General features: G+C 44.4%; 1 protein-coding gene across 1 annotated transcript; it reads right to left on the reverse strand.

Annotated features, from left to right (window-relative positions):
* Window positions 1-8,650: 8,650 nt before the first annotated feature.
* Window positions 8,651-55,788, reverse strand: PLCXD2 (phosphatidylinositol specific phospholipase C X domain containing 2). Its single transcript, XM_040980507.1, has 4 exons — window positions 55,239-55,788; window positions 22,439-22,899; window positions 17,961-18,202; window positions 8,651-9,157 (listed from the first exon to the last, which is right to left on the reverse strand). The coding sequence occupies exons 1-4, from the start codon at window positions 55,399-55,401 to the stop codon at window positions 8,998-9,000; spliced, it is 1,026 nt and encodes a 341-aa protein (XP_040836441.1). The 5' UTR covers window positions 55,402-55,788; the 3' UTR covers window positions 8,651-8,997.
* Window positions 55,789-60,948: the final 5,160 nt, after the last annotated feature.

Here is a 60,948-nt window from a genome sequence, read left to right on the forward strand (position 1 = left end):
TCCCCAAGTGGTCTCAATGGTTGGAGATGAGCCTAGTTGAAGCCAGGAAGTTTCATGTGGGTTCAGGGGCCCAAGGACTTCAGCCATTTTCTGCTGTTTTCATGGGCCATTAACAGAGAGCTGAATAGGAAATGGAACAGCTAGAAACAAATGGGAGCCCATGTGGGTGCTGGCGCCAGAGTCAGAGGCTTAGCTTCCTGTATCAGTATCAGTCCCAAGGGGAATATTTTTGCAAAAGGCTATCTAACAGCTTCTTCCAAACCTCTGTTTACTTTTTGGAGGCCCTGGAATAAGAATTCCCTTGGGTTGTGTTGAGTAAATATCTGGTGAGGATCAAGATAGGAAGATCTTTAGGCCAAAAAGCAAGCAAATTTCCAGGTTAAACAAAGAACAGTTTTCAGGGCATCACTGTATCAGATAAATCCCACCCTTAGGCAGACACTTGGCCCCTCACGTGAAAGCCATCTGCCTGCCTGCCCAAGGCTTCTCAATTGCATGATGTTGCGGAACATGGGTGGACAGCTCTGTGTCCCTTCTCTCAACCTGTGCTATCTCCCAAACATGCCTCAGCTGTGAAAACACCCTGCCTTGACTAACCCTTTTGTTTTGCTGGCCCTTGCCCAGGTCATTTTGGGTGAGGTTTGAGACACATGGGCTTTGGTCACTGTGTCTTGCTTAGTATCTCCCATCCTCCTGGAAAATGAAAGGTTTCAAGTATTTAAAAAAAAAAAAATAACCCTCCTTTAGTCCTGTGGAGGGGCAAACAAAGAAAGATACTGCTGACTGCGAAGAATTCTTTTGGGGAAAAAAAAAAACAACCACAACAAAAATCCAGGACATTCAGCCCTCCTAACCTCAGAGATTCATAGACAAGGATTCACTTTGAAGCAGAAGAAATGGGGTGTGCTGCCTGTGCTGTGTTCACCCAGCATAGCCTTTTTGGGACCAGGTGACCTCACTGACCACCATGGAGAGAAACCACAAGGACTTCTGCAGGGAACCTGGACAAAGTTGCCTTATGAAAAAGAGAGATGCTTTCTATTTTGAAGAATAGTTTATTTCTATTTAGTTAGTGAAAAATGTTTAGAAGGAACACAACCAATTTCAGTTCCAGGAAAAGTCATGAACTTAGTAAGTTAAAGGGAATGTTTTGGAGCCAGCACCATGGTATAGCATGTTAGGCCTCTACCCGTGGCACTGGATCCTTGAGGATGCCTCTTTGAGTCCCTGCTGCTCCATTTCCAATCTAGCTCCCTGCTTGAAGCCTGGTAAGTCAGCAGATGATGCTCCAAGTCCTTGGGCCCCTGTATCCATGTGGGAGACTTTGGTTTGGTGCAGCTGTGGCTGTTGCAGTCATTTGGGGAGTGAACCAGGAATGGGAAGATCTCACCCTGCCTCTAATTTGAAACAAAAATAAATCTTTAAGAAAAAAAAAAAAAAGGAAGGTCATGTTCTATCACTGCTGAATCTCAGGATGATTTTTACAAAATACACAAACAATAAGCAGAATGGTATTACAAGTTAGCTAAATACTATGGCCTTTTTATTTTTGGTCCATCCATAGGCCAAGAAAGAAGGTTCATGGCTAAACAGAGTTCTCTCTCGATTAACTGGAACAGACTGATTAACGGTGTCAACGTACCACACCACATCCATTTATATACCTGGATGGCATGAACCCCACTCTGAGCAATGCGCCAACTTCCCAACTGGCTGCACACTAAACACTGCACTTCCAGCCATTCCTTCTAAGACAATCCTGAGATGCAAAGAATCAGAAACTCCAGGTCCAGAAACATTTATAGATGTTGATACAGATGACATACAAGTGTGAGCATTATCACTTCTACAGGTAGGAATCATAAGTGACAAAACTTGGCCCTTTGTCTTGCTTATAGCCTTTCTTCTCATTATCTGTGACCACCTCCTTTTTCACCCTACAGAGAAGACAGACAGAAAGAGAGAGAGAAAGAGAGAGAAGGTGTAAGCACCCTGTGTCATCTAGTTGCCTTGATCTTTAGCCTCAGAGCTTTCACATCCTCTTCCACTGTCCAAATTTATTTGCTTTCTCTCATTAATATGGATCCCTCTAAATCATTCACCAATCCACACAAAGGTCAGTGCTGCTTGTCATTTGGAAAAGTTGGGGCAAACTTCCTGCTCTCTGTGCTCAACTAACAGCTATTATCGAGTTGTTACTATGCATTATGTTCTGGTGCTAAAATGTGCTTCATTTGCTTCTTTGGTTTTCACAACAGTGCTTTTCTAACCAAAGTTACAGAAAGAGAGGGAAAGATAGAAAAAGAGAAGGACATCTTCTACCTGCAGTTGGCTGCTACAGCCCTATCCAGGCCAAGTCAACACCAGGAGTTAGGGATTCCATGCTCATGTGCATGGTATGAGTCTTGCTCTGCTGCTGTCTTCTCAGGAGCATGAGCTGGGACTAGACTGCAGGTGGAGTAGCTGAGAATCAAACTAACACTCATATGGGTTGCCGGGGTCTCAGAGAGCAGCTCAATAATCTCCTTAGCAGTGTTTATTAATTCTATGTATATAGATACTAATTTGTTTACAGTCACACAACCAGGATGAACTAGAATTGATAAATTGCAGGTCTGTACGTCTCTAACACAACTGTCCTTAGCTTCTGTGCCAAATAAAATTTTTATAAGCTAGATGTGATATGATAAATTAATGTGTGTTTAGATATGAAAGATTTTTTGGGCTTAGAAGTGTTTTTTGCTGAACTTATACAAAGGGTTTCAACAGCAACTTACTATTTTTGTAGACAATAGGGGACAATAATTCACTGAAATTAGGCTATATTAGATAGACATGAGGAAAACATTGGAAACTCCATTACGATAGAAACTTCAGGCTTATCTTTATTTATTCTTTGTATACACAGTTACATTGGCTTTGTACTGCTTAATTCTAGGCATTTAGCAATCACTTGGATTCACTGGGGCCAGAGACAACGGCGAGATGGGATATGGGTGTCAGTGGGCCTGCTCAAAACATAACGGGAACAACTGAAGTGTTAAGCATGAAGTCTGGAAAACCACAGGCAAAAGCTGTTGACATTCTGTTGGCCTCAGACCGACACACAGCCTTAGTTAATCCCAGTATGTGCTAGACAGGGCCAAAATATTGTAAAATAAGATATTTTACTGATGCTAAATCTATACCTCTTTAATGTAAAATTAGATGTGGGGTCAAGAATAATTCGCTGACCGAAAGAAAAGTGCCTGCTAAAATTTCATATTTATTATTAGATTACATAGTTCAAATCCAATAAAAGAAAACACATCATGGTGTAACATTTGCTAACATTTTTCACAGTTAAAATGAGGTATTCTGGAATTACAGTGTTCTAGGATGAATTAAGCAGCTTAACCAAAGTTACAAGGAAAGAGTAGAGAAGCACATCTTAACCATTATATCTTGCTGGGTTGGGGCAGGACTGAAAGCCAAGCAGAATGTGTATGAATAAGATAATGAGGCCACAAAATATATACTATCCAGCAGCAGAAAGCAAAATTTAAATCCTAACCCTAAAATTGGTATATTATTTGACAATTTACCTTAGCAAACAACATGCAATTGTAAACAAGCAATACCAGACGAAATACAGTACCTCTTACAGCACTTATCAGGTCCACGTGTCATCCAACTTGATTACGATCTGAGTTACTAAGACAGTGTCTGTATTTTCTAATTGTTGGTCAGTGAGGTTATGTATTACAGTTGGCAAGTACACAATACAAGTAATGCATATATGATTTGTATTTAACATCTATTGTAAATAGTATAGTAGCAGCAAGGTACCACTGTTTCTAGAATATGTTTCCAGATTTATCACACTGATACTACAGATTCATAACTGAAGTATAATTAGTGCAATAAACCAATTGCAATGTACAAAGCTACCCAAGGTCTATGTTTGACTTTTCAAAGTGCTGTGCTTGAAACTGGGCTTCAAGCCTCTGATGAAGCCCATGCTATTTGAATCCAGTATAGTTCCCAAGTTTTGAGTTCCAATCAGGTCCAGTTCTAATATTTAACTGGGGAGTAGCAGATGGAGTAATATATTTAAGAGTAAAAGGAGCAACAGACCACTGTGATCAGAGTATGTCAGACCTCACTGAATGGCCATTGCTCTCACTAAATTTTGCCAGCATCCCATGACTGACAGTAACAGGGAGATGATGGAGAATGGCAAGGAGACAAAAGGAGAAAGTGGTGTAGGAGCTGAGAAGGAATCAATAGAAAATTATTGATATTGATGGAGCTGCTTTAACAGATTATGGAGTGGAATCTCCAGATCAGAGGAGGGAAGTAGTTTTTCCAACTATTTAACTTGGAACTGAGCTGGAAATTCCATAAGAACAAGTACTGTGGAAAAGATAGGAAAAACAATATCCACTGAAGTACAGAGAGTTACACTGGACTATTTTTTACAGTATCCAAGATTGTGCTACTTAAGGGAATCAATGATACCATTTTGTAGTATGTTTTTCTGTGTTAGGTCTGGTGCAGAGATAGAATGCCAACAGTGCCACCGAGTCTTATAGGCAGCCAGGGATTATGGAGGCAAAGGAACTACACAGTCCCTTGGGGGCAACAGAGAGCTATTCCTAGCATTAGAACATCAGGGTAGTTATTTACTCCTGAGTGTCCCAGTGCAATGCTTGTGGTGGCAAATACCAGGAAGCAGTCTGGGGCTGGGGACAAAGATGCACCAGAAAGCTAGTGAAATTTATAAAGGCATCCACATTCTATGTCAAGATAAACCGACATCCTTGCAGTCTGGCTATTAGATGCCATGAATTGCTACTCACTTTCTCCTGGTATAACATGTAATGGGAAGGCTTGTCAGAGCCACCACATCCGTTGACAGGTTTCCTTGAAACCTCCACGGTAGAGGACACCGGACAAGTTCTATCACCCTATATCACACTTCAAGGAAATGAGTTCAGGTAGAATTCATCATGCATACCCTGGAGAAAAGAATTTCCGTAACTTGCATTTACTCCAAACATCAGGAACTTTCTGTTTCAGGGAGCTGATCTACCAGAGTTTGCACAAACCTTGGCACTCAAGGCAGCCAGCATCGTCCCGACAGAGCAAGCAGCAGCACAGGGCCACTGGTTTGGCTCACACAGGAGAGCCTTGGGGCTGCTCTTCACCAACAAGCCCACCCTGGAATGCAAGTCCATAACGACACACACTAAATATGAAGTGGCTTTGTTTCAGTCTCAATTTCCCTGAATGTTTTCACTGTTAGCTTTATCAACAGCACTCTGCTGGGGGTGAAGTCGGGTCTCTTTTTACAGGCTGCAGACTGAGAACACCAGAGGTGGAAGACCCCAATATACTACAAAGCTGCCATTAATCCCGGAATGCCCTCCTGTCATCTGCTGGGACAGAAACATATGCTTTTTTGTGAATATAAAGTTTTTGAAAGAAGGACTGGGGTTCTTCAGGCCGGTCACTACTATCATAAGCCCAATTCTTGCGCTTTTGTCTGGGTTTGTATCAAATCTTGCACTTGATCTCTGGCTTAACTGTTCTAAAAAATTCAAGGAACTAGACCCAGCAGCACTAAGGAAAACGACCAAACTACTATTGGGTTTAATACAGCAAATATGAAAAATTAGTTGGCATACTCCCTTAGCTCTGTCATGAATATAAAATTTCATTTTCACTAACTTTCATTAAGTTCATCTTGACCTCATTATCTACTGGAACTGTGAACCCACATGGCTCAAAATCTAAACATAAAGCGCTGTTCTAACCCAGCTGACACCTGCAATGGTCCCTTTCTCCAAAGCCATGAAAATGTGACTGTGTGTTATGAAGGGGGATGGGTGGGCGGGGAGGGTGGAAGGGGAAATGTCTGAGCCTATGGGAAAAAAGAAAAGAAAAGAAAGGAAAGGAAAAGACAATGTGATGTGTGAGAAATGGGCCAGGGAGCTTGTGATAAACTCAGCTATATTTTGAAATGAATAATGATCCCAAGCTCTGTGAAACTAAAGTCCTCTTTGGCTCAATGAACACCAAGCAAATGAGAGCCCTGATTTGACCTGAAAGTCCCCAGACTGTGAGAACGCATGACATGGCTGGGTTGCTGCCCTTGTTGGCAGGTGCAGAGTGAGTCCTCCATCTGAGGCGTATTTTCTCTCTGTCCCGTGTGCCTGGTTCTTTGGCCTCATGGCCAAGGAGCAGAGGGCATGTTCTTCAGTGTGTCAAGCAACATTCTCACGGGGCAGAGATTCCACTCAGTCAATGCTACTTATTAAGGGAAAACAAAAGAGTTCTCCTCATATCTCCCAGAACTCCTGTGCACATTCTCAAATTGCAAGCAAGGCTGGCAACCAAAAGTAGCCCAAAGGAGTGAGTACCTGTATTCCTCACACAAAACGGAGCTCCACACACACGACTCTGGTGGAGGTGGTGGTGGTTTTTTTTGTTTTGTTTTGTTTTTGTGCTTCTAAGTCATGCTTGGTGAATTTTTTTCCTTATCATGCAAATACTAAGGTGCACTTAGTCATTACAATCCAAGCAAAGTGCAACAATAAATTTAAAAACTAAACAAGAAAATCAAGTAAACATTTCACTGAACAGTCTGTAGCCCTTGAGTTCACTGGCATCCAGTAGAGACACTGTCAACACACCTGGCCTCATAGCACCAAGCACCTGGACGAAGCCGAGGCTCAATAAAACACAGCAGAAGGATTCTCCTCTTGCCTCCGTGTTTCTTTGCCAAGTAACAAGGAGTTAAAAGAGGGGAAAAGAGCTAAGTCAGTAGGATTAAAAGCAAAACCAAAATAAAACAATAACAACAAAAAAATAAACTCTGAGGATAGGCCATGGGTTTCAGGGCTGGTTGCTTCAATTTAATATCACAATTGAGGGAAAATGAAGAGAGGGCGTTCACTTTCTTACTCCTATCCAGAGAAAGCTCTACAGGATTAGATAGTGCTAGCCCCCAAACTTCCTGAGGGAGAGGTTCCAGTACAAGAAGAGGGAAATGCAAACAAGATTTCTCCTAGAGACCTCTGTGCTGTGGCCTCCTTAAGCTATGGGAGCTAAAACTCAGGGCTTCAATTATTGTACAGCAAGCACAAGCTGGTAGATCAGGAGCTGGGCATGTGCTCGTGTTTTCAGCAGCTCACCTGGGATGCCAGTTATTGCAGGTAGCATGCAAGGTGTAGCTGTGGGCATCCGAAGACGGGGAAGGGGTGGGGGCCTTCACAAATGCACACATCCATTTGAGATCTCACATTTGCATTTCCTGCCTAAGTCCAGAACCTGACACTCATTCAGGACACCTGCAGCATGCTGAAGCGCGCGTGCACACACACTCTCATGTCCAGTTTTCTAGCTCCTTCTTTTGCAGCACTCATTCAGAGGCACCACCAGCTCTTTCTTCATGATTCATTGCATCTTCTATCCCAGTACGTAACGAGGCAGTGGTTTCTCAGATTGGGACCGCATCCACACACAGGCACTGTCCAGCTCTCACCTGCACCCTCCAGCAGCAGGATGGGCAGAGCCAAGGCTGCTGAGATGCATGGCTCTGGCAAGGGAACAGGACTGTAATGACATCTGTTCCGGGCGAGGAGAGTTCGGTTAGCTTCTGTGGGAGTGCTCTTGACGTAAGAAGCACTGCGGATTCTTACTCCATAAATAAATAAATGAAATAATAAATAAGCAATGAAACCACAAGGGGCCCTTCACCGGCAAGCACCTCTTCTCAACAAGAAAAGAAAAGAAAAATCCTCTGTTGAGTTGAAAGCCTGCACTCAGTGGTGACGAGCAGGCTTAAAACAACCCACAGGAAGTAGAACAGTCCAGACAAGAACTGGAAAAGTTCCACCACCAAAGTTTCTCACTTGATGAACTTCAAGTCATCCCAAACATCCCCGAGGTAGTCTAGTTTTCTAGGAGTTACAGATCAGCTCCAATCCTACTTGAAGCTTCCTCCTTGAACACCATTGCACTTTGCCTTGCACCCTGCAGCTGCCTCCATGTGTCACAGTCAAAATGCATTAGTGTGAGGTCTCGTAGCATGGACCTGAGTCCTAAGCAGAAATCAATGAAATGCAACTCCAGGATCTGGCTTGAAGACCTCACTCCAAGGAGGACTTTGTCAAAGTGATGCAGGCGCTGATCTGGCAGCTACATACCGGGTTAAACTACAGAATGAAATCAAAGAATCAGGCAAGCAACAAACATGCATGTCTATCTCTTTATGGTCTCAGCTCTCCAAAGATCTCCTCTCATTGTTCCTTTCACTTTTAAGCAGGGCCTAAAGAAGTAGAAGGGAATCAATGTTTCAAAATGAGAGAATCTTTTTCTGATACCAAGAGCAGTATACACAATGATTTGAAGAGTTAAGGTGACCAGTTGCCAGCACTGCAAGCTGCAAGGCGGGAACACCTTGGTGGTAACTAACTTACTTTCTCAGGAAGAAGTGGTGGCATTCATGAATACCAAAGTGAGTTGGTGCTTGACCTCCTTGCTCCTGAAGGCCAACCCAACCCATAGGGCAGTTCATACCGGCAATGAGTCATTCTTTTGACCTGGAATGCCATTCTGGTTTATCCTTCACACTGGCTCAAGCACAATACCTTGGGAAAAAAAAATAGGGAAACTGGGCCAAATAGGGAACCTTCCCTACTCCAACAGCACTTGGGGACCCTATTTCCATATTCCATTCACCACTATAAGCCACTGGGGAGATTCTGACCTTGACCTCATGAAAGAAGCTTTCTTCCCTTGGACTTAAATTTTGTTAAAGTCACATTTGGGGGAAAAAAAGCAATGAAAAGCCATGTAGCTTCATCCAAATGGCCTTCTCAGGAAGGAAAACAAAAAGCCCTCCTCCTCTTACTTCTCTGTCGCTGCCCAGGGCCCTTTCTACCAGGAAACCCTTTCGAACTCTACCCATGATCAACAACTTCCACGTCAAGTTGACTGAACAATCCCGCATCAGCATTTAGCCAAAGCCCTGTCCTCCTCCAGGAGGTCATTGAGCTCGATGACGGTCGTGGCGAAGTCCACCAGGTCCACAAAGTCAGATGTGATGATGTTGACCCCCGTGGCTCCAGGCTTCTGCGTTTTCACCCAGTCCAGGATGGCAGGAAGATTCCTACACAGAGAGGAAAGCGTTGGGGGCAGAGAAAACAGATGGCAAGAGTTGAGAGTTCTGTGTCTGCAGATACGAAATAATACATTACCCTTACTATAATAAAAGGATACCAAGAAAACCACAAGCACCCAGGGGCCCGTTTAAACTGGACATCTCTTTTAGGAGTACAAGTGGTCACTCTTCCACCAAGAATTCTATCTTCTACTCACCTCAAGAACCGAAGAGGTGCCATGCCAACAAGATCAAGCTAAGATTAAGAGCTTAATAGTTAGTGAGCTCTTTAACTATTTTTTAAAAAGATTTATTTTTTATTTTTTTATTGGAAAGTCAGATATACAGAGAGCAGGAGAAATAGAGAGGAAGATTTATCCACTGATTCACTCCCCAAGCGGCCGCAATGGCCGGAGCTGCACTGATCTGAAGCCAGCAGCCAACAGCCCCTGCAGGTTCAGGGACCCAAGGTTTTGGGCCATCCTCTGCTGCTTTCCCAGGGCACAAACAGGGAGCTGGATGGGAAGCAGGGTCGCCGGGATTAGAACCGGCACCCATATGGGATGTTGGCAGATACAAGGTGAGGACATTAGCCACATGCTACACGCCAGGCCCCTAATAATTTTTTTAGAATGATATATTTATTAATTTATCTGAAAAGCAGGGTGACACAGAGAAAGGGAGAGGCAGAGTGGGGGAAGAGAAGACAGCTTCCAGCTCCAGGTTCATTCCCTGAATGGCTGCAATAGTCAGGTGCAGGCCGAGGCCAGCACCAGGAGCACCAGCCAGGTCTCCCAGCAGCGGGAGGCACACGTACTCAGATCATTTTCCACTGCCTTCCAGGGCAAATTAGGAGAGAGCTAGATGGGAGGCAGAGCAACCAGGATTTACACTAGCGCTTGATCTGGGATGCTGAAAACAGAGGCGGTGATTTGAATGTTTTGTCAAAATGCTGGCCCTCATTTTAAATTCTATCATGAATATATTCAAGCACACGCCAATTCTGAAAGATTTTTATAGTAAGCATATTCACCACTCAGCTTCTATCACTACACTGGCTATCTTTGCTTGCCACATATCAATCCACCAACATCACCATGCTTGGTATTAATCATCTTGATATAAATGTATTCCAGAGTCTGTCGTAATAGCCTGGTGGCTAAAGTCCTCATCTTGAATGTGCTAGAATCCCATATGGGCACCAGTTTGTGTCCTAGCTGCCACACTTCCCATCTAGCTCCCTGCTTGTGGCCTGGGAAAGCAGTTGAGGACAGCCCCAAAGACTTGGGACCCTGTACCACATGGGAGACCCAGAGGAAGGGGCTCCTGGCTTCGGATTGGCCCAGCTCTAGCTGTTGTGATTGCTTGGGGAGTCAATCATTGGATGGAAGATCTTTTCCTCTGTCTCTCCTCCTCTCTGTATATTTGACTTTCCTATCAAAATAAATAAAATCTCAAAAAAATAAAATAAATGTATTCCAATCCCCCTCCATTTTCAGCAGGCATTACAGTTAGCTTATGTTCAGTATCTTATTTTAGATTTCCTCTTTTGAGACGAAGTTAGGTGCAAAAAGTGCACAAATCTTAGTTTAATGTATTTGCTGAGTTTTCACAAAACAAATTTAAAAAATGAAAGGTTAAGAGCATTAGCAGATTCAAGAAGTTCTTGGAGAATCAAAAATGGCGGAATAGGGATGCTGGACTCTGCTATTGTCCATGCCCGCCATGATGGACACATGACTGTTTGAGGAGAACTATACTGTAGTCATGATATAAAGGAACTCAGTGAGGGGGGAGGGCACAGGGGAGGGGAGAAGGGAAATCCCAGGAGCCTATGGAACTGTAGCATAAAATGATAATAATAAAAAGAAGTAAAATTAAAAATAAATAAATAAAAAAGAGAAAAAAGAAGCTCTTGCTTCCCTTTCCCCACTACTTCTTGCTCCATTCTCCCAGGAACAGTAATCGTAGGATGCGTTATTCTACCAGATTTGTCTCTTCTAGAACGTCATATAAATTCTGGTATGAGTTTTCCTTCATTCCACGTAATGAGGCTGAAGTTCACACATGTTGATGCGTATATTGATGGTCCTTTTTTTTCTTAGCACTGCACAGTATTCCTTTGTACAAATAAATTAGTTTTTTTAAATTTCCTTATTGATAGGTATATGGATTTTTTCCCCATTTTTTAATATTGTGGATAAAATAGTTATGGGCCTTCTTATACAAGTCTTTTTTTTTAGATTTTTGCTTTAATATTTTTTCTTTTTTCAAATAATTTATGTGAAAGAGGGGGAGAAAGAGAGAGAGAGAGATACAGGGAGAGAGCCGACACTGACGCAGGGTGAAGCTAGCAGCCACGAACTCCACCTTGGTCTCCCACACACTCGAGTGCTAAGGACCAAAGTACTTGGAATATCTTCTACTGCTTTCTTAGGCACCTGGATTAGAAATGGGGCAACCAGGATTTGAACCCGTGCTAGATATGGAACACTGGCTTTTATTTATTTATTTATTTATTTATTTATGTGTTCATTTAACTTGAAAAAGTTACTGAGAGGAGAGACAGAAAGACAGGGTACCCAATTGCAGGCGGAGACCTAACCTACTGTGCTCTAAGGCTGGCCCTTTATTCTTCTTGTGTAAATAGAAGGAATGAAGTTGCTATGATTTAGGGTTGGTTTATATTTAGCTTTATCAGAAACTTTCAGATCTTTTCCTGTGGAGATTGTTGTACCATAAAGGTGGACTGTCAACGGAGTATTCGCATCGCCTCCCTACCTCCTCCAATCGTGACGCTGTCGTTTTCATGACAGCATTATAATGGACGTGCAGTGATACTTCACAGTCACTCAATTTGCACTTATCTGATGACTAGGAATGTTGATCAGGTCACCTTGTGCTGATTGATTCTTACCGGAAGTACCTGTCAATCCTTTTAATGATCTCTTCATTTTCTATTTAACAATCTGTTCAGTTGTACCAATCCATTGCATATTTGACCCTAACCTTGTCAGTTATATTTTATGAATATTCTTTTGTATCTTGAAGCTTGTCAGTTGTTTCCTAACGCCATATTTTGATGACCTTGAACACAATGATTTTGATCGAGTCTAACCCATCAGTTTTTCCTTTTGTGAGTTTGATGAGCTTTTAAAGAAAATTTTACTTACTCCTAATTCATAAAAAATATTATCTATTTTCTAAAAGCTTTATGGTTTTACCTCCTATGCTTAGTCCTAGAATTCATCTCAATTTGATTTTTATATGGTATAGGTGGGGGACAAGCATCATTCTTTTCCTTATGATCTGTATGTGCTCTCGTTGCCCTGATTTCCTGGCGGATTGGTGTGTATTCGGTTATCTCACAGTCTATCGGCCTCACTATACAACAAAGGCCTCCTATGTGACACCCACAATGTCTTATCCGCAAAATTTAGCAGTGTGGTGACGCAACGAAATCTGCCACCTCAGTGGACTATTTCTGTATTAGCACACAACAAATGCCAGGACCCATAGCCAGGGAGTGATAAGCTTTGTGGTAAAACTAACTTACCAAGTACCCCGTTGGTGCAGAGCACTTCCAAGCAACACAGCAGCTTATGTTAAGTTGTGAGACTGGAGGTTTGTCATGCATTTGCTCTAGGCCCAAACTAGGTCATGTCAGTCTCTTAATTGGCTCCTTGGTATTATTTGGGTAACACCTCCCTGTCTTCTCACCTCCTTTTCTCCTGGGAAGCTGCCCCCATTTCTCTCAGCAGGTCCATGTCCTCACTGCCCTGCGTTCTGGAGCCCCTCGCAAGGCCCGGCAGTGGCGCTGTTTTCTTTTAAACAACCCCTGGGTCTCTTCCCTCACTTGGTGGCCTCTGCCAATGAGCCTTGGATTAAAGCTCCTCCCCTGAATCACTTCACACCCTATGACAACAGCTGAATGAAAGTTAAACCTCTCTCAGGGACACCTCCATGTGGAAGACTTAATAATTGCAGGGTGACCTCCATGTACTTGGTCCTATTGCTACTCAAGTTCTCCCCCTGTAAAATGGGGATCCTAACCATATCTCATGCAGAGTTTGGGGTTATTAAGCAAAAGTAATACATTGTAAGTGTCTGGGACAGTTCCTGGAATAGTAGTAAGCACTTTGTGAAAAGTGGAAGGAATCAAATTGGAAGACTGGAAGACTGAGACATTTGGAGGCTAAGGATGAGAACTCAGGCTACAAGATGTTATTGGCCTGAGAACAAGAGGCTGCATATGGAAGCTTTCACTGGAGACAGAGACCAGGAATACACAGGGCCCACTGGAAGGTGGGGTCAGCTAGACAAGACTGCCCACAGGTAGTGTTGACATATGAAACACGGGCGCCATCTGCTGGTCATCAAGGGGAAATGGGGATTGAAGACCTCGTAGGAACTTCAGACATCTGCTGTCAGTCAAACTCTGGGGGAGCCTGCACTGAGAAACCTGCAAAAGGCCTGTATGTATCTGTGGTCTCTATGGTGGCTTCAGGATATATGTGACATCCTTCCCCAAGGCAAGGATGAAATAACCAGGCTTACATTCAGAGAGAGGAAACTGTGGATCATATGGTGAGGAGGTACTACTTTATTTTCTCAACTCCTGGCATCGACCAGGATGACAGATCCCTACCAGAGGTGACTGGATATGGTGGACAGGCCTCCGCTTGTTGCTGCAGCACTTCCACCATCACTCACTCCCCTTTGACCTGGAGACCACCTGAGAACAAGGCTGGGCTGTTTCTACCAGTAGGACTGGCAGATCTACTTGGTGCCAGGCTCTGTGGTGGGCATTTTCATGTAGAGGTTCTGCAGTCTCACAAAGTGTTATCAACCCTAGTGAATTAGTAAGAAAACCAGTCAGAAAATTCAGAGCAGAATAAGGCCCCGTGTGGCTAAGCACTGTAGTGATTTGCAAGGGCTGGTGTGGGCAGACACCACACAACAGATGGCTTAAATAGCAGGGTTTGTTTGCTCCTGCTCTGGAGGTGGCTGAGCAAGGTCGGGCAGCCAGGAGGTTTGGTTTTCTCCTAAGTTCCCTCCCTGGCCTGCTGCATCCTTACATGGCACTGTCTCTATGCACACAAGACCTAGGGTCTCCCTCTGTGTGTAAGGTTCCTTTTCCTTGAAAGACACACTAGGTTAAGGTCCACTTATCATTTTAAGCTCACTGCCTCTTTAAACACTCATCTTAAAAAATAGTCATATTTGAAGGTACCGGGGATTTAGGGATTCGATAAATGAATTGGGGAAGCAGGGTCAACACTCCTGCCCAGCCAGAGACCATCCTGGTCTTCCATCCCAGCCTTTCTCATTTCAGCCCATGACCCACTTCGGGGTCCTGTGGGTGTTCTGTTCTCAAGTTTTAGGCGAAACCCCCTGTGGCTTGATTTCAGTACGAGTGCAATCAATCTGAACTTTGGGTGTCCATCACTCCAGGGACCGGCACAGCAGAGATGCAGCCAGAACGGCCATTTCTCAAGCTTCCTTCTCGGGTGATGCTCCATGTTGAGCCGGCTCCAGGGCTGACACTCACTTGGGAGTTAGGAGGTTCACTTCTACCAGGCAGAACCACCCCCACATCTGTGGAAAGCATGCCTTGTCTGTTTCCACATCTCATTGAGAGCGAATCCCTGGGACCCAGCCCCAGCTGGTCAGTGCCCCCTGGGCGGCATCTGGGTGCTGGTACTCAAGCAAGGGCCCTGCCCAGAAGAGGACACAGTCACGTTTGCCCTGGTCTTGACCCCAGTGGCATTTCCTCCTGCACTTGCAGGGCAGGCCTAGGAATGCATGACACATCCCTGTAATAGTCTTGTGACCAGCATGGGCTGAGATGCTTAAGTGCCTTTCTAAGCCCAGGGCTGCCAACTGGGCAAGGGTGATGGCATTCCTAGGACACCTTGGATTGAGGCACGTGCTGCTATCGTTAGATGAAAGAGCCAATGAGTCATCTGCAGCCAGATCACAGTGCCGGGAACCTGCATGTATGATAGGCACCGTGATACTGTGGGAAGACAACCCTAACCAGACAGATCTGGTCAGAGAAGGCACCAGCGCCAGAGACAGAAAAGGAACAGGGTGTTACAGGAAGTTTTCTCTGAGTCAGTGTTGAACACCGAGAGATCAGAAGAGCAGTCTGAGATGTATGACTGACTCCTAGCAGGGACCTAGATGTGGGTCATTTAACTGTACGGCATTCTTGCTGAGTGGGGGTGACAGCTCTAAATGACATGCCCTCTGAGGGACTGGCATGGTTTAGGAAAAAAGTAAAGCAGCATAAAAACGCCCTTTGTATAAAGGTGTGTGGAGAGAACCACTCTTCGTTTTTTAAGTGCTTCCTCTTCCTTGTTAAACGACTGCCTGCAGACTTTGATCGCAGCGATCTTCACACTGCTTTCCAGACTTGTTTGTGTCTGCTTTTCCTGCTGAGTTCCATCGGGCACAAAGGTTAGACTTCTTCATTGTCTATCTTTCCCTCCAGTCCCTCCCAGCTACTCAGTGTTTGTTGACTGAATAAATAAATTCCATTGTGTTCATCTACAAACTTACAGAAAGCATGAGGACAATAGTGTGTGTGCATGAACATGGGGCTGCGTGTGTAATTCTAATCATGGGTCTTTCAGAAAGATATGCTACTGTTTCTATGAAATCCTCTTTTTTTTAAGTTCAAAACAATTAATTGAGAAGAACCACAGATGCCACACAGAAAGAAAAGAATGAAACTCTGATTTGTGGCAAACTGGATGGAACTGGAGGACATGGTGCTAAGCGAAATAAGCCTGGCACAGAAAGACAAATACCACAGGTGTTCTCTCATATGCATTTGCTAAAAAAAAAAAAAAAAAAAAAAAAAAACACACAAGATGACTTCGAGGGCTGGCGTGGGACACAGGGATAAGCTGCTACCTACAATGCTGGCATCACATGTGGATGGAGAGCTGTGTCCTGGCCACTTCACTTCCGATCCAGCTCCATGCAAATGGCCCGGGAAAAGCAGAGGAGACTGGTCCCAGTGCTTGGATTCTTGTATTCCACTTGGGAGATGAAACTCTTGGCTGCTGGCCGTCGCAGCCATTTGGGGAGTGAGCCAGCGGATGGAAGATCTCTCAGATCTCTCTCTTTCTCTCTCTCTGTAACACTGACTTTCAAATAATCTTTCTTTTTTAAAAAGGATTTATTTATTTTTAATTGCAAAGTCTGATATACAAAGAGGAGGAGAGACAAAGAGGAATGTCTTCTGTCCAATGATTCACTCCCCAAGCGACCACAACAGCCAGAGTTGTGCCAATCTGAAGCCAGGAGCCTGGAGCCTCCTCTGGGTCTCCCACACAGGTGCAGGGTCCCAAGGCTTTGGGCCGTCCTCGACTGCTTTCCCAGGCCACAAGCAGGGAGCTGGATGGGAAGCGGAGCTGCCAGGATTAGAACCAGCACCCATATGGGATCCCAGGCACGTTCAAGGTGAGATCTTTAGCCACTAGGCCTCCGTGCCTGGCCCTCAAATAAGTAATCTTTCAGAAAACAACTGATTTCAAAGTAGAAGAGAGAAGAATAGTGTTTAGTAGAGACCAGGAAAGGGGAAGTGAGACGGTAGGCAGTCAGATAACAGGTACCAAAATACAGCAGATAGAAATGACAAGTTAGAGCGGTCCACGGCTTAATGTTCAGTTCACACTAATTTGTTGCGTATTGTGAAGAGAAATAGAAAAGAAGAGCTGGAAGGCTTTAGAAAGAAATGATAAGGAGTTGGAAATACCAATTACTATGGTTTCAGCATCACACACAGCAAACATGTATTAAAATGCACATTGTTATGTGCTAGTTAAAAATTTGGAAAGCAATGTGGGTTTCTGCTTTTGTCTTTGGCCAAGGCAAACAGGAGCAGTCATAAAGAAAGGAAAATCACAGGCTCCCCTTGCCATCAAATTCCTGCTAGATGAGACTCTGTTATTTGAGCTCACACGAGGGACATGTTTCTGGAGGAATCATTCCCTCTGTGAATTCCACTTCCACCACCTGCAGCTCCAGAACCAACAGACATACAAAGTCTGTTTTGTTGGTCAGCTATATTAGCCTCCTCAGCTCAAGTCACAAAGGGTGCCCTGTGGTTTGCAGGTATTTAGAACATCCCCTTCATGTATGGACATATAGACATGCATGTATCCATACCCAGAGATGGATATATAAACATGTACACACACATGTATACTGCAAAGTACTGTAGTATCCTTCATCCCTATCCAGGACAAGGAACATTGCCCAATACACGAGACTGGCATTTCTGCCGCCCAGGTGTACAGTAAGCCTCTGTGCCACCCCCAGGGATTACCCAGAGCTAGTGTATGCACAGTGGTTGGCATCCGCAGCTGCTGCTTGGGACTCACGGGCACCAGGGCAGAACAAGTGTTTCAAGCGCCATCTCCATCGAGTCTCTAGCATAGCAGTATGTAATGAATGATTTTTTAATAAGTGAGTACTTGGACAAATAGTAAGAACCAGGGTGGGAGCAAGACGTGGCAGAGCCAGTGGTAAAAGCGAACAGACCAGTGTGGCACTGATTCAAGGTGCTTTGTCATGTTATCAAAATTGAGAGCATTTTTATTTCCATAATGTATATTCCTTAACCACAGGCTCACAAGTCCTTTGTTAATACAAGCCATTCCAAATGCAAAGCTTTCTCAAATAGAAGGGTTTTTGTTTTAACTTTGTCAACTCAACGGGGTTTCTCTGCTGTTTATTCAGATAATTCAAAAGCAGAGCAAACCCTGACTTGTGAGAGGGCTCCAGTTCCAATTCTTACCTGTGAACCAGTGTGTTCTTGAGGCCTCCGACCAGGCCCCTGGCGATGGTCTTCACTCGGGGTGTGAGGATGGCCTGGGAGACATGGAAGGCCCCGCGGGGGGCTCGCTCACTCAGGGTGGTCTCTAAGAAGAGGATGAGCTTGCGCACACTCGTGGTGTTGGCCCAAGGTGCCGGGATCTTCTTTCCAGGCCACAGGAAGGGGTATTGCTTGTAGAAGGGACAGTGGTAGAAAATAAGGACCTGCCATGTTCGGAACAAGAAAAGGACAGCAACCCATGAAAAAGTGCAAGAGGTGACTTCCCGGGCTCTAGCGATTGCTGCAGAAAGCAGTCAAATGCAACTGCATGTAGAAATTCAAGAATTATTAGTTACAGGTGTTTCTAAAACCACAGAGCAAAGATTCACAGCATGTGCTGTGTGTGATGCAAAGAATCTTAATTTGTTTTTTTTTAAATGGATATGAACACCTTTGGAAGCAGAAAAAAATCACAGACCCCCCTTTTCAAATTACTGTATATAGAATTACAATAAAGTAGTGTAATCTATTATAATTATAAATTATGAGCTAGCATTGTGGCATAGTGGGTTGTGACAGAGCATGTTAAATTGCTGGGACGCCACCTCTTGGAGGGGCACTGGTTCAAGTCCTAGCTATTCCGCTACAGATCCAGCTTCCTGATAGTAGACCTGAGATAACAGCCTAGCTAGCCCAAGCACCCGGGAGTCAGCCACCCAAAGGAAGACCAGAATGGAATTCCAGACTCCCGCTTTTACACGGCCGAGCCCCTGCCACTGCAGCCATTTGGGGAGTGAACCAATGGATGGAGGATCTCTCTCTGTCTTTGCCTCTCCCTCTCTCTCTGTAACTCTACCAAATTTCAAAAAAAGAGAGAGTTATATTTTAAACAAACATATAAAAGAAAATAGGCCTACTAAAGGAAATCAAAGATATAGAAATACAGCTATCTCATAGTAAATACATTTGTAAGAAGTTTTTGGATTTGCTTCATGACACATGTATTAGATAGAGATATTTTGCATTTGGAGATAGCTGTCATCACTGAACATGTGATATGTCTGCACTGACAGGGATTAACTAAGAGTTCAGGCCAACCGGCTGTGGGTCGCTACCTACACTCGTGATTGACAGGTCCTAAAGGTTCGGTTTAAGTTTAGGATGGGACATGTTATTTTTTTTCCCCATTCAAATTCAGACTTCCCCAGCCCTCCCCTCCTCGCCAAGCCCTGGGGATTCTCCGGGAGCTCTCAGGTGGAAGTGGCCATGCAGTCTGCGGCTTCTGTGCTGAGAGCCTGCAGCTGAGAAGGACGCTGAGCTACGTAAGAGTCAACAGCTCCCCGACCGCTGGTTCTGAGTAATGTCTGCCTGCTAAGGACCATCCGGTGGTGAACGCATGGGCTAATGGGGTTAATCCCAGGATCCTGGTAAGCAGATTGCTGGGAAGAAGGGGAGGATTTCCTCCTGCTGTGTAGTTGGCCATCTTGGAGGAGAGCTGGCCCGCCCAACTGCCGTGGCAGGGCTGGGAGGCTGGGTGGCCTTGTGTCCATGCTGGCCCTTCGGGCCAAGAGAACCGTGCTGTCTTTCTTTTTGGGCAAGGTACATATGCGATAAAGGAAGAGGCTTCTCTCAAGAGCCTCCTGGAGCAATGTAAGGATGAAGGTTACAGGGGACATTTCAGATCAGATGGGGGATGGCTGGCCTAGCAAAGCCATCCGTAGAGGCTGCAAGAACCCGGGTAGGGAATTGCACCCAGGCTCTGTGTTCTGCAGTTATCTCCCCACATGGTTCTGCTGTAACTTTCCCCGACTTATTCTCTGCTCGAGTTCAGCAGTTCAAGTTCAGTTTTCCGTTTGAGTCTCAGGTTAGAAAAATCTCATTTCCAGGGCTAGTGCTGTGGCACAGCACATTAAGCTGCTGCATGGAAGATATGCATCCCATATTGGAGTGCCTATGTTAAGTCCAGCTCCTTCACCTCCAATTCAGCTTCCTGCTATTGCCTGGGAGGCCCAAGTGCTGGTTCCTGCCACTCACCTGGGAGACCTGGATGGAACCATCCCTCGCTGCTGTGGGTATTTGTGGAGTCAATCAGCAAATGAAAACTCTTTCACTTTCAAGCAGTTGAAATTTTTAAAAAATTAAAAATCACAGACCCAGTGCTGTAGCCTAGCGGCTAAAGTCCTCCCATTGCACGTGCTGGAATTCCATACGGGTGCTGGTGCTAATCCTGGTACCCCTGCTCCACCTCCCATCCAGCTCCCTGCTTGTGGCCTGGGAAAGCAGTTGAGGACGGCCCAAAGCCTTGGGACCCTGCACCTGTGTAGGAGACCTGGTGGATTCCAGGCTCCTGGTTTTGGATTGGCACAGCACCGGCCATTGTGCTCACTTGGGGAGTGAATCAGCAGATGGAAGATCTTCCTCTCTGTCTCTCCTCCCTGTACATCTGACTTTGCAATAAAAATAAATGGATCTTTTTAAAAATTAAAGATCGCATCTCATTTCCTTTACGATCCACTTCTTGAATGATCCTCTCTTATTCTGATCTTTCGTTGCCTGAGAAAGCAGTGGAAGATGGTGCAAGTGCTTGGCCACTGTACCATGTGGGAGGTCTGGATGGAGTTCTAGCTCCTGACTTGAGTTCGGCCCAGCCCTTGCTGTTATGACCATTTGGGGAGTGAACCAGTGCAAGGGAGAGTTCTCCCTTTCTCTCTATTACTCTTCCTTTCAAATAAATAAATCTAAGAACAAAACAAAAATGCTGTAACAGATATCATCCACTGATCGAAATGCAATATCCCCACTATTAGTTATTTCTGAAGATCCTTCCGTGCACCTGCAAATCCATAAGCAGTCACTGTGCAATATCACATGTCAATGACCAGAATGCCATCTGTGCACACAGACACAAAATCTTATCTGCACTCAGTTTAAACCTTACCTGAATTGCAATATCCAAAAGCCCCCTTACATGTCTCTATCCCCTTCTCCCATTCTGCCGACTCTCTGAGATCTTCTGATGCCAGGGTTTCATTAATAACGAGGAAATATTTTTATTAGCCTGTTACCTATCACCAAGACTTATGAATAATGGGCTGTAGTTGTGAATAGTTTAAGGGATTCCAGCTCTGACCACAGGTCGTTGGCATTATCTTGATTGATTTTCTTATTCTTGCCCACACCATTGGGGCCCAGTCTCTTCCTAGCACAGTCATCAGGAGTAAGATGGGCCATGTGACACAGTGCTCAGAACTCCCCTCACTCCTGAGCCAGCTGGTCGCAGTGTCTTCAAGGACAACATTCACCAGCTCTCCTTCTGACCTCCTCCACTTCTGGGTCTCCACCTGCTTGCCACTCCCATCACCTGTTTTTCCTCAAGACACGAGAAAGACTCCTACTTTAGGGCCTTTGCACCGCTTCCTCTGCTTGCAAGTATCCACATGACAACCCCCTGCAAATGTCTTGTGGATGAGAGCTACCCAGATGAACCCAAGTAAAAAACAATCAACTCTAAGCCACAGGATTTTGCGTCTTTCTTATTGCACTTGGCTTTCTGCTTTTCCATGGAGATTCAGGTCACTTTCTGCATTATATATCATGTGTTATTATCCTAATCTTATGATGTATTTCCTTCTACCTGAATGAAAGTCCCACCAGGGCAAGGGCTTTTGCAAGCTTTATTTACTGATGTATCTCAAGTCCACCCAGGGATGGACCAGGCCAAGGTCAGAAGCTGGAATTCAGTCTGGGTTTCCATGTGGGTAGTCGGGATCCTGGTCTTGATATCATCTACCACATTAGCAGGAAACTGAATCAGAAGCGAAGGAGCCAGTACCGAAACCATGCATTCTGACAGGGGATGCGTGCATCTGACACAGCAACTTACCTGCTGCACCAAATACCTACCCTGGCTTTGTTCAACTTCAGCAACCAGGAGAATGCTCCCCTGGGCTGGGAACCCTTCAACAGATCGCCCCTTCCTTAAATCTCTTCCTGCTACCCAAGTTCTATGAAAAGGGTCCATGAACATGTTCACATACCCCTGAGATGAATGACTTTACGAGACTTTGCCAGCTAATATTTTCCTTATCAATAATGAGGCAAGAATTATCTCCTACTGTGTGGAAGGTACCATGCAATGGATCGTCCCTGGGTTGAACTACGAAGATAAAAACAGACTTTGTGAGAGACAGGTTGTTAATGACCAACCAGCTCGTTGACATCCATTATGGATGTCAAATGGGCTGCCAAGCCAGCTTTAAATATTTGGCAGGTGTCAATTCCAGTTGAACAAAGCTCAGTGAAACCACTGCAATCACTTTGGAGCATAGGACTTAGTCTACATGATTAACAGTCCAGCCCTTTCTACCCTCCTGGCATTGGATAGAACTATTTCATAGCTTGCAGCACAGGAAAAGAACCAAGAGTTAAAAGTGTTGACTTTGTCTCTCCTCTCTTCCTACCTGGTGCTTCTTCTGCCACAAGGACTGCAGCGTCATACCCTCCACGTTGCAGGCTGGACACAACTTGCTTCCAAAGGCCTCCTGAATGCGGGTAACCAGGCATTTGTGATGGGCTTCTTCCATGGCATAGAAGTGGTTGAAATCCAGGAAGACAATCTCCTGAGGGTGCTGTGAAAGGAACGAGTCAATCTCCATCAGCCCGTCCCAGACCTTGATGCCAAAAAGCCCGTGGATGAAGTATATCTCCTGATCAGCATCGCCTGGCTTGGAAGACACGCGCAGGTCGAAGTAGCGGATGCCGGCCTCCAGCTGCTCCCGGAAGGTCAGGTTCTGAGTCACGGACCATTTCTTCATCAGCTTCTTCACCAACGAGATCCTGGCCAGGCGTTTGATAGCTGGGGTCTGGTCAGGCCCCACTGGGGACTTTTCATCGACCCAGTAGCTGAAGGAGTCATGGGAGCCTGTGGAAAGTAGCAAAAACGGTAAGTCATTGAGGCTGCAGCTGGCCAAAACTAAGTCAACTGAGAAGAAAACATCGAAGAAGAAAAGATGCTAAAAATGTACCTATGAATACTTGCAAAAATGTTCAAGGTTGCTAGGAACTAAATAAATGCCAATTAGAAGCAATACAGTCTCATTAGCTGCTTGTCAAGCTCTGGGGGATACTATATTTTTTAGATTGCTAGTATCAGTTAAATTGGTAACTGTACCTTTGGAGTGCTATTTAGAAATAAGCTTACAAAGAGGAGCCTTGAAATATTCATACCATTTGATCTAGTAATTTCATTTCAAGAAAGCTGTTCCAAGGAAAGCAGCTCAGACATTTGGGAAAGTAAAGCTCATTGCTGAAGAATCTCCTTAATAAATAGAGATGAACAGGAAGCTGGACGTGTTCTCATGGAAGACGCCGAGCTGGGGCTTGGCCGCTCTCTGTGCTTCCTGGGGACAACGGCCATGAGGACACTGTGTCTGTGTCAGTATTGCTGGGATAGGCACTGGGATAGCAGGAAAGGTGGAATTGCAGAAACAAACAAAATGTGCCCTTTTTTTCTATGAGTTTAAAATGAAAAATAATAAAACATTAAAGCAACTTGTATATTGCATGATTTTAGTGTTGGAAATATTCAGTCATTAGGAATGAGAAAGCAATTAAAGAATTTGATGGAGTCAATCCCAGTTGATTACAGAGCCTACTTTCTGAAATCGTATCTGTAACCAAAACTGCCATTAAATGATCCAAATGACCACGTGGCTTAAAGAACAAAGGAGCAGTGAGTCCCTTCGTGCTGAAATTACCTTGTTATAAAGTATGCATGACCGCGATAAGCATTTTTCAAACTGCATTTAGAAAATTTCAATATAATTATTTTCATGTGCTGACCATATTTAATAGGAAACTTCTCATTTGCCATTGAGCTCTATCCGGTCAGAGTCCCCGTTATGCCTATCATCTGCTAACGCATGCACCAGGCTCACTTGGTCAGGGTGGTGGCTGCCCTTGAGGCTGGGGACTTCACAGTGGTGACTCCATTTTGCAAGCAAAATCTCAGAAGGAAACATTAGAAAACGAGAGAGAGAGAAGGAAGTGGGGCTGGATTATTATTATTATTATTATTATTATAATTATTAGAATTATATAAGCAAAATCTAAGAAGGAAACATTGTTATAAAATAAAGAAAGAAGGAAAGGATGGAAGGGAAGACTGAAATTATTAGAATTATATTTAGGAACTCCACTAAATCTGTTACTTGTATTCCTATCACATTACTATGGAAACTGATGAGAATCCTGTTGCAGGAACTACCCTGCAACTGCCATGACCCTGAGAGTCTTATAAATCAATTCCTTTAAATGAAAGCGCTCTTTTTCTCACACCACTGATCTTGTTCTTAACCACGACCACCCATATTACAATCAAAATTCTCATATTCCTATAAGTCACTCCCATTTTATTAAATTCGAGTAGGCATTTTATACATAATATGGAATGTTATAAGACTCTGCTGCTCTACATTATATGGTTTTCATTTTGCTGAAAATAAATCATTTGGCGATGACGGTTACATTTCATGTTCTCAGACAGTGAGTACATGAGGAAAAAAACATGACAAATGGGCCTTTCTTTTTGTGTGGCATCCAGAACATGAAGGTCATTTAACTAAGTATGAAACAAAAACATATTTATGAATCTGTAGGCAAATGGAATTTTGCTAGTGAGAAAATTACCAGCATATTTCAGGTTAAAAAATGGGCATCACTCATAGAAATGTAGAGCAAGTCCCCCTGGATTCTTCACACGGGTAGTGTCTGTTAATGAGACTCACTGATGATTTGCTTGATGTTCTGCTTCCTTTGACTCTACAGCAAGGAGGGGTCTTTATACCTCCTTATTGAGAGATGCATTATGACTCCATTATGTATTTATGTATACACACACACACACACACAACCAGCAGCGCTGCTGCTCAACACTGACTGTGTGATACAATGCAAGGCACATCCTGGACTTGGACAAGTCCTCGTGCATCAGGGAATAGCCATTATCCAAGCCCAGAGGAGACAAGTCCCCTCTGGGGGCTCATTTGTTGGTGCTGAGCCCAGTTTCATCTCCGCGGGGGAGATGTGCTAATGACTCCCAACACTTTCCTCTGTGTCTGAGGACCGTGCACAAATGTGACAGCGAGCAGCCCCAGGGAACCACTTCTGAACACACACGGACATCCACGGTGTCCAGCAGAGCCGACAGGGGTGGCAGAGCATGCGTCTCCCTGGAAAGAGTTGAGGCTCTCTTTATCTCTGGCTTCCTTTCCATTTCCCTGGTCTTCTCCTTTCTGACATGCTGCACACAACTCCAGCCTCCCCTCTCCCTCACAGGACAGAACAGGATGACAGAGCACACTGTTGGCTGAATGCTATATGGAAGTTGTTCTAACTAAGCTGACAGCAGTCAGAGCCAACTGTCACTCATTCATTAATCATTACCAACATCTTGTCTTTCTACTTACTTTTTGCACAAGCAATCTTTTGCTCTAGATGGAGTCAGTGAAATAACATTTAAGTATTGTTATACTTTATATTAGAACAGCTAAAATGTTCTTCTACCTCCTGCACCTGTGACAGTTATACATGTAGCAATTTACCAATTGTAGTTAGAGAAAACCCCAGTGTTTTACAAATCTAAATTCATCAACAAACTATCCTTCCTTCCCTTTCCCTGGAAGTGGTTAAACTCTTCACAGACAGTGTGTAATGAGAGCAGTTCTCTGCTGTGCTCTGGGAATTCTGAAGTGAATTCACGCATCCCTCTGTCCTTGCCATGGTCTCTAAAACAATTGCTGGGTGGGGACGGTTATGGGGAATGGGAATAGGCCCATAAATTTTGGTTAGTTTCATGAAAATGTCAGAGAATTGTTTACAGCTCATCTGTGGTGGTTTCTGCCACTGAAAATATTTTTGCAGCCATTACCCAGCATGACCTAAGCATTTTCATCCACCACTGCCTATCATCATCTCACAGATTTAACTGGTGCCCTTTATGCAGATATTCCCTACATCTCTTCCCCCTTCACTGCTTGCTGCCTAGCTCTTAAGCCCACAGACCAGACCTGCTGCTTTTGTCTGCTGTTACCCAAGCACTCTTTTCTGACTCTGCCTCCTCTTCTACTACTACTCTTGATCGTGACAACCTTCTAGTCAACAAAGCCAAAGGGTGTTGCTCCTTTCTGGAACAGTTCGGTCCCTTGTGCTCGGTTGCACAGCTACCTGCTTCTGGGCGTGCCATTCTTCTCCCAGGGCTCTGCTTCTGTGTCTTTGGCTGAGGTTTTCCAAGGATCTGATGTTCCCTGTCATTTTGCCTTTTCCTGCCTTCGGAGGTCTTACCTGCTCCTCTAGTGGATGATGACATCACTCTGTGCATGATTCCAAAAGCTTCATTTCTTTTTTGAAAGAAAATATTTTCAGTTTACTTGCAAGGGAGTGACAGTGTGACAGCACTATCTTCTATCTGCTGGCTCACCTGCCGAATGCAACAGCTAGGATACAGTCAGACTGAAGCTGGAAGCCAGGAATTCTATCCAGGTCTCCACAAGTGAGTGGCAGGGATCTAATCACTTGGGGCATGTCTCCCAGGATGCTCATGAACAAGAAGCTCTTTCAGAATTGCAGGTCCTGGGACTTGAACCAGGTGCTCCAATATGGGATGTGTGTTTCCCAAACAGTGACAAATCACCATGCCAACTGCCCACTCCCAGCAGCTTCACCTCTAGCCTAGCCGTTTCTCAGTTCCAATTGTCCTTGCAGCATCCTTCTGCATTCCTCCAGGTCATGGCTTTTTCACAGAGAAAATTACATAAGCCAAAGCCCAACTGCTCCTCCCTGGCACCTCACAAAGTGCCCCTCCTGAATTTCTACCATTAGTTCACCGAGTTGCTCAGACTTAAAATCTGGGGTTCTATTCAGATTTTCCCCTCTCCCTTCCCATTCACCCAACTACTTGCCACACTTTGCATTTGACTTTTTATATATATATATATATATTTTTTTTAAAGATTTATTTTTATTATTTTTTAATTGGAAAGGCAGATATACGGAGAGGAGAGACAGAGAGGAAGATCTTCCGTCCGATAATTCACTCCCCAAGTGAGCGCAACGGGCCGATACTATGCCAATCCGAAGCCAGGAGCCTCTTCTGGGTCTCCCACGCGGGTGCAGGTTCCCAAAGCTTTGGGCCATCCTCGACTGCTTTCCCAGGCCACAGGCAGGGAGCTGGAAGGGAAGCAGGGCTGCCGGGATTAGAACCGGCGCCCATATGGGATCCCGGGCGTGCGAGGCGAGGACCTTTAACCACTTGTGCCACCGCGCCGGGCCCTGCATTTGACTTTTGCACTGTGTGTCAAACCTGTCTTTTCTTGCAGACTTCAACTGCCACTTTCCTCACTGAACACATTATCTGTCAAACAGTCAAAACAGTCAGAACCAAAAGAACACTAACGTGTCCTTTCATGCTAGCATCTCTGCAATCTGTTCATAGTCAAAGTCAGGGATCCCCAGACACAGCTCTGGGGGTGGGCATTAGATTAGTGGTTAAGCTTCTAGTTAACATGTTCATGTCTAAGTGGCAGTGGGTTAAGCCTCTGCCTGTGATTCCAGTATCCAATATGAGTGCCAGTTTGAGTCTTGGCTGCTCTGCTTCCAAATCCAGTTCCATGCTAACATTCCTGGGAAAGCAGTGGAAGATGGCCCAAATACTTGGGACTTGGACACCGACATGTGAGACCAGAAGGACTTCCAGGCTCCTGGCTTAGATTTGGTCTAGCCCTGGCCATTAAGGTCATTTGGGAAACAGTAAATGAAAGATCTCTCCCCTATCCCCTTTTCACTCCCTGTTTGTCACTCTGCCTTTCAAATAATTAAAAATAAATCTTAAACACACACACACACAATAATGACTGTATTTTACACTGGGTACCTGAATTTTGTATCTGGCTTTGGCCCAGGACTCCAGTTTCCTGCCAGTGCAGATCCTGGGAGGCAACAGAGATGACTCAAGTAATTGGATTCCTACCACCTTCAAGAGCAACCTGGCTACATGTGTGAAAACACTTAACATTGAAGGCTGTGAATCCCAGGTATGGATACATACTCGAGTCTTCTGGGAAAAGTCCTTGGAAAGCACCAATGCAGCTCTACCATGCCTGGAGATCTCTGGGATATGGTCACTCCCCACTGGTGTTATGGTGTACCAGGCTCCCTGTACTGTTGCAAGAGCCAGATTATCCTTTGCCATCATGAGCTCTGACTTCTGGGCATTAACTGCTCAGGTTGGACTTTCGAGCCCTTACATAACTCAGCAAGCTGCCTTTCCCATGTTTTCTTGGGTGCTTTCTTCTTTAATGGTTCTAGAAATATTCCATGTTCTATTTTTTAATAAGTATTTATTTATTTGAAAGGCAGAGAGAAAGGGAATCAGAGACAGAAGTCTTGTTGTGAGTTTACTCCCCAGATGCCTACAATGACTCTAGTTTTCTTACGGTGGCAGGAATCCAATCACTTTAACCATTGCTGCCTCTTAGGGTCACATTAGTAGGGGTGGAGTTAGGAGTGGAGTGGAGACTTGAATCTAGACACACTGTTCTTGGGAATTTCAACCTTTGGGTAAAAAGATGGTTCCTTTGTCCTTTGCCAGTTGAATGACCGCTTGTTTGTGGAGCAGAACTATACTGGAAGACCTCGCTTCTCTGATCAAACTTTCTGGAAGGGAATCTGATATTGTTATCTAAGATTACTCATGACCTTTGGGGTGTGTAATGGACCAGGGTTCAGAGTCGAGTCCCAGTGGCAGTGAAATCACCAAAACAGAGTGATCTGAACAGGAAAAGAAAGCAAGGCTTTTGTTATGTGTCACTACACAGTTTCCTCCTGTACAACACTGGGTTAAGAACAATCTAAGTGGCCAGGTGTGAGAAAATCAGCTGGCCTGGGGTTTTTGAAGAACCAGGGACAATCAGCATCCTCTTCATCCACAATGCAAATTCTTGCTGGGGTTTTCATTATTTGAAGATTAGAGAGCTCAACTGAGTGCACAGCAGTTTTTAGTTAAACCACTTTCATTACCCATTTCTTGCAAATTGGAGTAGTAGCCATTTTCTGAACTCAATTAAAAAGAATTTAAAGCAGCTTTCTTGGAAGCTGATTTCTAAATGAAACAGTTCAAACTACACGCCTTGAAATGATCCATTTCCTTACAACACAGTGCAATTCCAGCACACGAGAGAAAGTTAGTTTTATCCCATCCCTGGCTGAGCAGGCAGTAGTAGCTACCACATCAAAGAACTCCTGACCTCACAGAGGGGAGAAAACGTCCAGCCCCAACTTTCTCTCTTTTGGTGCCTTTGGGGACTCTTCCAGAACCTTCGAGCTCCTCTAGTAGACTCTGGCTCCACCTTCCTCAGTCTGGTTTCTGCTTATCATTCTGCATTGCTGTGCCTCTAGTCACTGTCGTGGGGGTGAAGGAACGAAAGACACCTTCTTCAGTTATATACAAAATAGAGATATCCATGTAGCATATAAACATGGACAGCATAACTTCTATTAGAGTTGTGTCTGGTTTAACATCTCTAGTGGGGTACTGCAAACAGGATAGATAGTCTGAAAAGAATTCTTAGGGGGTGATGGCCAACACAAGGTAAAGAACCTCTATGAACTTCTGATCCCAAGCCTCTCTTTATCCTTCTTTAGCACATCATCTCTTAGTGCCCCCAGCAACTGCTTTTCACTGCACATGTCCATCAAGTGACCCAGTCCTCTACAAGACTGGAAGATTCCCCAGATCTTGCTGCTAGAACACCGTAGGGTTTGGGAACCACTCAATTCCCTCTTTCCTGATTTTCCTTCCAGTGTTCTCATTTGTCATGTCCAGTGCCAACAAGTCACTTCTCTGTTTATTCGGTTCTAGAAGACCTAGAGTTGTAGTTTCCAAAATGAGAATTTAGGAAGAAGGGTTTACAGTTAGTGAGTTCTCAGATCTGTCTCAGTAAATGATCATAGCTCTGAATAAACTAAGGAGGAGTCCATGCAGTAAGAGAAAAGAGTTTGTTTCCATGCTGCCCAAGTTAATGATTCCAGCATTGTTGTTTATTAGTCAAATACTGTGCTTCTACTCTCTCCATCTGAAAAATAGAGATAACATGAACAGAAATTCCACAGGTTTGTTGAGAAGACTAAATGAGTTAACTCAAAGAAGCACTTAGAAAAGTCCCTACCTGGGCCCGGTGCAATAGCCTAGTGGCTAAAGTCCTCGCCTTGCATGTGCTGGGATCCTATATGGGTGCTGTGCTCATCTTGGCAGCCCCGTTTTCCATCCAGCTCCCTGCCTGTGGCCTGAGAAAGCAGCTGAGGATGACCCAAAGCCTTGGGACTCTGCACCCGCGTGGGAGACCTGGAGAAGAAATTCCAGGCTCCTGGCTTTGGATTAGCTCAGCTCCAGTTATTGTGAACACTTGGGGAGTGAATCAACAGATGGAAGATCTTCCTCTCTGTACATCTGACTTTTCAATAGAAATAAACAACTCTTAAAAAGAAGAAGAGGAGGAAGAGTCCCTAGCCAACAGAAGGACCTCAAGGATTACTATTTGGATTCAGAAATCTGTGTCATCTTCTACTTGAATGATATTGTCAAAGAAGCAATTCTAGGGTTAGACTGTAAGGCCTGCAAGTTACTTGAGGGTTGGGGTTGGGAGTAAGGCTGGGCTAAGCTACTGCACCCACCCGAGAGCTGGGATTGGGGGTGGGCCAGGCTGAGCTAGGCTGCTACACCTGCTGGAAAATGCAGAGAAGGGGTGTGGGCCAATTTGGGCAGGGATATAGCACATATCAGCTGACATTTGAGCTGGGTCTGGGGGCAGGCTGGGCTGGGCTAAGCTGCCACATATGCTGGTGTGAGAGAGAGCCAAAATGGGTGAGGGCTAATCAAGTTAGGCCAAAGCACCAGCAAGTGCCAGAACTGGGTATGAGTTGTGTCAGGCTGGAACTACAGTACCTCCTGTTAGGTGCAAGATTTAAGTCTGAGAGCAGGACTAGGAGGGAAATTGTGGACACTGCCCATCTGTGCTGCAGCTCCTGCTGGTGAGCATGAAAAACAGGGCTTGCGGGTGACTAGGCTGGACAAGGCACCCATTGGCATATGTGTGGGCTGGGTCTGGGGTCAGATTGGGCTGAAATAAGCTGTAGCATCCAAGGGTGTGCATGAGCGCCTGATGGAATGTGGACTGGGCTGGGCTAAGCTAGGCTGAAGCAGAGGCTGGCACACATAAAAACTGGGCCTGGGGCATGGTAGAGATTATTGGTGGTTGCCCCTACTAGGTAGTGGCACCCATTGGTGTGCATGACGATTGGCTGTGTGGTGGGCTGGCTGGGCTGGGCTGCAACACCTGTTGGTTTATGTGAGAGACACCGTCAGGGGGTGGGGCAGAGCGGACCAGGCAGCTGCATCCACCAGTAAGTGCATTGGCTAGTGCAGGTGAAAGACTGAACCAGACCCTGCACTGGCTAGCACACACTAGAGTCAAGTCTGAGGTCAGCCCAGGAGAGGTTTCTTGGGAGACCAATTATATGGCTGTTCCCAAACTCTAGCCACAAGGAAAATCACAAAATATGTGGTTTGACCTTGGGATTGGACCTCCTCAGTTGCTGATGCCTGTGCAGAGGACAGCATGCCCATATGTACACGGGGTACATGACAGCCAGCTTATCCAAGTCAGCACGGCACATTAAATGCATCTTCAAAGAATGGAAAGCAGAACACATTGGACAACTTTCATGGCCAAGTTTTGTAACATGTTCCTGGGTCTATGGATACATTAAGGTGGACTCAGTCAACTAACAGACTTTGAAAAGATTTTTTTTTATTTATTGTTTTTGCAAAGTCAGATATACAGGGAGGAGGAGAGACAGACAGGAAGATTCTTCCATCCTATGATTCATTCCCCAAGTGACCACAACGGCCGGTGTTGAGCCAATCCAAAGCCAGGATCCAGGAACTTCTACCAGGTCTCCCATGCAGGTGCAGGGTCCCCAGGCTTTGAGCCATCCTCAACTGCTTTCCCAGGCAACAAGCAGGGAGCTGGATGGGAAGTGGAGCTGCCAGGATTAGAACCGGCACCCATATGGGATCCCAGGGTGTGTTCAAGGTGAGGACTTTAGCTGCTAGGCCACAGCTTCAGGCCCGGAAAGATTTTCTTAACTCTGATCCAATGGAGAAGGCAACCACATCTCAGAACTATCAAAACCACTAAGGTAATGCCCTTGGAATACTCTTTCCAACATCATGTCCTCAATGGCACCATCAAAGGACTGATCTCCATTGTTGGGTGTAGAAGTAGTTTGACAACAACAAAAGGCTCCCACCCCTTCCCTGCCCTAAAAACATAGGAGAAAAAAAATTGAAATATTGTCCCACGTACTCTCCTCCAAACCTCCATCATCCCATCATAACTGGAAACCCCTGAAATGAGTTCTATGCAAAAAGAAATCCAAGGCAAGAACTTGTATGGTAGAAGACTTGTGAACAAAAGCTGTATGACTATTTGAAATGGAAAAAACAATAATGCCTCTCCAACCCATCAAAACCCTGTTAGTTTTCAAAAATGTCACTAACACATCTACATGGCCATCTGCAAAGAACTTCTCCCATATTAAACACCAATACCGGAAACAACAGTGTTTTCACCTGGGTTTCTGTATTTTTTCTACACATGGAAAATATTCATGCATAGTCTGGGGCGTGCGTGTGCTTAGGCTTACACTAGTTGAGCTCTCAACAGGCTTCATCATTTCCTGTATTCTTCACATGTGCATGTTTTTCAGGAGTCTTTTGTTTACAGACCTTTGCCATTTGGAAACATTTTCACTCAACCAAGGAGTGAACGGATGACACTAATGCATCACCCAAGCTAGAGAGAGCAGCTGACTACGGATGCAAGACAGCCTCCGCTTCTCAGGATGTCCCTGCAGCATAAACATGTTTGCTGGTTCATATGTGTGAATTCACTAGAGTGAGATGTGTCGCCCAGCTAGTAAATTTGTGCTAAGATAATCTCATACGTCATTTCAGCAAATGTTTAGAGAGCAAGACTTTGTATTGTATGAAGTATCTATAGAGGTGTTAACTGTGCTTACTGCCAATGAACTTATGTGCATAGCTGTGTCTCCTGAGATCACTAAAATTGGCCCACTTGAAAAGAAATCTAGGAAAAAAAATCTCTTTGTAGGGAGGTACTTCTTATTTATTTGGAAAAATATGTCTGAAGGAATTTTTAAAAATCTACTCTTTCATCGAAATGTTTTACAAATGTCAAGAGACTGCTTCTGGTAGACATTAATAATCTCCAAAACATTCTTTTAATCAAATATTAGTTTAAGTTTTTTCTAAACAATTTTCCAAACTCTATGCAAACTCCATTTTTAAAAGTCAACTATATTCCATTTTTTTTTTAAGGATACTTCTTAAAACTTTTTAAAAAATTATTTATCTGAAAGGTGGATGAGACTGAAAGAGACAGTCTTCCAGCCACTGGCTCACTCCCCAAATGCCTGAAGTCATCAGGACTGCACCAGGCTGAAGACAGAAATCAAAGTTAACTTGGGCTTCCAAGGTGTGGCAGGAAACTCAGGCACCTGAGGTCATCACCTACCGCCTTCCCGCCCCAAGCCTGGAGTGGGCATTAGCAGGAAGCTGGAAGCAGAAGCTGAGCCAGGATTTGAACCCAGGCACTCTGATGTGAGATCTGGACACCCCAAGCGGCATCTTTACCAGTGTGCCAATCAACTACTGTGAACTACAGGCCTTAATTGAGACTTCATATTATTTTTATCAAAAGATGAGACGATCTGGTTTATTGTGAGCACTTATTGCAAGTATATACTTGCTGAGTGTGTATTTTCCATTAGAGTTCTTCATCAGGGCTTGCCTGTTTTACCTCAGTCTGAATTTTAGGTTGTATAATTTGCAATTTGCATAATTTCTTTTTCCAGTTATTCTCATATACCTTGTCAGGCTGGGATTGAGTAATGCAGGCAGCTTTCCCTAGAGATGGTGTTGCATAAACATTGCACTGAATGTCAAAGTTATTTTTCCAAATTAGTATAAAACACACATGCCAGAGATGTTTTATGCAAATTAATAAGATCTTAGTTTTAAAGGCTCTTTCCTGTTCAATAAAAAGAAAAAACAAAAAAACAAAAAAACAAAAAAACAAAAAAACCCAACCACAACAAAAGGATAAAAAAGGACCCTAAAAGATACATGAAACCAAGTCTTTGTTCCTGGCTCCAAGTGTTTGAGCCAGGTCAGTCAGATGACGTTAGCTACTAGAAGGTGTCTGTAGCCGTAAGAGCTCAAATAGAAGAAGACAGTGCAAGCAGCTGAAGAAAAAGCAATCCCACGCTGCCCTCGGAATGGATGTGTTTACAGCCATGGAAAGAGCACATGGGTTCCCATCTCTGAAAGGGGTTAAGAAGGGAAAACAGACCTCGCCTGGAATCAGCATCAGAATGGAGAGGCCGGCAAGGCAATAGCTCCTCTTCTGTCAAGCCATCTCTGACAGTTAAAGGTGAAAGCCTAAATGTCTAAGTTCGGCTGAGCATAGTCGAATATTTAATGTTTTGATTTAGGTTAGTCTCGAAGACCACCCTCATAGGATCTCTGAAGCAATCTGTCAACACCACCGTAAATACCGGATGTCTGAGGAGACAGCTGTGCTTACATTGATCTGAGCATCACACAGTGTATATACGCATTGGAACATCATTTGGTGCCACATAAACATGTACGACTTTGACATACCAGCTAAACATTTTCTAAGATCCATCAACAGCATATTTTGGAAAATGGGCTATGAGAACAGATCCAGTGTTTCAAACTTCTTGTCACTAAAAGTGCTTTTTATTTTAATGGACTGTGATTTTTAAGCACTTAAAACAACTGTTTGAATGTGCTGAATTGAAGGCAGTCAAAACATTTATATATTTTTCTAGTTTGGAGAGGCCACTAATTCTGGATTTTACAAATGACTGAACTATGTCTTGGGACTGGTGCTGTGTGGTGGATTAAGCAGTTGCTGTAATTACAATGCTGGCATCCCATATTGAAGTGCCAGCTTGAGTCCCAGCTACTACACTTCATATCAAGCTACCTGTTGATTTGTTGGGGAAGGCAGCAGATGACGTCATAAGTGCCTAAGCTCCTGCTACCCGCGTGGGAGACCCGGATGGAGTCCTTGCCTCCTGCCTTTGGCCTGGCCCAGACTGGGAGTGTCCAGTGGACAGAAAATCCCTCCGCCTCTCTGTCTCCTTTTCTCTATTGCTCTGCCTTCCAAATAAACAAATCTTTTAAAAAGTGGACATTCACAAAAACAACATGTTGAGTTTCTGGAACTCCTCACTGCCTCAGTACAAATGTTTAGTCTTGGACTCAGGGAGACACAAGTGAAATGCAAGGACACCTCTCTGGTCCTTCAGCAGGCAACAGCCTTGTCAGATTTTTCACCCTCTCCTGTCCAGCTCTAACTGCCTTTCACTTAGAGCATCTTCCTGACTCCAGGCTGGCAGCCCGTCAGGACTGTGAGCTCCCAGGTACAGCCATGTTGAAAGCACAGCAGCAAGCACTGACTAAAGGGCCCCGACCTCCAGAGAGGTTAAAACACTGCTGGGAGAAACTGCACACCTGGGACCAGATAGTGCAGGCTGTTCCCAGGGCCCCCTACCAAAATGGGTGGGATGTTAAAGAAGAAAACCCTACAATGCCAGAGTGAAGTCTTTATCTTGAATACTGACATGACATAAGAAAAATAAATTTTCATCCCCACTCTGCTCTAAACAGGCTGGATCTTGGTCACTGTGGTCTCCTGTATTTTCAAGGAACAACTGGAATATTCATCTCCAGTGCTAATGACTTGTGACACACTTGCAGCAAGCAAGTAGGGGGTGTGGTGTGCAAATGTGGCAGAGACTTGGAAAGAATTCTGGGGCTCAGCGAGGCAGGGGAGATAGGTTGGGTGGGAAGGGAGAACAGGGGGAGGAGGAAATTCCAGTGGTACACATCTGAGGAGAGAGACTCGGGAGAAGAGTCATACTTCCTGAGTCTTCAAAGCTGGGGTCCCATTTCATTTCTGCATTCTCCTTAAATGATGTTCAAGTCTTTTTAAAGGGACCATGTAAAGCCCTGTCATTAACTTGTCTGAAGCATGCATGAGGCACCACTACCCCTCCTGGCTCTGATTCACTATAGCCTGGACCACAGGCCCCAGACAGGGGCAGACCTAGCAGAGGCATGCAAAGGGGAGCAAATGGTCCAAACAGCACAAGAGGAATTTTCCCTCTAAGACAGACCCATTTCTCAACACTGCCATTAAAACTCTTCCATGAGGGCTAGCAATATGAGAGCAGGGAGGCACTATATGTAGATTTGGAGGGCATTCAAAGGAGAAAACTATAAAGATGCAAAGTAGAAAGTGGGAAAATGAAGCAAACACTAGGAGCAGAGTGTCCCACGAGCACACCCTCAACATAACTGGAACAGCCAACAAATGGATGGCTCAGTGCATCTGCACAAATAGAATTCCAAGACTGAGGCAGGGAATACCTTTTCATGAGTGAACTAAAGCTTACTGAGCACGCGGAGTCTGACCTAAACTCCTTGCCACCCAGAATTGTACCAATCATGTACAGTGCTGTGGACAGTGCCCAGAGGACTCACTGACTCCGGCTTGGCTCCTCTCCAGCCACAAAAGTGTCGCATCAGGAACTTGCACGGAACATGCATGGCTAAACCGTGGGTGTTGCATTTGCTTTAGCTAATAGTTGACTGGAAAGGGTGAGCATGTCCCTAGCACTTGGGGCGAGGCCCATGTATGCTCTCCCAGTGCAGAAATCTGCACAGAACTGCCAGTGATTGCTCTGCCTAGAACTTTAATTCACAGAATACAGTGCAGCCTGATTCTTCCTTTACTTTTCCCTAGTTACATAAGACAGAGGCAAAGATGACGTATTCCTTTCTCAGTTCCTTCTTCCGCATGTGTACGCTGCTGGACTGGCTCTCTCAGACTCCAGTAAGCTGATGGGAGACGCAGACCGAATGGCCAGACGCCACTGACATTTAAAGGTCAAGTCTCCTTGTACTGTAAATAACAATATCTCCCTCTCCCATGAACGACTAGCTGAGCTTTGAGAGTCACTGGAGGGAGGAGGGAACCCTGGAAAGCACGTTGGGTGAAAGGACTTAATTAACTGTAACTCTGCCAAACTTTCTGGCTCAGAGGGCTGGATTCATAAAGACACACAAAAAATTCAAATTGGAGCATGAATCCACAGCATTGTTTTTCACCTCTGTTCTCTATCAATCTGAATATGGCTAGCCTCTCAATACATGGAATCCTTTAAGGGAAGCGGATCAATGATAGAGTCCAGTTCCCCCATGTTTTCTTCCACAGAAGAGACTTTTTGAAGGACTGATGAATTCTTAGCGCCAGACAGTTGGTGGCTTCTCTGAATTTCCACCAATGGGACAGCCTCTTAGATTCAACCAGATTTCTCTACTTGAGAAACACATTGAGACTGGCTTTGTGGCACAGTGAGTTAAACCACTGCCTGCAACAGCATCACCTGACATGAGTGCCAGTTTGAGTCCTACCCACTCCACTTCTGATTCAACTGCCTGCCAGTTTACCTGGGAAGGTAGTATTTGGGTCCTTGCCTCCATCTTGGGGGAGATCTGGACGGAATTCCAGGTTCCTGGCTTCCGCCTAACCTACCCGGGCCATTGTGGCCATTGGTGGAGTGAATTATCTCTCCCTGCCTCTCTGTCCCTTTCACATAAATGATCTTTCAAAAATGAAAAAAAAAAAAAACAAACAACAAAGGAGTGTATTTAGCATGCAAATCTTTAAACATTATCTTTCTATTTCCTTTACTCCAGAGCTCAGGGAAAGCTTTTTTATCCAAAAACTACAGGTATCCAGAACACATTCTCTTTGTGTTGCCTAAACCGGACTTCCTTCCTCATTAACCAGTAGGTGGTCCCCAGTGGGGGCTCTCATCTGATAATAACTTAAACAACTACAATTTGTTGAGTGCTTCCCACCAAGTGCCACGCTGGGGATTTACTTTTGAGGTCTCATTTGATCTCTGCCGCAATCCTGCAGGGTGGTGGTTATGTACTCTGCTGTCACATATGAGGAACCTGAGACTCAGCCTGGCTTGCCAAGTAGCTCACAGCTACAAAGATTCCAAGGGTCTGTCTGGGACAGAACTCCAAGTGGGCCAGAACCAAATTCACAGATACTGCCAGGACGGCATTGCCTCTGTGTCAACGCAGATGAGCCACTGTTCATCACTTTCTGACACATGTGAGCGCAGGCTTTGTCTTCAAAGCTAACGTCTGGTGCTCATCGTGATGCAAGATGACTGATGGGGAGATTCAAGCTGTTTTAAATTTTGTCAAGACCTCTAAGAATTTCTACACAGAGACACATGAGGGCACTCTTTCTCCCAGCTGAAATGCTTTCTAATTCCATAGCTCAGAGCTTTGAGATCGACCCTGAATACTTTTGTGACCTTGGGTTTACTAGTTCATACTTGCAGTTCACTTTTTCCATTTATAAACTGGGGAGGTGGGTCTTTCCTACCTCAAGAGTTACAGGTGTGGTCCAGGTGTTCTGACATTGCAGGTTGTTCCACAGCTTTGGATGCCTGCACTCCATACTGGAATGCCAGTTCAAGGCCCACTGTTTCTCTCTTTTTTTTTTTTTTTTAACTTCCCTTCACCACATCACTCTGCCTTTCAAATAGATCTCTTTTATTTATTTTTTAAAGATGTATTTATTTTTATTGGAAAGACAAATATATAGAGAGAGAGGAGGGGGGAAAGAGAGAAATATCTTCGGTCTGATGATTCACTCCCCAAGTGAGCACAACGGCTGGTGCTGTGCTGATTCGAAGTCAGGAGCCAGGAACTCTTCCAGGTCTCCCACAAGGGTGCAGAGTCTTAAAGCATTGGGCCATCCTCAATTGCTTTCCCAAGCCACAAGCAGGGAACTAGGTGGGAACGGGGGATGCCAAGATTGGAACCAGTGCCCATATGGGATTCCGGCACATTCAAGATCAAGACTTTGGCTGTTAGGCCATGGCGCCAGACCCCAAATACATCCCTTTAAAAAAAATACGTGACTTTTAAAAAATACAGAATTGATTGAAATAACTAATGGTATTATTTAATGAAAATTAATTGTTGCAAGGAAATAATACATTTCTTTGATACTATGCTTACAGCAAAAGAAGTGCCTATAATACTTGCAAAAAGAAAATCATTTGCAAGACAGAGGTGATATTTATTTGTTTTTGGCTTGTCTAGAATTTCATCAAATTGCTGGAGCAATCTTTCCTCACAGAGTCACGGGGAACATCCTACTGTTTGCAGGCCTTGGGTTTGCACTGCATCGTTTGAAATCCCTGGCCAGTGGTTCACTTCTTATTTAGCGCTTACATAATGGCTCCCTTCACACCAAAGGTTGATGTGCAATTACTTTGTGTGGTATCTTTATGAAACTTATTGTGTGGATTTTGAGGGAAAAAAAATGTATTCATAGTCATGTCAGTTGACTGGATTTTATCCAGGGTAGGCTTTTGGTCAGATGGCTTTGACACCCTGAAGATTGACAGTGAGACAGGGAAGCTTCTCCCTGGGTCCCACCAAGGACAGGGAGGGGTCTTCCGCTTGGCTATGAAGGGCTGAGCCAGGGATGCAGGACTTCTCCATACGGGCGGTGGAGAAAAGAGGGTGAAAAAGCAGTCAGCAGCCATCTAACTTGATTTATGCCAAGTGATGGTTCTGAAGGAAATGGGTGCATGGAAACCCTTCCCTCCTCAACTCCCCAGCGGCAGATCGCTGGCCCTGTGGGGCTCAGAGCCGCTCAGGAGCTTCAGACTCTGAAGCTGCATCCTTCCGCCAAAGCCTTGCAGAGCAACTACTGCACAGACCACTGAAACCACTGCACTGCTCCCCCACAACCCCCAAGTCAATAAAACGCCTCCTAGATGACTGGTCTTGGGAAAAAAAAAGGCAACTTATTCAGACAGCACAGGTCAGCAGGCAGCCCTTCCCACAGGGCAGTCCTCAAGGGCACTCATGCATTAGACTGAGTTCTGGCAAGCAAATAGCCTCAGAAGAAAAGGGAACTACCCTTTATTACTGGCACCAGGGAAGTGAGAGTCCAACATGGGGTCAGTCTCCAACTCTACACTTGGCTTTTATTTAAACGCAACTAAATGAATTGGCATCCTAGTTTTTATAATTTTAGTATTGCTATCAGCTGTGGATTTTTTTGTTTGTTTGTTTTTCTGATTTTTTTTGCAATGTTTTTCACCTACCTGTGCCTCAATTTCTCAATGGCCTCAATTCTTAATGCCTCAATTTCAGTGGAGATGATAAAAGAACCTAAGATGTTGGGAGGATTAATAGGGTTTATGTAAGTCAGGTGGAATTACACTGCTCATCAAGTAAGTACTATATTAGTAAGCTGTTCTCTGTTATTATAAAACAAAGGATTTTTAAAACTTCGTGAAAATATATATTATGAAAAATTATACAGGAGTTTCAAAAATTTTTTGCACCAAAATAAATTTATCTTTTTTTAAAAGATTTATTTATTTCTTTTTTATTACAAAGTCAGATATACAGAGAGGAGGAGAGACAGAGAGGAAGATCTTCCATCCGATTATTCACTCCCCAAGTGGCTGCAACAGCTGGTGCTGCGCCGATCTGGAGCCGGGAACCAGGAACCTCTTCTGGGTCACCCACGTGGATGCAGGGTCCCAAAGCTTTGGGCCATCCTCGACTGCTTTCCCAGGCCACAAGCAGGGAGCTGGATGGGAAATGGAGCTGCCAGGATTAGAACCGGTACCCATATGGGATCCCGGTGCATTCAAGGCGAGGACTTTAACCACTAGGCCACACCACCGGGCCCAAATTTATCTGTAATTCCTTTTTTTTTTCATGAGGTACAAAAAAATATATTTGTTTTCACTTATTTGAAAGCGAGAATGTCCATCTACTGGCTCACTCCTAAAATGTTCACAACAGCTTGAAGGTGGCCAGGCCAAGCTCCAAGATCTACAATTCCATTTGGGTCCCCAGGAGGGCGGCAGGGACTCAAGTGCTTCAGTCAGTATGTGCTGCCTCCCAGGGTGACATTAGCAGGCAGTTGGATAGGAATCAGGAACTCTGATGAGGATGTAGGTGTCCCAGGAGGTGACTTTCTTGTTGTGCCACAATGCCACTCCCCATGAGCTCTCTGAATTACTCTCTTACATGCTTTTATTACAAAGCCTTGGGACACCTTGACATGCTTTTGCAAAATACGGCTGGAAGATTTTGTTTCACCCAAGATGTCACTGTCACTTGTCTCCTGCACATCCTAGTCTTCATTGAAGTCAGAAATACCTTCTTGTTCCGCTTGCATTTTTGGAGGATAGTTAAGATGCCATGTCTCCCTCCTCCTCCTTCTTTCCCTCTGTGCTTTCCATACGGTGCTTATTCTGAACAGACACCAGGTGCACAAAGGCGATGAAACACAGCTGTATGTGGCAGGGAGGCAGGGAGGCAGGGAGACTGCTCCATGGTGGACACTGTGTGCTATAATACAGGTGTGCCCTGAAGTCTTGCCAGAGCTGTTTCTTGCAGATTGGACTGGGTTTCAGGTGTGTGTTGGAAGGGAAGTGTTATGGTAAAGAAAGAGCTTGTTCAAAGATGGGAGTCATAAATGGTTAACATTTTCACTCAGGGTTTTATTCAGGTCCCAAACCGTCATTTAACATGCTCAGTGCAAAGCTGGAACCCTCGCTCCATCTGCCTTGTGCCTGTGTGTCCCCACTTCTCTTGGTTCTTTCTCCTGTCCCTCCTGCAGTTTGCTATAGCAGCTCTTTCTCTGTTGCCTGGAAGTAACTTCACTTTCTTCCCATCTCTAATCTGGCTTCCTGGCTTTCCTTGATTGGCCTCATCCTGACGTGCAGTTCCTATCCTTTCTATCAGAGTCACAGGCACCTCCTTTGGCACAGCTATTCCTGAGCTATTCCTTAACTTCTACCTGAAGTAGCTGCTGCTTTAAACAGGTGCCCAGCACAAGCAGCTAGTTCCTCTACCACGATGCCTGCTCAGGTTGTTCTGCCTAACTCCTATACATCTCTTGCAAGAAATACAAACAACATCTGTTCATTGAAAAACAAGTTTTGGGCCTGATGCGTTAGCCTAATAGCTAAAGTCCTTGCTTCATGCACTGGGATTCCATATGGGTGCCGGTTCTGATCCCAGCTGCTCCAGTTCCTGTCCAGCTCCCTGCTTGTGGCCTGGGAAAGCAGTTGAGGATGGCCCAAAGCCTTGGGACCCTCCACCCATGTGGAAGATACAGAAGAAGCTCCTGGCTCCTGGCTTTGGATTGGCTCAGCACTGGCTGTTGCAGCCACTTGGAAAGTGAATCAACATATAGAAGATCTTTCTCTCCGTCTCTCCTCCTTCTCCCTGTAAATATGACTTTCTGATAACAATCAATGTTTTAAAAAATGTTCTGCAGTATTTATGATGATGTTAAGACATATTCATGTTAGGTATTTAAATTGGATGGCTAATAACAGCTATATGTAAGTAATTCCTTTGTATTATGCTATATTATTATATTATTTAATATTATTCTATTATTTAATTCTTAAACAACATTTAGTGGTAAAGTAAAATTTAACCATATCCACAAAGGAATGGTCTTTGCCCTTGCACATGGGAAATAATCCTCCAAATCTTTGGAATAATATACCTAGTAAAAGCACCCCCTCCTTTTTTTCTTAAATAAAAAAGACCTGGGGCTACACTAAGAGGTGGTTTAAGGTAGGGGTTTTAAGCCAATGGAGGTGCTGAATACCAAGGAATGACTCAAAAAGATCCAATAGAGACTCTGGCCACCAAAGCTCAGGTGAAGTTTCCTGATTGGCAACACTTGTTGTGCACTGTCACACAACCACACCGGGTACCTCTCAGGGTCCATGACTTCATGGAGAGAGGGACTTTTCTAGTCTCTATGCATCTGTTTCCTTAGCTGGTTTTAATCTGTAGTCTTTCCTAGTCATAAGCAGCCGCCCTAAGCATAAAAGCATTCATTGAGTTCTTTGACCCAAGAAAGTGAATATAAATATAAGAATCTCCACATGTGTCGTTAAGGGTGGTCTTGTGCATTTTACTTCCTCTAACGCTGTGCTTGTGAAGGGAGACCTAAACTCATGTCCATTTTACAGAGGAGAAAACCAAGAGAGACAGACTTAAATCAAGGTCACATAGCTAGTAAGGTGGGGTTAGATGCAGTGTGTGATAATGGGAGAACCCTCCCCTTTGGATTCCTTCCCTATATTGCTTTCTTGGTGATTAAAGTTAAAAACAGAGATAAGATAAAAAACGTCAAGAGCAAACATAGCAACAAACATGTGTCCTTTAAATTCTGAAGATCTTTCGGGCAGTTTTCATAGAAAAAAATCTAAAAATTAATTTAATATGAACAGATCACAATTTTGCATGTTAATATATTTTGTTGGCATCAACTAAGAACATGTTAATTCCGTTATATATGAGAAGTGGGTCTTATGGTTATTGAAAATGACAAAAGATCTTTAAAAACCTCCAGTTCTTGGGAATAATTGTCCCTTGACTTTCCATGTTTTCCTTTGTACACGATCCAGCTCACCATCATTAGAATGAGTCATTTGGCTCTACCAAGCAGATTTAACTGCTCTTTCCTGAACACTTCAGGAAATTGGCATTGAATTCATACTTCATGAACTTGGGACACTGGGTGGTAATTGCCTTCCTATCTGTCTCTGCCTCCTGACTCTAAGTCTCAGAGGGCAGCCTGATGTCTCATTCCTGCCCATTTCTTTGCAGTTTGCTTCATTTGTAGGTACCGCACATGTGCTGTATAGAGAGAAGAGGCAAGCATGAATATCTGGATAAACAGATGCCCGAGGTTGGCAAATCTCAATCTCCTGATCCTCTTCCCCAATCTCCCTTTAGTCTACTCTCTTCATTAGTTCACTTTCTCTACCTTTTCACCCTTAGCATCTTTTTTATCCCCAGCTCCATTCATCTTCTTCCAATTTGCCCTTCTAGTTGAGTTATCTGGGACAATGAAGAGGAATGCATCAGAAACCATAGAGGAGGACAAAAATAAACCAGAAAGAATGACTAAAAGAGCCGCTATAACAGAATATTGTATTGAGCAATTTAAAAAGTCCCAGAGAGCCGATTCCTTGCAAATTATATCTACGCAAATTACCTTCTAATGACATCGGCTTGGGCCCTCTCATCTTGCATAGCTGAATTATAACCTCGGGAATAAAATGTAGCATTTGCAGAAAATTAAACAAGTTTAGAAAGGTTGAGGCATCTTGGGGATACGCAAAACATACCAACTTGAGTTCAAAATTCAAGACTGGGGGACCATTGAGTTGTCTCCCAAAGCAAAAATTACCACCTTTAACCTTCCTGCCACCTTAAAAGGATACTTTCTGATCAGAGTGATTATTTTCCCTGAGGCATGTAGGGAGGATGTTAATAATAATGATAAAACTGCCAGCAAAATCTGAGAGGGCCATGTGGCCAATTTAATATTTAATCAGTTGCCTCCTGAATTATTCGTAGTTATTCACAATGCAACAAAACAGCTGTGTAAGGCCAAACACTGGGAAACAGAGGCTGCTGATCAACTTCATCCTTTTTTATATGCGCTGAGAAGCCAAGGACCATCCCACCCTCTGAAGACAGAAGCTCAGCCAGGAATTAAGCTGCTCCGTGTTTGCCTCAGTGGGCTTCAAGGGTTAGCACTGGAGTCAATCAGAGGCCTCCAGGGTTCTTCTCAGACCTGAGGCCCTTTCAAAGGAAGCATCTGTATGTAAAACAGAGCCAGGTAGAGCTTCTCTGGTACAGGACTCTCCCTGGCAGTCCCCTGCACTGGCCCTGAGAGGTGTTCCTGGAGCACCAAATCTCCCCAGAACTACAGGGTACACATACATTCCACTGCCCAGTTAGTCCCCTGCATGGGAAGCATAGTTATAGCTCTCTACGTAAGGATGGGCATCTGCTTGAATAAGACACAGCAAAAATCATTCATGACAGAAACTTCTCTGTCCTGCTGCTTCCAACCACATGGCTCCTCTTTGAAGTAATCCATCACTAGGGACACTTGGCTGTCTCTTGATGAGTTCGAAGCTGAGCAGTCATATTTTAACTTTTGGTTTGTAACACAGAAGAATGAATCATGCCAGAACCATGATTAGAGGCAGGATGGAAACTCATTCTAAATATCCTACTACAACATCTTCCTGGTTTTTTAACCCTCTTGATGCAATCCATGATGCCGATGCGTACAGTAAACCATAGTTGATGACTGGTAAACTGATCCAAACAAAGTGTCCATGTTACAGCTGGTTTGTTGTTAGTGGGGAAGGCACTAAGAGCTGCTCCTTTCCCTTCTTACCCCTTCTCCCAGATATAGGAAGGAAAAAAAATGAAAGCAGTTGTCTCATCCACTTTCCCCATATCTCAACTCTTCCCACCCAAATCAGTGGTCCACATGGGCAAACATCCTTCTCAATAATCATCAAAAACAAAATAAGTTAAAAAAAAACATGGGGTGAGTATAAAGGAGCATACCCTTTCTGGGGACAGACCTCCTAAAAGAGGTAACTCAGTTGAAAGTTTCAAAACCTAGAAATAATGGATACAAGCTCTAAACAAACTAGGACTTTGGATATAACTGTAGCTGCGGGTGCCTCCCATTACTCTCCTTCTCAGGGCAGCATCACCTCTCATCCAGATGCATCAACAGCCTAACTGGTCCTCCAGGCTCCAATGCTACCACGTTCAGGTACATTTATGCATGCAGCCAGAGTGATCTCTCCAAAACAAAAAGTTGACATTTTTAGTCACCTGCTTAAAATCCTTTGCATGGGCCCAACATCATAGCCTTGTGGCTAAATCCTTGCATGAACCAGGATGCCCTATGGGAGTTGGTTCAAGTCTCGGCTACTCCACTTCCTAGCCAGCTCCCTTCTTATGGCCTGGGAAAGCAGTTGAGGATGGCCTAAAGCCTTGGGACCCTGCACCCACAAGGGAGACTGGGAAGAATCTCCTGGCTCCTGGCTATGGTTTGGCTCAGCTCTTGCCATTGCGTCCATTTGGGGAGTGAAACAGCGGATGGAAGACTTGACTTTCCTTCTCTGTGTAAATCTGACTTTCCAATAAAAGTAATAAATAATTTAAACAAAATCTTGCACTCCCACTAATGGAAAGTTAACTCGCTTTAACATGGTTTATTAGACACCAAAACATCTTCTCATTATACTGTCTGCTACACTATTTCTGGAAACTGTGGCACAACTGTAGCAACCCATTTTGGTTTGCTAAGGGGCCATTTCTTCTCTTCCAGGCCTCACCCATCTTGTTTTCATTCCTGGAACACTCCTACCCTGGCTCCCTCTTCTGAAGGCAAATCCTTACATATTCTTTAGACTTCATTATTTACGTCCTCTAGGAGGCCTCACTGGACTTCATGCCTTAAGATGTCCCAGGTGAATGTGTCTTTCTTTTAGCAGCGCCTGAACCTTCGTCACCATCCTATACCACATACTGTGTTCTGACTGCTTGATGAAATGTCCAGCTTCCCATTGAGATTGTAAGTTCTTGGAAGGCAGGGATCAAGGATACACTGGTTATCACTGAATCACCAATGCCTGGACTAAGTAAATTTTAATATATAGTGAAAGAAACAGCTGGGTTTCTCATATGACTTTTCATTTTCCCTTGCTGTTTTGGGTCTTTCACCAATTCCCTACCAAGTCTGCCTTCAGATAATATTCAATCATGGTGTGACGAATTAGACTCATCAGGATTGAGTTCCTGCTTGTTTTTTCCAGTCTCATCTCCATTATATTCTTTACATGAAATCCATGCTGACGACAGACAGCCCAGATGTCCTCAAGGTCACCAGCATCTCACAGCCCTCAGTCCTTGTGTAATGTAACCCTTTGCCCTCCACCTGCAACATGTGGCTATCTATTACATGCTCTTTATGACCTCACCCAAGGAACATTAATCTACCAAGCTTTCCTTCCTACTGCCAGCAGTGGCATTAGGAATTGGTTTTTTTAGACATGAGACAGCTGAACAGTACCCTATAGACATTTTAAGGTGGATAGCAGCCGATAGCGTATAAACCGAAATAGAAATGTCAATTAAGTAGTCACAGGATGTGGTTAAGAACTTGCATTTTCTAACATATCGGTCACTCAATACCATGTCAATTAACTCCATAATGTTTTAAACTGTTGTTGATGTTATGTTATGTTATGTTATGTTATGTTATGTTATGTTATGTTATGTTATGTTATGGCTTTTAATTGGTCGGACGATATTCTGCCAGCTCTGCTTTTAGACCAGAGATGGTCTTCCTAAGAAACCATTGTATTTATCTGGACAATAAGATGCTGGATTCCCTGCGTGGTACATGCTTGCAATGAAGGAGCATGACTGGATTTGAACTGTAATACTGCAATAAGGTGGAGTGATCCACCATGGGGGGAGGTTGTGGAGAGGGGTTGGGGGAACCTCAGAGCCTATGAAACGGTGTCATAAAATGAAATGTAATAATAATAAAAAAAAAAAGGGAATTGGTTTTCTAAAGTTATAGTTTCCTAGGCATTTTTCTGTATGGTCTTGGCTTTGTTCTGCAAGTACAAACTCATGAAACTCATGAGGGGCAGGTGGAAGAACCTTACTCACCCTGGTCATCATCCCATCTAATACAATACCTGACACAAAAGGGCACTCAATTTCAATCCACTTTTTTATAATATAAAAAAAATGTAAAAGTGGTAAAGTAGCATTGACTTTGTTTTCACACAAGTTAATTTAATGTAATCATATAATTCTCAGGAGGATCCACAAACAAGGGCAACTCCTGCAGGACAATAGCCTATGTGCACACCCAGGTGGATGGGTGGAAACGCTATTTTCGCTGCTACCTGTGTGGTGTGTGTATTTCTTTTGGGGAGGGGTGGGAGGCTGGGGGATGTGCAATCTGGCTTCATTTATACTCCAAGAGTATGGTTGTTTCTGATGTTATATAAGGCTTCAAATCATACATGTTCATATCATATTCATCTCAGTCTAACAGAGCATAGGAAGTTTTCAGTTTCCTGTTACTACAGGTTGCTGCACTCTAAGACAGTTGCATTGCAGGGCACAAATGGTTGCTGTTTTCCCTTTCGTTTGAATATTGTCAGATCTATCTAGGAAAAGAAATTACAGATAGGCTGTTCTCTGAGAAAAGTACTTTATAGTTGCCAGCTCAAGAATAATTAGAGTTTATAAAAGACCTCTTAGAATCTTAGAAAATGTTAGCTTCTTCAAAGACAGGGAATTATGAAGACTGTTTCACAGAAGACACAGCCTACATGTAAACCTCTTTGTAATGCAGACCTCTGTAGCCCAGTGCATTTTACCTTGGAGTTATCTAGAGATCCACAGCAATATTTCTGTGCACATCTACACATGTGATTGTCAATATAATCTAAGTTCCCATTCATGTTTCACCACACAGTTGAGGGACTGCCAGGGTTCCTCCTGCTCAACCATGTATGCAGTAAGCACCCAAACTGATTTCATTACGCTCTCCTCCACCTTGTTCTTGATGTGTGTTCTAATTCTTTTCTTACATAGAGCCATGCCCAGCCATTAAAAACATCTATTAATAACTCTTCCTCTGCAGACCTAGGTTGAAACTCTAATTAGAGTTAGTCAGTGTCTGCACAGTGGTTTGCAATCTTCCCCAAGGCAGGTTATAGGATGATAAAGCATCACACTCACATTGTCTGTGGGGTATGTGTGCTCCTAGGTTCCCAGTGGCTTGAGGGAAAGATGAGGAAGACAACTCGTGACATTCAGTGAGGTCAGATTGGATCAGGTACTGGGAACCAAATACTCAGTTTCAGAAGCCTGGCTAGTCAAGGAGCATGAAGGTGCAAGCCTCACGCTTAGAGGATCTGAAATGTTAGCAGCCAGGCATTACAGTGTATGCACGAGGATGGACAATAGCAGACACTGGGATTTAGGCCCCTTGTAGGTAAATCTTAGGTCATAGCTCTGTGTGTGTGTGTGTGTGTGTGTGTATCCTGCACAATTGGTGGTGAACTTGTGTTTATGGGGTGAATGTATGCGTTTGGAGGAAAGACGAAATGATTCTAACAGCTGAGAAAAGAGTAATAAAAATATGTACAAGGATTTGTTTACAGGAAGGAGTTTTGTAATATTTGCCCTATTGAGCCAGGGCCAAAATGATTAGATAAGATAGCAAGTGTTGGAGAAATGAAGAGAGCTGATACGGCCCTGTTATAGAGGGTTGTGTTCTTCCCAGAAGCTTTTTGCGTCCAGAGATGACAAAGTCTGACAGATGTATTTAGGATGGGTCGATGGGACAGGAAGGAGAACTGAAGAAGATGTGCTGGCTCCCTAGAAGAGCAGCCGCACGTTGCACTTCAGACACTCTTGGTGCTGTCATCCTATACTCCTCTGTCTATCCTGGCCTTAACTCTGCAGCTCCCCCGGAAGGTGGCCATCCAAGTCACCCTAATCTGATCAGCCAGAGAACACTGAGTTGCATGCATTAATTGGATAGTCAGCTCCTTAACTAGATTGTAAATTATCTCAGGGAACGGATGGCATCTTATACTTCCTTTCTGTTCTCTGTTCCAAGTAAGGAATTTTAATAATCCACTGTTGTGATTGATTGAAACTCACAATGACAAAAATGCTAATTATATAATGATTATTTTATACCAAAAGTATTCTATATGAGTTAAATATCACATTAAGCAAGTGAAATAATATGATTTTTATCTCCGTTCTATAGGAAAGGACATTGAGTCACACAGAGGTTGAGTGACCTCAGAATAGATTCCAATCCAGGCAGTCTAGTCATTGCATCCACATTCTTAACTGACCCATGACATAATCCTACTTCTGCAGAGATGACTTCTGAAATCTTGGGGGTTTTTGTTTGAACTGGTAAGGGTTGGTGGACTAGGAAAGGGTTTACCTTATTAGGACAGAAGCCCACTAAAATGAGAACCACACTCATAGTTTGTTTATTCTTCACATTGTCCACTCATAGGGAAAAGTGATTAAAAATAACAAAAATAAGTATTCCTATTCAAGAGATCATTGTGGTCTCATATGATTTTTTTTTTCTTGAGTAAATTCTGGTAGGTTTAGTTTTTTATTTTATTTTCTCACAGTCTTAAATTCTGTAGAACAGGTGAGTTCTAGGGTCAACTCATGGTTCCTGCTCTCTTCAAAGTACAGCCATCCCTATCGTCTTGTTACACAATCCATCTGCCCTTAGTTGAGGTGATCTCTGAATCTCCCATATACACCAGATCTGGTGCACCTTCCTAAAGCAAGATTTGAGCAATATTCCCTTCATCCTGTCCCCCACCCCAGGTGATTCTATCTTTATGTCATATGAGAGTGGGGCTCCAGGGAGAAGGATTATAGGAATCACCAAGAAGGGCCACAGGAAAAAAGGATCTGAAAATGATAGAAAGGAGGAGGATGACCACCAGCAATTGAAGAACAGAGTCCAGCGTTGGCCTTGAGAGCAGTAAGGATCCCTGAAGAAAGGGAGAGCTGGCCTTGGAAAAGGAGGGCAGGGCACAGGTCAGGTGGGTGCAAGGCAACACCAGAAGCTCATAGCTGACCAGAGGCCAGACACGATACTAGCAACAGGATGCTCTCTGCAACAGGCATTCTGCTTCTGACTCTCGCAACCTTTTCACTTGGCCTTATCATTCTTAGGCAGAGTAGCAGTGAACCTTGTTATGGCTTTAAGAATTTTATGCACAGTGTTAGGGCAGAGTTTGGAAAAATCTTTGTAAGGCTTTATGTAGCCCTTTAGGGAAGTTGAACCCCTATTCAGGATCTGATCACAATGGAAAATGATGGTGACCGCCAGCCACTTTTCCAGCACTTTTACTCAGCAGTTCCATGTATTAAATTATTTACTCAGCTCTCATCAGTGACTGAGCTGCTGCTTCTACCATGATTTAGGGTTATAAAGGGGAAATAAGCCATGTTCTCTGCCTATAACTTGCTTAGAGATTATGGGAAAGGCATTCACTTGAAAATAAAGATGTGTTAAAAAGTGCCATAAAGATAATAACAAGTGCTATAAAGTTACTAACAAGTGATTTGGAAGGGCAGGAGTGGGCCTCTTCTAGACGTTTCACACATACAATCTTATTCTTCAGCACAATTTATTTGACCTGGAAAGCTTCTTTCTCAGTCCTGAACCCCAAGCTACATCCTGTAAAATCTTGATCATCATAAAATTCCTAGGTCAAATGATATTTTCTCAAAAAAGTAGTTTCTAATCCTGAACATTGGAATTAATCTTCCCATCTGTGTGCTTCTGTAACACCATTATTTATATCTCTATTTTAACACTTATCTCAGGTTTTTAGAAAATGTCTATAGCGAAGGCATATATATGTGTATATATATATATAACATTTATATATGTAGATATAAATACCTTCACCATCGACAGCTTTACATATGGGTGTGCGTCTTTCACGAGTGATCTTCAACAGTTTCATGGAAAAATACATATTATGAAAAAATTAAGCATAGGTTTTTAATTATATTTGTCTCATGAACTTTTTGAAGTGCCTTCATGTAGACACGCACATTCATCACTGGATTTTCAGCTTCTTGACAGTTTGGTTGATGATTGACTCATTTTGAGTCCTCCCACGGGCGTGAGCCTTGAGGTTTCTTAAAAAGCACCCAAGATCTGATCAAATGAAAGTCCATCAAGAGCAACTCATCTAGCTCGTTTCATGATGCCAAAATGCAGGGACCCTGCCTATCCTGGCGATTTTGAATCCTTGTCTGTAACAGTCAAAAATAATTTCTTGCTTTATGAAGGATAACAGAAATAGCCTTTAAACCTAAAGTGACCCACATCATCAATTCCATCACTTCTTGCTTTTGGAAAAAGAACAGACAAAAATCAAAGAAAAACAAAAACAAAAACAAAAGCAAAAAAAAAAAAAAAAAGCAAAAACCAACCAACACCACCACCAAAAAAAAATCCTTAAATTAACTCGGAAAGGATCACATATTTCATTTAATCCAATGTCGTAATACAAATTAAGAAACTAAATCCTGAGAAATCCAAACCTTCAATATCACAGATCCTATACACCCACCCATCCACCTCCCCCCACAGAATGCAGTATATTTTATTGAAATCTATTTCTCTTCTCAGTCCAATTGTCCATAGAGCACATCATGTTTTTATTAACACTGATGAAAATGTTTGCATAGTTTGATGCTTTAGTTTGAAGCTCTTACTTGTCTAATACCCAAATTCCTTACCCTTTGAAAATCAAGCGATTCTTTTCAGTTGTTAATTAGAGTTATTCTGAAGTTGTTCTTAAGATATTTCAGTATGTTTGAGTGACACTGACCATTAGCAGGTGCTTTTAACAGCTATGCAAAGTAAACAAATACATCCAGCTCTGCTGAGAGGTACATGTCCACACGTGTTCTCTTCCATCACAATGCAGGCAAATGTAGCAGGTGCACTCAAATATGACAGCTTGGTCCATCTCAGTTCTGCTCTTATTGCAAGAACCCCTGCCTTCTCCCTGCCTTTCCCCTACCCCATATCACCATTTCCCCACCCTCTTCCTGATAGACTGGACCTAGTTTAACAGGTGCTTCTGACTTGGCACCTATTGACACCCCTGATTGGGAACACAACAGTCTCACAGTAGACAGCAGCACTAGATATGAATATATGCTTACTGGGTTCTATGTATAGCTATATCCTTGCACAGAACTGCAACATATACATACTTCACTCAGGAACACAATATCTATCTCTTGTCACAGTGGTGTATACAATGATACATACTCATTCGCAGACCACTTGGTTTTCAAAATTTCTCCATTCCCTGCACAGAAACATCTTTAAAATCTGCTCTTCAGTTAAAAATTGCCTCTGTTGTTCTGTACTTCCCAAGGCCACCTCAAGGGCATAAGGACAGTGAAGGGTTTTGAAGCTACAGGGGGTGGGGCTTAAACGCTGAGTCTGCTACTCAGGATTGGCGAGGTCTTGAGAAAAGTGCTTACCCTCTCTGAACAATAATTTCCTTATTCCTAGATTGAGAATGTTACTAGCTACTTTATGGAAGTGTCAGAATCTGAAGTAATGCATGCCAGTGATGAATGATAGTGGTTGCTGCATGGTAGCATTCAGTAAAATAATAGCTATTATGAAGATGAAGGACAAGGGGGAAGAAGGAAGAGAGGAAGGGGAAGACAGCTGCTCAGTTCTACTTCCTGAAAGCCTTCTGCAATCAGGATGTCTCAGCAAGGACAGGCAGAATTTGACTGCAAGCCTTTCTCTGCAGAACATTAAGCTCAAGGTAAAGGAAAATGAACTGGCAGAGCACAGTGTCTGAATGGCTAGCACTTCATAAGTCATGTTCTTGCCTTGAGCCTACACATTGGAGAACATACCCTTGACCTTCCTACCACTGAGAAAAGGGCAATATCAACGTAATGAATGAGGAGTCCATCTTATGAGGAGTCAATCCCACATGTCCTCCTTTTGCAGAATAAATCCATGCAGCTAGATGTACACACTCTTGCAGTCCCGACAGAACCTAATTCAAGACTTTCCAGTTAAACTACTGGGCCCCAACTACTTGCTGCCCTGCAGTCCTCTCCACCCTCTGGCAATTGTAGCAGCTGTAAAGATATGGAGATATCCTAGAAAGCACAGAGCAAATGTCCATCTCCTTTCTAGTCAGAGTCAGGGCACACAGCCAAGCTCCATGGTGTAAGCCATCCAAGTAAAAAAAAGAAAAAAAAAAAAAAAAAGGAGGCCCTAACATGCCTCGGATGTGCCTGGGATGATGAGGCTATTTACAGCCTGCCTAGGATGCCATTCTGTTTGTAAACACATAGTACTTGCTGGCCACATTCCACGACAAAAGGCAAATGACTAATGTTGAACGTGGCCCATGCATCACTTCAGTGATGACTCCACAGGCGTCGATTAAACATGGAAAAGACCTGTGCTAGTGCATGAGTATCTGGCATATGCCAAGGAGCTGCTGCCAACGGCTGACAGAACAGCTGTGCCTGTAGCTATAAAGAAATCCAGCAGGTTTCTCCTTGCTCAAAAGCAACAAGGGCCCATGAGGACAATGAACCTGGACGACCCCCAGGAGAAGGCGAGGGAGGAAAGCCTGCATTCCTCTTCATCTTCCTTTCCTACATAGAAAGCAAAGACTGGGGTGGCATGAGGTCATCTGCCAGGCAGCAGCAGGCAGTCTGTCTGGCAGTCTACCAGTGCACTTTGTTAGGTGTCCGAGTGGGCAGGAGCACTGGGTGCCTTCCAAGTCCTGGCATCGGACGACTCTGCTCCATCTGTACCTGGAAACCACACCAACAACCCCCGGAGCTGAAGGAAGAGGGTACTTTGTGACAAACTGGCATAAACCTCTCAGCTGAGAGGCTGTAGAGCTGGAGTACCCTTCCCAAGGCTGCAGCTCTAGACCCGTCAGGCAGACACCTGTGTATATATAGACAAAGCTTCAAACACTCCCACTTCATCACACCTAATGACTGCCTGTGAGGACAGCCTGCATTCTCTATTTTTGGAATTTTTGGCAACAAAAAAAATGTAGGTCTTTATCTTCACCCCCTCATCCTAACCCTAGCTTACCTGCTTGTTGTTTCAACACACAAGGTCAGATACATCAGAAAGGCAACATATTCCAGCTTTAACTTAGATGCACGTTTAAAATTGCAATGACCTCCCACCTCTCCTTTTTGAAGCAGTCAAGTCAGCACACTCCTCACATATCTTGACTCAGACATGAAGAAGGTTACCAACCACAGAATGAGGCCAGCAAGTCTAAACCACCCAAACAAACAAAACAATGGTGCGTCCATTCTCAGGGTCCCCTTTGCCAACGATGCTGCTTCAGTGCTAAGTTTCTGCTTTAGACATGAAAAGGGGAGGCCACTGACAGTTGGTTTTTTCCCCCCTTTTCTGAGCACAATAGAAAAGCAACCCAACCCACCAGCAACACTAATATGGCAGAATTAAATTAGGTGAAACAAGTAGAACAGGAGAATACCTGGGATCGCCAGATGGGAAAGGGGGACTTGGTGGAGATGAGCAGGGAGAGAGGCCATCCAGTCGGCATTGCAGACCTCCACAGCTGTCTTTGTCCCGCTGGAGTTGGGCGAGCAGATAGTCCCCATCCTGAGTTTCCTCCGAGCCTTCCTAACTGCCAGCATCCCTCTGGTCAACGACTCGGTCAGGCTCAGCCCCGGGCCACTCACTCAGTGATCATCACTGCCCGGATTCTGTCGATATTTCAGGGCCACCTTTGTCACGCCAGGCTTTTCACGGTGCCTTTCTGGCTAAGAAATGAGTGGGGGCCGAGAGGTGATTCCCTACCTACCCCAGGCACCCGCAGTCCCCACCCTCTTTCCTGGCCCAGCCTCTCTTAATCGGCTCAGTCCCAGCTCCGTTAAACTTCTTAGTTTTGCCTTCTGCGACCGGGAGACGGCAGGCCCCTGAGAGAAATCTTACAGCAGCCGCACTTCCGAGGAGCAGCCACGCCCGCTGCTACTCACACCACAGGTGCCCGCGCAGCACACAGACATGCCCCTGGGTCTGCGCACGTGTGCGCGCCCGAGCGCTCCAGCTCCAGCCTCACTGGGGCTTCCGTGGAGGACACCGGGGTGGTCCATAAGCTGGGCCCGCCTGCGGCTCGCCGCCCGCCCCCCCCGTCCTCCCAGCCCCGACGCCCCCTGCCCGGCGGCTTTCTGCAAGACCCAGCAACGCTGCCGGCGGCGCCCCGACTCGCGGCAGCCCCGCCCGCACTGCCAGGCAGATTTGCCGAGCTGGGAGGCCGGTGATTGGCCGCGGGCGGAGCGCGCGCGGATTGGCTGGCCTCCCCGGGGTGTCCGGCTCCCACACCTCACCTGCTCCCCAGTCTCCTCCCTCCGTCACTCCCGCCTGCCTGCGTGAAGACGCGAGCTGCTGCTGCTGCTGCTGCTGCGGCTGCAGACGTGGGAACTTTGAGGACTTGGCCGGTCGATGTTCAAATAGGTTTTCCTCCAGTCTTCCACGCAGTCAATATTCAGGTGTTCAAAGCAACCACAAATGTGTCTTCCCGTATGCCGTCTTCCCTCCCCCACCGTGACCATTGCCCAGAGAGCATTACATTTTCCGTAAACCACGGAAGCAGCAGAAATGTGAGCTGTGCAGAGGCTGAGAAAGGTCCCGTGTCCCCTACTTGGATGGCAAGGACGAGGATGCTTTGCGTTAGAAGGGCTGTATCCTTAGGATCTACCTGGAGACTCTTGGGCAGCCTTTCCTTGCTGCTGCGCCCATTGCCCAGCGGAGAAAACAATGCTGCTTTACATTTGTGCTGCTCTACCCGTTGGAATTCACTTTCAGATTCTTTGTTCTGTCATCTTTGACAGTAGAACCATAAGGCAGGATGGAGGTTGTTCGTATTATCTCTGTAATAAATTAAAGAGCCCTCTAGGATCATCGTGGGGCAGTTGCTGGGCACCAATGACTGGAAAACCTCTTTGCATGAGACTCTCTAGCCCGGGTAATTGTAGAAACACAAATCCATTTCCTAGCTTTCAGCAATGGTCTCTGTTCTTCAAATGGCCTTTTCTCATGGCAGAAAACTGTAGGGTCCGTATTAGTCGGAGAAGTTTATGCTTCAAAACTCACAGGCACAGTCTCATAAGCAGGCCACTGAAGCAGTGCGTGATGCCCAGGAGAGCAAGGCCTATATGTTCCAGATCAAGCAGATCCTCAGTGACTCAGCAGGGCCTTTTGGGGAAAAGGAAACAGTAGCCTAAGCTGAGAGTCCCAGTGCAGCGCTGCGGATAAACGACATCTAGTTGCCAAATGATCCCTCCCCCACCTGGCAGCCATCTTCTCTGTCTCAAAACGCTTCAATATACACAATCCTAGTGCACACTGCGCCCTTTTGACAGCTTATTTAAATTCCCTCTGTATCTGTCGTTTGTTTGAAATTGTGAAGATGGGGCCCGGTGCAGTGGTTAAGGTCCTCGCCTTGCACGCCCGGGATCCCATATGGGCGCCGGTTCTAATCCCGGCAGCCCTGCTTCCCTTCCAGCTCCCTGCCTGTGGCCTGGGAAAGCAGTCGAGGACAGCCCAAAGCTTTGGGACCCTGCACCCATGTGGGAGACCCGGAAGAGGCTCCTGGCTTCGGATCGGCATAGCATCGGCCCGTTGCACTCACTTGGGGAGTGAATCATCGGACGGAAGATCTTCCTCTCTGTCTCTCCTCTCTATATATCCGCCTTTCCAATAAAAAAATAATAAAAATAAATCTTTAAAAAAAAAAAAGAAAAAGAAAGAAAGTGTGAAGCCAGTGTTGTGGTTTAAACTGCTACTTGGGATTCCTGTATCAGAGTGCTAAATGGAATCTTAGCTGCTTTGTTTCTGGTCCAGTTTCCTGTTAATGCAACTAGGGAGACAGCATATGACAGCCCAAGTATGGACATTCCTGTCTTTCCTGTGGGAGCCTTAGGAATTCCCTGGCTCCTGGCTTCAGCTTGGCCCAGCATTTCAGCTCCTCTGCAATTGCAGCTCCCTATCCGAAAGCAGACCCAGTCCCCACAGGAACTCTTGGAGCAAGCTGTCTCTTCCACCATTGCCTTCGCCTCTGGACTCCTAAGTCCCCCCAAGCTGTGTAAGACACAGCCTTTTGGAGGACTGGTCCCCACCACGCATGTATATGCAAGCAGTTGGCCACCTATGAATCCATTTATTTTTATTAAATTTGTCATTGAGTTTGTGTCCTGTTTTAAGAGTTAGATGACCTAATACATAGTTAAGGTCATGATTCCCTCCTGTAATGAGAAAAGCAGAAGTTTCTTTCAAAGTGTAATTCTCTGAAAGAATTCTTGCTTCTTCCAGGAAGGTAGTTTTAGCAAGAGAAAAGTGCTTTCCCACCCTTCTGAGTTTTTTAGCTTACCATGAAAATGGAAACAAGTTACCAGTCACACCCACCTGATAGCTTTATGTTTTGTAGTGAGCAAGCTTGATGGGATTACAATTTTGATCTGATGGGTTTTGTCCACACCCTCTTGTTGACAGATAGCTGTTCTGCTCACCTGAACTGGGCTAGAAAGACACTCCTTCCACCATTTTCTGGGGTCTTTCCTCTGCTGTAAGCCCCTACTGATGCTGCTGCAGGAGGACTCTGACTTTACTCATTCTTGCTTTGCTCACTGAAGTTATCTGCATGAAATTTTTTCCCTGTGAAACAAGAACCAAAGTCACTTTTTTCTTTCCTGTCCAAATTCATTGCAACACGGTTTCCTCATGTGAGGAGTCACATGGGATAATAGGCAGTTAGGGTCTCTGGTCCCCAGTAAAGTTACCTTTTAAAGTATAAAAGCCTAGGCCTGGCGCAATAGCGTAGTGGTTAAGGTCCTCTTCTTTATTGCACCGGAGTCCCATATGGGTGCTGGTTCTAATCCCAGAGGCCCCACTTCCCATCCAGCTCCCTGCCTGTGGCCTGGGAATGCAATCAAGGATGGCTCAAAGCTTTGGGACCCTGCACCCGCATGGGAGGCCCAGAGGGGGCTCCTGGCTTCAGATTGGCTCAGCTCCACTTGTTGTGGTCACTTGGGGAGTGAATCCACAGAGGGAAGATCTTCCTCTCTGCCTCTACTCCTCTCTCAGTATGTCTGCCTTTCCAATAAAAATAAATGAATCTTAAAAATAAATAAATATAATATAAAGGCGTACTTCTCCCAGTTTCTTACCCTTCCTAAGGCAGAGTAGCAGTTGCACAGCTGAAGTCCTGTCCATGTTAGTCAGCTTAATCAGGAAGTTATCAGCCCTCCACGATGGGCAGTAGAGAGGAGTCCTCCCTGCCCTGTCCCTGTGCCACTAGGGGAACTAGGTGCAATTATAACATGCTGGTAAAGCCCAGGAGTACTGCTCCCAGGAAAGCCCTATGCCCAGCAGCATCCCAAAAGAGGAGGGAGGGAGGGAGGGAGGGAGGAAAAATGGTATGCCTGTGTCTATAAAAACTCGATTCTTGAATGCACACTGGGCTGAGTTCTTTGCTGAGATCCCACCTGACCTGTTAGGTGTATTCTCTTCATTGAACTTTGTTGACATGCTTATTGTTATTCTGTCTCACTTCTGAAATTCTCTTTGTGCATGAAGATAAGAGTTTCTAATCCAGCTGTTTCAGTTGACAATATGACACCCAGCTGTTTAAGTTAACCAATTACCGACTATCCACCTTCCAAAAGATCCTTCTAAAGGGATTTCCCAAGATTTCCTAAGATTTCTCAAATGTCATTATTTGGACCTCTGTTTCTTATTTTTAGATTTAAAAAGCAGAGACACAAGAAAAGGAACTCATTCATATGTTGGCTCATTTCCCAAGTGCCTGCAATCGCTAGAGTTGGAACAGACTCAAGCCAGGAGCCAGAAACTCATTCTAGATCACCTGTGGGTGCAGGGCCCAAGCACTTGGACCATCACCTGCTGTCTCCTTGAGTGTGTGGAAGGAGCCATCCACATGACAAACACGACTGAGACTCAGACCAAACATGCCTTTAATATCAGCTGCAGGTGCACTAAACTGCTTTAAAGAAATATTTATTTTTTTTTGAAAGGCAGACTTACAGAGAGAAGAGACAGAAAGATCTTCCATCTGTTGGTTAACTAAGTGGACAAATGGCTAGAGCTGAGCTGATTCAAAGCCAGGAGCCAGGAGCTTCTTCTGGGTCTCCTGTGCAGATGCAGGATCCCAGCGTTTTGGACCATCCTCCACTACTTTTCAGGCCACAAATAAGGAGCTGGATGGAAAGTGAAGCAGTTAGGACACAAATGGGTGCCCATAGGGGATCCCAACATATGCAAGGCAAGGATTTAGCCACTGGGCCACCGCACTGGGCCCTCTAAGCAGCATCTTAACCCCTATGCCAATGGTAGTCCCACTTTGAACTTTAAAGATATGTGATGTATATGTAGGTATGCATATAATATAGATTTGTAAATTCCCAAACAGAAAACTATGGATGATGCCTAAGGCAAATAAGATATTTTCTTTAAACTTTACTATGAAAAGTTTTCAATACCTTTTTCCTTTATTTCCCAATTTTTAAGGGATGACATGAGCATAGTACAACAGCATCAGACTTCAGAAACTTGGCAACATCACTGCGTGAAAATGTGAAAACAACATGATTGGAATCACTTCAAAAAGAGTTGATTTGTCATTCTATTTAGTTGGCAGCTTTTTCATTCAGGGCAGCTTGATTTGCTCACAGTTCTGGGGGCAGGGTACGGGGAGGGAGTAGTATGCTGCTGACCCCAACTTACAGATGAAAATGGAGCACCAGTACTTGGCATATAGCAGAAGTTCACAAAATATTTGTTTAAAGGAGATAAATGTGGGTAAAGCAAGCCTTATAAAGCTTAGGTACTGCCTTAGAGCAATACTTTTTCAGGCTTTAAGGTGTAAACCAACTATATTCCGATTCAATTGATCAAGATGGGGCTGGCAATCTGCATTTAAAAAAAAATATTTGTTTGACATGCAGAAAGAGAGCGAGTTTGCTCTTCCTTCTGCAATTGCATTCCATAAGTGCCTATAGCAACCAGTCATGGACCAGGCTGGGCAGTATCCTGGAACTCCATCCAGGTCTCCCATGGTCCATCATGCGCTGCCTTCCCAGGCACATTAGCAGGAAGCTGGATGCTGTGGGCATTTGGGCATTTGTGGATAGATGATCTCTGTTCTCTCAGTCACTCTGCCGGTG

This window comes from Ochotona curzoniae, unplaced genomic scaffold, assembly GCF_017591425.1.
Source record: "Ochotona curzoniae isolate NIBS_2020 unplaced genomic scaffold, NIBS_Ocur_1.0 contig_3498, whole genome shotgun sequence".
NCBI lineage: Eukaryota > Metazoa > Chordata > Mammalia > Lagomorpha > Ochotonidae > Ochotona > Ochotona curzoniae.

Bases quoted from the DNA above. Each gene is read 5' to 3' on its own strand.
- PLCXD2 (XM_040980507.1), bottom strand. From the start codon at position 55,401: ATGCTGGCAGTTAGGAAGGCTCGGAGGAAACTCAGGATGGGGACTATC. The intron at 22,900-55,238 runs GTATTCTCCTGT...TACTTTCCACAG, and splicing joins TTCCCATCTGGCGATCCCAG to GCTCCCATGACTCCTTCAGC. The intron at 18,203-22,438 runs GTAGGAAGAGAG...CGAACATGGCAG, and splicing joins TGTGGCAGAAGAAGCACCAG to GTCCTTATTTTCTACCACTG.